Source organism: Cornus florida, unplaced genomic scaffold (genome assembly GCF_030987335.1).
Source record: "Cornus florida cultivar Cherokee Brave unplaced genomic scaffold, ASM3098733v1 CherokeeBrave_3.0.0_Hap2_Chr03, whole genome shotgun sequence".
NCBI classification, from domain to species: Eukaryota; Viridiplantae; Streptophyta; class Magnoliopsida; order Cornales; family Cornaceae; genus Cornus; species Cornus florida.
The window spans coordinates 30,873,608-30,945,696 of NW_026775573.1; the positions used below are offsets into that span (position 1 = coordinate 30,873,608).

A 72,089-nucleotide genomic window follows, 5' to 3' on the forward strand; every position below is an offset into this window, starting at 1 on the left:
ATATATTGCCTTAGATGGATAACTGGACCTAATGACGTACCCTGGTAGGTCTAGGTGTGCATAACTACGCTACGTGCGTTTTGCGTGTTACCTTCTACTCAGGTGTGATGACTATAGGTTAGTGAGCATCCTATAGTGTGTATCTATATCTATATGGACTATTTTAGATATTGCCGAGCTATTTAGGATGTATCTGCGTATCGGGTTTATGTATGGATTGTAGTAGGATGGAACTTGCATGTGGACCTGACCCACTCTTATTTTTCAGGTGTTCGTCAGTACCAAGCTTAGAGCTTGATCGTGATGATGCAGATACAGACACTCACTCTTCCGACTATATAGGATTTCTTTTCGTATTTAGTTTTGGATTTTGGTTATGTAATTTATTTTCATTTGGAATTATTAGGGGTCCACTGGATGGATTCCTAGGTTGTACGGATTGGGAAAATTAAATTATTTTAATCTTTTATGACTTTTTGGAGGGTTTTTGTATTTAGTATTCTTTTCAGCTTATTATTTTATTGTTAATTCTTTTGTACTCTTGCTTGTTTACATATTAATTGTTTGGTATCCCTCGGATCTATGCTCGGAATTGATCACCCGTGACTCTAGAATCGAGAAATATCACAATTTTCTTTTAGTATTTCAGTATTTTTTTATTAATATAAAAAATATTTATTAATTGATATAAAATGAATTAAAATAAAAGAATTTCTATAAATAAAATGAATTAAAATAAAAGAGTTTCAAATCATTATTAAAACAACTAAAAAATAGGTAAAATAGGTAATTGTTTAGTAAAATAATTTATCAAATAATAAAATAAGTTACAAAACATTCGTCACGTGCAATGCATGTGCCTTTTCCTAGTATATATATATGGGTAACCCTCTTAAATGTTTGTTTGCATATGGATCACCTGGGGTCTCCATGGTAAAGAGGGATGAGGATTGTCGAGAGGTGGGTGTGGCTGTTGGATCTGGGTTATTGTGGAGAGGTGGTTGTGGGTTGTCAGATTTTACACTTTTTGAAAAATGTTCGAATTTTTAAAGGAGTAAAGTGGTGTGTAAAATAATGTTATTCCAAACACATCCCAGGAAAGAATCAAAATTACGGGGCAACATATTAATTAAGAAGCTAAATAATATTTTATTGAAACTTTTAAAAACTCAAGCATACACTTTCATTACCTAGTTTTAAAAAATAATTTCAAGCGTGTATATAAATAAGCGTTAAATCTAATTTAATCTCTCCACACTCTCTCTTATTGAATATTCATTCAATTCACGGAATAGGTCGGATCGGATCGAAATTCGCAGATTGTGTTTAATCTAAATCATTTATTATTTATTTATCTTTTAATCATAACTCAATATATAAAATTTAATTTATTAATATTAATTCATATATTTAAATAATTATTAACTAATACATTCTTAGAATCCATTAAATTATCATTAACTAATTAAATTAACTAATATATTCTTTGACATGGATCGAATCGGATTGGATTTTTAACCGCTCGATCTGTAAGTTACGAATTCGATTTTTTTTTAATCCATCACCAATTCGTGGGTGTAATAATCCGATCCGATCTGCATGGATCGAATCGAATTCGCGAATCGGATCGAATTCGCGAATTATTTGTCCACTCCTACAAAACAATCACTCATCGAACTCAAACTATTCCTTTCAAAAGACGCATCAATTACTCTCGCTGAACCCTAGAGTTTCACAAAGCAAGTACAAGTCAGATTCAAAAATAAGACTATCGCTTTTACAACCAACGCTATTCTCTCTTTTTACTTTCTGTGAGGACGTGAGCTATGGCTTCCATTTAACCACCATCTCATAGTCGTATTTCAACATTTTTTGTAAGGTGAGTGCAACCAAAGTCACATAACAAATATTTTCTATCTTTAATTTTTTTTTTTTTAACCTTGAAATTGAATTGAGATTTTTGTTGCAATGATGATATTCTAGTTAATTACCAAAAATAAATAAATAAACAAACAAAGATCAAGTGCAGAAAACACCCTAAAGTATGCTTACAGTGCATATCACACCTATATTGTAACTCTGACAAATTTAAACCGAGTTAACTAAATTACCTTTACTAAACCATTTTATAAAATATATAAAAATAAATAATTTTATAAAATGACCTAAAAGGACACTATTGGAGGACACCCCTCATGTGAAAAAACACCCCTAAAGTTTTAAATTTGTACAAATAGGTCCATATGACAAATTTAAACCCTAAGTTGATTAAATTACCCTTACTGAACCATTTTATAAAATATATAATTTTGTAAAATGACACTATTAGAGGACGCCATCAATGGACAAGTAAAGATAAAAATAGAAAATAAAAATAAAAGTATAATAGAAAAGTAAAAATTAAAAACGAAAATAAAGTGTAAACTAAAGAAAACAAATATTTCCAAACTCCGAAAACCAGTGCACACTGATATTGGGATTCTTTTTCTTTTCTTTTCTTCCCTTTTTTTTTTTAAATAGTATTGGTACGAAAAAATAAAATAAAACAAAGAAGAAAAAATTGGTAGAAAACAATAAATTTAAATCTCAAAAAATTCAAATCTGTGTTCTACAAATTCTCAAAGTTTCAAAAACAAAAAAAAAAAAAAAAAAAAAAAAAAAGTTTAGAGATATATATAGGGAAAAAAAATTAAAAAAAAAAAAAAAGCACAAAAAACAAAAACAAGGTAATGTGCATATAATACTCCTATACTATGAGATTAGTAGCATATATACCCCCCTTAGGTATTTCCAAAAAAGTAAAAGGGCAAAACAATCATTACAACACTAATTTATGTCAGAGGGGTATTTTTGCACAATGTTAAAAGATTAGGATTTTTTTGCACACTTTTTTAAATAAGGGGTAAAAGTACTACGCATAATATACTTTAAGGGTATTTTATACATTTGTCTCAAACAAACAAAGATAATCCTCTAATATTGTTTATCACAATCACTTTATATTTAATTTCTTTTAATTTTTCAATTTATAAGAATCAATAAAATGATTTAGAAATATATTGATGTTGAATAAATAAATAAATAAATAAATAATTGACAGTAGGAATGACTTCGATAAATAATCCTATCCTAAAAGAAACTATATAACCTTACAGTGATTTTAGTGCGCCTTGGGAAGATCCATGTACGGTTTTTGTCGGTTGTTTATTAGTCGGTTGCCACTCATCCTAAAAACTTTTTGTTTGACTCTTCGAGATAAAATAGCTAGAGGTTTATGGTTAGATAAAATTTTTGTTTTATTCTTTTAATAAAGAGATGGAATTAGTGAATTTGGAACCCCAAAAAAAAAAAAAATTTATTATTATTATTTTTATATATTACATGTTGGAATAAATTTAATTATATTGAATGATTTATTTATGTGGTTAATTTAAAATAAAACATCTTAAACACTCAAAAATACCTGGGTCAATATATGAATTTTCACTGTTCACATATGAATAAAACAGTTTAGGCAAAAGTAATTATTAATATATGAATTTTCACTGTTCACATATTCATAGGTCCAAAATACCCCTAAACACTTTTGAAGACTTACCATCTTACCCCTTAGTATAGTTATACATTCACTGAGCTAATGTAGGATTTGTATTTTCTCTCCATTTCTCTCCCTACCCGCCCATTCTCTCATCTCCCATTTGAAACGCACACTGAGAACCCACTACAAACAGTTATTCCTTTCATGCAGTAGGAAATCAAGAAGATGAGAAACAGAAGTAAAGTATATCCATCTTTGTCTTCATCTTCTATACCCTCTTCTTATGCAAACAAAGACCTTTTCTCTGTGCTGAAGCTCCTCCCCTTTGCTATTCTCTCTCTAGCTTCGGTTCTCTCTTGAAGACCGAGAAGTCTTGGCCTACATGGCAACTAGGTCGATGATAATGTCTGCTTCGAACCCATATTCGACTGGTGTCAACAAGAAGAAGAAATCCGCCAAGAAATTTGACACCCACAAGCCTCTTGTCAATGAATTTTGAGGATTGGGTTGGGGAGGTTGCTGGAAGAGGTGGTCCAAGGAATTTTTTTTCCAAGTTTGACATCATGCGGTAAACGTTTTACATTAATGCATTGAACATTTTACATTGTGAACATTTTAAATTCTACAATATTGATTTTTTTTTACCAAATCAGTATAAGAGTGCACTGGTGGTGGTTCACTGGAAAAGAGGATGGTGCTGGTGGTGGTGGTGGTGGAGGAGGATTTTTAGAACTAGGTTGGGGATAGGGTCGGAGGCATATTAAAGCCGGTGGGGGCAATTGCCCCCACTAATTTTTTTTTTTTTTTTACTTTTATATACCACTAAGTTTTCTTATTTTTAACTATATACCTATAAAATTTTCACTTTGCCCCCACTGAAATTACAAAAAAAATAAAAATAAAATACACTAAATTCATTCCCCCCCCACCCCTCCCCCTAATTTCTGGATCCGTCCTTGGTTAGGGAGGTTGTTGAAACAAGTGGTAGAAGGAATATCATTTACACTTTGATATATTTTCAAGTTTGACATTATGCAGTAAACGATTTACATTATTATTGTGAACCTTTTACATTATTGAAGTGAACGTTTTACATTCTATAATATTAATTTATTTAATTTTAAACATATCAGACTATCAGTATAGGATTGCATTGATGCTAGTTATGCCTTCGTCGGTCTTCAAGAGAAGGAGAACGATGATTTAGGCCCTTTCACGACAAAGAGGAGTAAGGGTTAGAAATTAATTAAGTAGGAGATATGAGATGGAAAGAGAAATAGTTAGGTATGTTATTCATATTGGGCATGACGAACAACACCAAAATAAGTATTATTGGATAACACCCCAATCATAAATAAATCTCACATTGAGAGTGACGAATAATGCCAAAATAGGTGTGAAGTTATGAACGGACAACACTTAAATCAACATGACAAACAATGCCACGGAAAACACCAAAATCATAAATATGTTAGAAACATTAAGATATACTTTAACAATAATTTGCCCAATTGAATTTAACTTTGATGCAAAAAAACATCATGTATTATAAAATTATAAGTAATATATAACTTACCTTGATCCATTATGAGTAAGAGAATTTAAACCTTAGTTATTGATGCTATTGAACTTCAAGTTAAGCCAAAATATAGGTTTCGTCTATTCTGAATGGTGTGTAAAGATATAATTCTTCAAACCACTTATCTCTCTATAGTTAATGGATACTAAATGTGGTGTTTTATTTCACAAAATCACGTAATGAGAGAGTATGGTTTGGAACCTTTATACATAACATTAGTCTTAATCTTCCCATCACTTTTAAATTTACATAAGAAAATAAAGAATTACAAGAGACTTCATTAACTTTAACTATTCATTAATTGTTCATTAAGTGAACAATAACTTCAAAAGTTACGAAATGATCACTTAACATTTCATTAAGTGACCACTAACTCCACTTCCATTAGTGAAATATTAATCGCTTAGTTTATTTAAAGAGTATATATGTAACTCAAATCATATATACACTTAGTTTATTTAAAGAGTATATACATTTAGTTTATAAGTGTATCCATTTTTACACTTATGGTTTTTCATATACTAGGTGCACTTAATATTGGATCACCTTCCAATTAATTTCTTAAAACCATTTTCATGGAAGTATCTAGTATATCATATGTATAGTAATGTAAATGCCACATTAAAGAGATAAATTTCTAACAATCTCCCACTTAGCCTGCGTAATTATACCATTTGTTAGATTATGGCCATCACACTTTTCCAAAGAAGAGGATGCACCATTTCCATTAGATTTTGTTCAATGAAACTACTAATGCCAAACCATTGCAGTTCTTGAATCACTCATCGATTCAATACCGTTCAATAGTTATAACATTAATACATTCATCAACATAAATGTGTAAGATTTCACTAATACTGATGACATTAGCAAAGTAATGGCGATTAGTGCTAATTTATCATTAATGGTCTAGTATTGCTTTTATATTTAAATGTTCACAAAAGTTGAAAGCAACACAACATAATCATCATATTGTCATAAACATAATGTGATCACAACAAAAACATCAATACGCTTTTAACTCAAAAATAAAAGACTTTTCATCAAGCTCTTGCGCGCAACATGATCCTTAAAGAGTTTAAGTAATGTAATACCCCTAATTTTAAAAGGATAGTCTCAGTATTTATTTATTTATTTGTTTTAATTGTATTTTTTAATTATTTAATTAATTATTTGACTAATTGCTTATGTGTTTAATTGAATTAGGTATTACTTGATTATTTGATTATGTGTCTATGTATTATTTGTATTTGTCTATGTGTTAATTGTTTAATTAGATTATGTGCTTAAATGGTGTTTTGATTAATTGTAAATTAAATGTTTTCTTTTCTTTTATTATTTTATTTTATTTTTCTTTTATGGTTATGGTTAGTAGTAATGGGCCAACCAATTGGGTCCCATGGACTATTTGGATAGGAGGTTGGGTGTGTATGGATTATTACCCATTGATAATGTATGTATATATATTATATACATATATAAAAAGGAAAGTAATTTATTAATTATTTTTATGGTAACTTGGGTAGTAATATTTAATCTGATGTATATATTTTATATTTAAATAATAAAAATATACATAGATTTGATACGTGTTATGTTTTAAGTTACTTTATAATATTATGGTAACTTAAGTATTATTGGATAATCCATTAATAAATAATGGAATGTGTATAATTTATTTATTTAATAAACATATACATAAATTATATACTTAACATATTTTACTTACCTTTTTAATATATATATAAAAGAGAAAGTAATTTATTAATTACTTTTATGGTAATTTGGGTAGTAATATTTAATCTGATGTATATGTTTATTTAAATAATAAAAATATACATAGATTTGATACGTGTTATGTTTTAAGTTACTTTATAATATTATGGTAACTTAAATATTATTGGATAATCCATTAATAAATAATGGAATGTGTATAATTTATTTATTTAATAAACATATACATAAATTATATACGTAACATATTTTGCTTACCTTTTTAATATTTTTTTTTTCATTTTTTTTTAGTTGACTTGGATTGGGAAAAGGGTTAGGGTTATTTTATTTAGCCTATAAATATATAGCTATAGGTTGTAAAAGGGGGTTAGAAATATTCACGTGATATATACTGGAGAGATAGTGTTAGAGATGGAAGGAGGAAAAGGAAGGAATGAGGAGAAAAACCCTATTGAGAGAAGATCAAGGAAGAAGAAGTTTAACTTTCGATCCGAAAGTTTAAGGCAAGTTCTTCTTCTATCTCTTTCCCTTTGATTCGTGTTTCTGTACATGCCTAGGAAATTCCAGAATTTATTAAACACATAAAATTAAATAATTATGCATGTTTAATTGGGTTAGAACATATGTTTTATGAAATTGGTTCATATCTGTTCTTGTGTTATGAATTGATAAAATGCATGATTTTGATTTGATTTCTTATGTGAATTTTTACATGTTTAAATTATGTATTTTTCATATCTGTGGAATGATGGAACGTAGAAACATGCCTAGGATTCCTGAACATTAAATAGGGATTATGTTTAGGTTTTAATAAATTTAAATAGACTCAATCATAATGATGCTTGCTATTTGAATGTTTTAAACAAACGAATGGATTTAATCTTTTAAAATATTTTAGCAATTGAGATTAAATGTATAGGATGAATTGGATATAGAGAATCCTTATTTAACGGTATAATAAAATATCATCATGTATAAGATTCAGTTTGTGTAGGACATATGATATAGGAAGTTTAAAGAAATAATAAGTCATTCATATTATGTGATAACTTGATATCATATTTATCATAGTTATTTATGGAATGTTTGATGTATTTCCTTAATTGTTACATCAATTGTTGGATTGTGTGGTTTAATGCACCGGTATGGGATGGTGGCATTCTAGGGATGGATTAACTTATCAGTTAAGTCCTACCTATTTTATATAAGGGAATGGATTAACTAAAATGTTAAGTCCTACTTATATTTAAGTCAGGTCAACTGAACAAGTTGAATGACTTATGGAGGATTAATTTATTATATAAGGGAATGGATTAACTAAAATGTTAAGTCCTACTTATATTCAAGTCAGGTCAGCTGAACAAGTTGAATGACTTATGGAGGATTAATTTATACTGGATAGGATGGTTACTAGATTATATATATATAAGTATGGTGCCATGATATGAGCTTGAGTCTCAGGATCAATGGTTAGGGCGCGTATATCGCCAGGGATGTGTAGCTAGATATAGTGTAGTTGTATACCCTGGTAGGTCTAGGTACTCATGCCCACTATATGTGTATTTTGTATGTTGCCTACTATTCAGGTTGAGACAACCCTATAGTCTAGTGAGGTTCCTTTAGTGTGTATATATATATATATGGACTACTAGTTACTGTTGGATTGACTAGGATGTATACGTGTATCGGATCTCTGCTTGGACTGTAGTAGAGTAGAACTTGTTTGTGGGCCTGACCCACCATTATTTTTCAGGTGTTCGTCACGAATAGAGGTTGTTCGTGCTGAGCGGGGATCAATCTACTTCATTCTTCCGATGCTACATAAGAGTTCCTTTATGATTCGGTTTCCTGTTTTAGATTACTGTCATTTGTTTAGTTTGGATTTTCTAGGGGTCCACACAGTATGGATTCCCGAGTTATATTTTGGAGGATCAGTTGTATCAGAAGAGTTTATTAATTAATGGAAATATATTATGAGGTTTATTATTAGATTATCATTTTAGTTTCTTGTCAGCATTTTATTTATTCTTCTTTATTCTTTTGTACTCTGTGTTCGTTTATTATCAATTTGTTTTGATATCCTCGGGTATTCGGGCGTAGGCCTGGCCAACCCGCATTCGGGAATCCGGGGGCGTATCACAAGTAAGAAACCTTTTGTCAATGGGTTTGCTAACGTGAGTGTAGTACGTACTGATATATTCAATTGACACAGTTTTATTCAAAACCCTTTCTCTTACAACAAGATACTTGATATCAATATGCCTTGATCCTTCAGTAATTTTGTTATTTTTAGAGAATTGAATAGCAACTTCATTATCACAAAAAAATTTCAAAGGTTTTATAATCGAATCAACAACACTTAATCCTGTGATAAAATTTCTTAACCATATTGCGTGACATATGGCTTCATAACATGCTTCGAATTCGGCCTCCGTAGTGGAAGAAGCAACTAGTGATTACTTTTGAATCTTCCATGAAATAGGCCCTCTGTTAGAATAAAAACATATCCAAAAATAGACTTTCAGGTATCCGTGCATCCAACATAGTCAAAATCTAAATAGCCAATAACTTCAAGGTTATCTGCCATTTTGTATATAAGCATGTAGTCTTTAGTTCCTTGTAATAACGCTACACTTTCTTGACTGCTTTCCAATGATCAATACCTGGATTACTTTGGTATCGACCAAGCATACCTACCACATATGCTAGATCGGGGTACAGACTTGAGCAAACATAATACTCCCAACTGCAGAAGCATAAGAAATTCCTTCATTTGTTCCCTTTCAATATCATTTTTGGGACATTGGAATTCACCAAATTTGTCACCCTTAACAATAGGGGCAACAGTATTAGAATAATGTTGCATATTGAATCTTTTAAGAACCTTATCAATATAGGCTCGTTGGGATAATCCTAAAAGATCGCGAGACCTATCTCGGTGAATTTCAATACCAATAACAAATGATGTTTCACCTAGATCTTTTATATCAAAATTCCTTGACAGGAATTATTTTGTCTCATATATCATTCCCATATTATTGCTGGAAATCAATATATCATCAACATATAACTCTATAATGTAGATCTTACTCCCACTTATCTTAAGGTATATACATGAATCCACTAGATTTTCCTTAAAATCAAAGTTGGTTAAAACTTCATGGAACTTAAGATACCATTGTCGAGAAGTCTGCTTTAGACCATATATGGAATTTTTAAGCCTACACACCTTGTGGGTCTTGCCTTTATCCTGAAAACCTTCAGGTTGGTCCATATATACCACTTTATGCAAGTCAACGTTTAAGAAGGTTGTTTTGACGTCCATCTGATCTAACTCTAGATCATAATAAATTACTAATATCATGACTATTCAAAGGGAGTCCTTCTTGGAAACAGGAGAAAATGTTTCCTTATAATCAATCTCATTCTTTTTGAGTGTATCCTTTAGCAACTAATCTGGCCTTGTATATTTCAATATTGCCTTTAGAATCACATTTGGTTCTGAAAATCCACTTGCAACCAACAGTTTTGGATCTTTCAGGCAATTCTACAAGATCCCATATTTCGTTATCCTTTATGGATTTTAACTCTTCATTTATGGCATTAAGCCATAGAGTTGATTTATTGCTACTTATGGCTTGAGCATAAGAAATGAGATCATTTTCCAACCCAATATCATAATCACACTCATTTAAATAAATTTCATAGTCATTCGATATAGCAGGCCTTTTTTCTCTTTGGGATTTGCGTAAAGGAACTTCTGCAATTAGAGTAGATTCCTTAATCTAGGAAGTTTCTTTAGCACCACAATTTTTCATAATAGGTGTATGTGTCACCTTATCTTAGACTACCTATAATGGCATAAGAATCTGATCTTCCTTAAAGGAAAATTTTCTAGGCTCATTTCTCTCACTAACATCCCCATTTTCTAAAAACACAATATGTCTAGTTTCAACAATTCGAGTACAATTAGTAGGACAATAAAATCTAAACCTTTTTTTTATCGTTTTAGATAACCAATGAAATAACAACTTATAGTTTTAGAGTCCAATTTCTTTAATTGTGGGTTGAATATTTTAGCTTTTGCTAGACATCCCCAAATATGAAAATAGTTTAAAGTCGGTTTCCTACTAACTCATAACTCATAAGGAGTTTTAGGCACAACCTTACTACGAACCTGATTTAAAATATGCACAGCAGTCCTCAAAGCTTCACCCCACAAAAATTAAGATAAAGAGAAATTACATATCATGCTTCTTACCATTTCCATTAAAGTACGGTTTTGACGCTCGGCAACACCATTTTGTTCAAGTGTGCTTGGCATTACATAATTTGCAACAATACCGTTCTCTTTCAAATATAAGGCAAAAGGACTCGAATTTTGACCCGACTCAGTGAATCTACCATAATATTCACCACCTCTATCGGATCTCACGCTTTTAATCCGTCTGTCATGTTGATTTTCAACTTCAGCTTTATAGATTTTGAAAACATCAAGTGACTTAGAATTTTCACGAATAAGATATAAATAAGTATACCTAGAAAAGTCATCAATAAACATAATGAGATATTTATGTCCATTAATGGTTGAGATTAGAAAAGGTCTACATATATCAATATGAATTCTATCTAACAATTATGTGGTCCTTGAAGCACCATTCTTCTTAATCTTTGTGTACTTCCCTTTTATGCAATCCACACAAGTACCGAAATAAAAAAAATCAAGTGAATCAAGAATTTCGTCTTTAACAAGACGTGCCATCCTTTCTCTTGATATGTGGCTTAGACGTTTATGCCACAACATGGATGAATTCTCACTTACTTGATTTCTCTTGTTCTTGGTAACATCATTCATATTAAAGGATAAAAGAGACTGTGAATAATTTGAATCTAAATTCAATGAATAAATATTACCCTGTAGGGTACCAAAGCCAACCAAATGAGAATTATGGAATAAGAAACTCTATTATTTCCAAACTTTTATTCATAACCATTAGAATTAAATTTTGGAACTGAAATAAGGTTTTTAGTAAATACATGAACGCAAAGTGTATCTACTAAATCCATAATGAAACCAGTGTCCAAAATTAAACGTAAAGTCCCAATGGCCTCAACATCTATTTCTGTTCCATTTCCCAATGTAATGGCCCGCTCTCCTTTATTTAGTTTATTGCTTGTAAGGTATCCCTACATAGAATTTGTTATGTGAATATTTGCATTAGTATCAATCTACCAAGTGTTTTTGGTGGAACATCAACAAAGTATGATTCATAAGACATAAAGCATTGGGTTTTATCTTTCTTTTCTGACCAAGACTTAAAACGCTGACAATTTTTTCTCATATGACCTTTCTTATGACAGAAATGGCAACACATCTTATTATCTTCCTTTTGGACTTGGTGAGCATCAATATTAACACGTGTAGTTTTCTTACCTTTACTTTTCTTGAACTTCCTTTTACTTGGACCCCAATGGTGAGGTGAGCCATATCGGGTTTTTCAGTTTTGAGCCTCTTTTCTTCTTGAACACACATGACAATTAACACGTTCATCTTCCACTTCTCTTTCTGCATATTATAATTAATTTTTAATGGACCAAATTGGGTAAGAAAATAACTCATAATAAAGTGAACGAGAAATCCTTCAGAGATTTCCATGTCCATTCCTTTCAATTAAGAGGCCATATCATTCATCTTCATGATATGCTCATGAACACTACTTTGATCTTCATATTTCATTGTCATCATTAGAGTACTAGCAATAGATTTAAAAGTACCTAAAAATTGTTCTTCAACTGATTTCATATAGCTCATTGCATTATCAGAGTCAGAAATGGCTCCTTTAATTGCAGGCATAATTGAGCTTTTCATAATCATTAGACTTATACGATTAGAGCGCTCCCATTTTTCATATAAAGTCTTTTGTTCTATAATTCTTTTAACAGTAGGCTTTATGGGTGCAGGCTCCGGTAATGCATAGTTTAAATCCATACAACCGAGAACTATTCTACTATGTTCCTTCCATTTCTTAAAATTTGATCCACTTAAAGCCTCAATACCAGACAAGTAACTGGTAATTGTAGAAGGATTCATAGCTGCAAAGAAATAATATAATTAACAATATTTCATGCATGCAAATTAACACCATACCTTCAATAAATCTGACTAGAATCATAAGTAGATAGATATTATAAAATTAATAGTTTCACCCATATCATTATAAGAAACCAATAATATAATTGTAATTATTTCGTTGGGCCGAACTACAATATATTATTAATATACTTTCAAAAAATGAAAAGAAATAAAAGTGTAAGACATTAGAATCATCCTTACCTATGTCACCATATAAATGAGGTTGGTAAAAATGTAATACATAGCATATTCCTAATAGAATTATATCACCGTTGGGCAGAAAAACTCTAATATATTTTACATTAATCATAACATTCATTTAACCATAGTGATCCTCCGTTGGGCTAATCATAACTTTATATGGTTTAATTATTTCACAATGTTCATTTATTCATAGCATTAACCCTCCGTTGGGCTTATCAACACTACTTCAAAATTGAACATTTCATAATGTGAATAAAAAACAATTCTGTAATATATAGTCAACAATATTGAGCATTAATTGGGTTATACATAATCAACCATCAAAATAATCTATAGAGATACTCCAGAAATTCATATAAGTTTCATGTATTAAAATTGAGAACCATGGCTCTAATACCACTTGTTAGAAACAATAAGATATACTTTAACAATAATTGCCCATTAGGATTCAACTTTGATGCACAAAAACACCATGTATTATAAAATTATAAGTATTATATATCTTACCTTGATTCATTATGAGTAAGAGAATTTGAAACTTAGTTATGAATGCAATTGAACTTCAAGTCGAGCCAAAAGATAGGTTTCGTCTATTCTGAATGTTGTGTAAATATATAAGATCTTCAAACCACTTCTTTCTCTATAGTTAATGCATACTAAATGTGGTGTTTTATTTCACAAAATCACATAACGAGAGAGTATGGTTTGAGACCTTTATACATAACATTAGTCTTAGTCTTCCCATCAAAGACTTTAAAATTTACGTAAGAAAACCAAGAGTTATAAGACTTCATTAATTCTTCATTAACTTTAACTATTCATTCATTATTCATTAAGTGAACAATAATTTTTAGAGTTACCAAAGAATCACTTAACTATTCATTAAGTGACCACTAACTCCAATTCCATTAATGAAGTATTAATCGATCACTTAGTTTATTAAAAAATATATATGTAACTCAAATTACGTTATAAATGTATTCATCTTTACACTTTTGTTTTTTCATATACTAGGTGCACTTAATATTGGATCACCTTTTAATTAATTTCTTAAAACCCTTTTCTCGGAATTATATATAATATAATAATAATAATAATAATAATAATAATAATATAAATACCACGTTAAAGAGATAAATTTCTAACAAAATATATTTCACACCTATTTTGGTGTTGTTCGTCACGCCCAATGTGAGATATATTTATGATCTGGGTATTGTCTGTGCACACCTATTTGTCGTTCTTCGTCATGCCTGATGTGAAGTATATTTAGGATTTGAGTGTTGTGTAATTATAGCTAAATTAACCCTTATTTATATGTATTTAAAAAAATAGTTGGATAAAAAACAAGTTAAACTACTGCCAAAAAAAAAAAAAAAAAAATCTATTAAAAATACTCCGTTTGAGGACAAAATAGTTATTCCAATAATAGAAGAAATTCATCAAATATTTTGCTAATAGATAGAAAAACTCTTCTTATAAAGAAAAAAAATTTAGAAAGAAAAAACTTAAAATTTAACAAAAATAACTTTCCCAACAAATTATCTAACATGTTATGCCTGATAACTCGAATCACTCGACCTAAAGCTTTGCCAAATAATAAAAAATTTAAACATAAAAAAAATATTTTACAAGAAAACAGTGTAACCTTTCAAGACACTAACCTTAAAAAAATCTAAATTAACAAAACTGTCTCAACTATTACTTTCCAAATATTGAATCTTTACTAAAAGTTGTATCTCTCCAAAAATCATATCATTTCAAAATAATTATTTTAATAAGATCAAATATTTTCAAAAGTGTAAAACTTTTGTAAAAGATAGTATTCTTAAAATAAATCTTTCCTATAAAGCCATTTCTCTTAGGAATCTTTCCTATTTTAAAATAAAGCTTTCCTACATTGGTAAAATGATCTACTCTTTTTTTTTTTTTTCATAGATATTTTAATTCTTAAATTAAAATTAGAACTTAATCCTAAAAAGTTTCATATTTTATATTCTTTAAAGAAATCTTATTTTCTAAAATCTTATTTTCACTAATAAATATTTTCCTAGAAAAAACTATTTTCTTTTAGATTTTAGCTTCTTAAAGCATTCAAGTTTTCTTGTACACACTTAAATTACAAGATTCCTTAGAAACATTATTATTTTTAATATAAGTTTCCTTAGAAACAATTATACAAGAGACTGTCTATTAATTTTTAATTGAATAAAATATTTCTAAAGCTATACATATTTATCTTTTGGAATGAAATAAAGTAACCGTGTTTCACGCTGGTTTTTGTAGACTAAGTGGATGTCAAATACATTAGGGTTCAAATTAGACTTTTCGTGTGTCCATCTATTTTTCCAAAGTCCTTACACACCATAGGTGTCCTAGTACATCATAATCCTATATTAGGTGACAACTCCGATTATTAATAAATCGGCCTTACCTAAAATTAAATATAATTAGTTAGAGCCACTTTGCCACATTAAACCCATTTTCTGACCCATAAGTATTTATTAAACCTATTTTTTGAACCATAAGGGTAAGCCAAATGGAAGTGAAGGTCGTCTATTTCTTCTGCCTAAGTACAAAAAAATAAAATAAAAAATAAAAATAAAATAAAATTACAAATCAATCCAAACGGGCGGGGTCTAAAAAAATAAAATAGTATTAATAATACAAAATGGATACTCCAGGATTCTTCTGCCTATCGCTCAGCCGCCGCTCAATCCGACCGCCAGAAAACGCCCTCCGCCGCCGCTCAATCCGTACGCACCCATCCGTCCATGGCTCTTCGTTGTGTGCTTGAGAGGGTGGGTAGAATCGGTTACAACAATCATCTGAAGACAAAGATAGAGGGTGGAATTATCACCCACCAAGACCCGAAAGTCTGGTATTACCGCTTTCCATCTCTCTCTCTCTTTCTCTCTTTTCATATGTACATAAATATCTATTGCAATTACAGGGTTTTGACTTGGACGATGAACCTGATATCGATCGGACGGAGATCTTATTCGGTGGAATTGAACGCTTCTGTGGCCCTTTAGATGATCCGCTTCCTATAGAAGCCGCCAGTATGGCTGTGGAGCTACACAACAAGCAACAGGTTTAGATTTTGTTTTTGTTTTTGTTTTTCCAATGGTTAACTTCACTGCATTTGCTGCAATGCTATTTTAATTCGAGTAATAATAGAGAGTCCTACAATTGGATAAATCCAACTAATTTTATGTGGGTAGGGACTAATTTCATGATGTTGTCACCCTTGACTCACATAATTTGGACTCCTAATCATTTTACTTTCCTTTTAGTTCCAATATGAACGGTCTAATGTGCCTCTCCAACTCCTTCCCCCATCTCTCCCCCTCCCCTCTCTGTGTGTTTGATGTGTAAACTGCCAAACATTCACGATACCTGTTAAATTTATGTGGGTGGTTTATGATTTGTACTTTTCCTACTTTCTGCATATCTTCCGCCACAGAATTCAGATCTTGAGTTTGTGAGAGTGGTCAAGGCAAACAGACAATGGGTGGCTGGTGTAATTTGGTATATCACATTTGAGGCAACTGATAACGCTGGTGTGAAGAACACTTATCAAGCTAGGGTTTATTGTACAATTGAAAATGAATGGGGTTTAGAGGTGTTTAGGCTCGCTCCCGGGAGTCCTTCAAATCTGGTTGTTAAGCAAGGTAACTACTTCGAGACCTTCGTGTTTGTTTGAATTCGAGTAAAATCCTTCAGCATTTATTTAAATTATATTGTGAGATGTCATTTGTTATCATATATTATATTTTCGTTTCCTAGTATGTCTCTCTCTTCCTCTTTGGATAGACAGTACATTAGTTAATGGGAATAGGATTGTGAATCGTGTTCTACATAAACAAAATCACAAGATTATGACATAGTAGATGCAAGCAAGCATATGCATATTTTCAATGGGATTAATGGATGATGCAAGCAAGCATATGCATATTTTGTCATGGGTTTCTCCCCGTCATCATGCTTCAAGTAAATGTAGCCTTAAGCAAGTAGCATGTGAATTACAAGTCAGAGATTCTCCCCCTATGTAAGTGCATATCCTATATGTCTACATATCACGCACTGTGTATTGATCTATTACTTATCTAATTACCTAGATGTCACACATCACCTAATTCTCCCCCTTTGGACATCATCAAAAGTAGGGATGGCAATGGGGCGGGGCGGGGCGGGGCGGGGTGGGGTGGGGATCTCATTCCTCATCCCCATCCCCGGTCAAATTTTTTACCCCCATCCCCGCCCCCATACCCGTTTAAATTTCAACTCCCTCCCCCGTCCCAGCCCCGCCCCGCCACGCCACGCCACATTAGCCCCCATCCCCGCCCCACCCCGCTCCGCATAACTTTTTCTAATTTCCAATTTACCTTCAACAAAATCAACACAACTATAATATTTTTCAACCTAATAATTTTATAAAGCTTCAGCACAATTATAACAATTTAAAACATATCATTTCAACCCGATCAAACTTATAGCAAAACCACATATAACATTTTTTGGAATAGTCTTGAAATTTTCAACATGATCAATCAAAACAAATAACATTCTTCCAACAACGACTATGCTGCATGAGAATAGATCTAGGGTTTCAGAAGTGAATATATTATATATATAGCTATGTAATTTAGTAATATTTTATAACCTGTACGGGCAGTTTTGTAAAAATGCACTATAAGCGGGGTGGGGAGGGGCGGGGTTACCCTCCCCTGGCCCCGCTTCGTTCCCTGCTTGGGTTTCAAATAAAATCCCCATCCCCTCCCCATTTACACAAATGGGTCCCCAAACCCGTCATAATAAGGGCGGGGTGGGGCGGGGACCCGTTGGGTATGGGGATTTTGTCATCCCTAATCAAAAGGGTACGCATTCCCTAATTCTCTGATAATGATAACTGTACTTCATCTAATCCTAAGATAGATGTCATCTAATAATTATCCTAAGATACCCTAAGTGCTACACTTATTATATTTATGCTTCTTCCTAATCTTCAGTATCTTTTTCTTTATTTTGTATCATTATTCTATTCTTCATATGGGGATATGTTAACCTTTGAACAACTCTTTAATAAAATCCTACCTATAAAAAAAAAAAAATCTGTTCTTTATCTTATTTTGGCATTATTAAGCCAGATAGGATTATTTAAGGCTTCCCCCCTATATTACACTATTCATATCTAGTGTGTTTTTTTAAATTTGTTTCCTTATTGTCTAGGACTCTTCCTAGTTTCATGTGTTTTGTTATATGTGTTTGTCCTAAAGTGTTAATTTTAATTTTATATAAATTATCCTAATATCTTCTTGTATTTTCACAAGTTTCAATTACAATCCTAAGGTTCAAGAAATCTACCCTATATCCTAAAGTCTTACCACATTTTAAGGAAGAACACATTTTGCTTACCATCCCTTTCTCAGTTAGTTAGAAAGTTCAAGTGGATTATGTTTATCCTAATTATATCTCTATTGCATATTATGGAATTACATAAGTCATTAAATTTTGTTCATCTTTTTCTTATGTATTCCTAGATGCATTATCGTAGGTCAATTATAAGTTTTCAGCTAGGCAGGTTTACTTTAATTTCTTGACCTTACATTTGAGATTGTAAAATTTTAATTAGGACTGTGCTTTAATATATCCATTTTGAATCTACAATTATAAGACCAATATTTATTACTACTATGTAGCACCTAATGTCAACAAATTCCTAGTTCTTGTTCATGCATAAATTAGGTTTGAAAACATGAGTATAAGGCAAAATTTCATGAAACACAGATTCAAAATTTATAGGATTAAGCATAGAGAATGCAAGTAAATCCAATATATATGAAATAAAAATGCTATAGCATTCAAAGCGTAAGAGCATGTATAAGATTAACCATATCAGATACATAGCTTGTATGCTTGTGTATTTAGTTATCACTTCAGTTTTCTTATATTTATTGAGCATTAGTTTTTATCACCTTATTTTTGGTTATGAGAATCATGATAAAAATTTGAAGAAATGTTACCATATCAGGCACACAACTTCTAAATGGATTCTACGCAATTATAAAATGTTAAGTTTGTTTATTTATTTTTGGTTAGTGGTCGACTCAATGGATCATTCACAAAGAATATAATAATTTGTCTTGAAATAGCTGGCAATCCACTAGAGTGAAAACCATCACGAATATTAAAGAAAAGTAGTTAGAATATTTCTCACACAACTTATCAAAAAAGAAACATTGTACAATACGTTCTTCGAACTTCCAATCTTTCACGTAAAGAGAAACATTGTCAACTTGTTCGCTGCTGGGTCTGCTGCCCATCAGAATTGATGCATGTCCATTTCATTTGATCACTCTTCAAAACTCATTTAGTGTTGTGCAACGAAATTGTACGTGGGTCCCTGCTCACATGAATATAAGATATGAAATAACATTGTGATCAATCCCAAGGGGTTGGCTGAAGTGGGTAAGTCACTTGGCCCTAGTGCCTCATGAAGTATCAAAGTCTAAGGTTCGATTTTCTTGGGTGCAAACAAATTTTTTTTTTTTTTTTGGGGGGGGGGGGGAGGGGCTGGGGAGTATCAACTATCAACTAGGAAAAAAATGACATTGTGATCAATATGAATATTTTTATAATATGGGTTCCCACCAATCCTAACTACTACTCAAATGTTCATCCTTATATGTGAACAATAACCAACCAAAAGTGTTGTCCATTTGTCATCATCATATACATGAACTTCATATTTGACCATATATACATGCACTAGTGCAATAATTTGACAGTAAAGAACCCAAATGGTTCACCACATGTCACCAGTTAACCATTTAATGCACCCATATGCATATTCGAACTCTCATGTAAATGAATACAATTAACATAAGCAATGCCTACATAACCGTGATCAAACAGAACCCATTAAATCCGTGGCAGCATGTGATGTCCCACTTCGCTTGTGGGTAGAAGTTGCCGAGACTTATATGTGTAAATACACTTTAACCGTGTAGATGCATTTTGAGAAAAACCGTGAGCATTGAAAGGAGAGTGTGTAAAGCGGACAATATTTATACGGGTTTTGCGAGGGTGGTGAGTCTGGTGACAGATGTTATCAGAGTCAAACCCAGTCGGAAATTGGGGGAGGGGAGGTGTGCATAAGCCACGCGGGTCAGGCCAGCGAGGACGCTGGGTCTCAAGAGGGGGTGATTGTGACTTCCCACATCGCCTAGGGATAGAAGTTGTTAAGACTTATATGTGTGAACACCCCTTAACCATGTAGATGCGTTTTGAGCAAAACCGTGAGCACGGAGAAAAGAGTGTACAAAGTAGACAATATCTACATGGTTTTTGAGCGGGTCGTGACACAGCAAATGGGTCTCCAAACAAGTCTATCTAGGTTGCTTTCAAATGGGTTGAATCACCACTTGAACCGGGTCTCCTCCAAACTTTTACCGTGTTGACTCACTTTCTTTTCCAACAAGTTCTCCATGTATAGAATTCAAAATGGGTCTCCATTTTTACAAGGCTTTGAGCATTTACAATTTTAGAACAATTAAACAATTGAAATTATACAACAAATTCAAATCAAAAGCCATATGGAATCCAATACACTCCCCTCTCCCCTTTAGGTCTAGATCATGGGCTTATAGTGTTGGTTCTGAATCTTACATCAGATACATTTCTTTAAATTTGATGGCCTGGTGGATGCTGTTTTTTGCATGAATGAACTTATAGAAACTCAATTACTATAAAGAGGAAAAAGGGACTATAAATACAATCTAGGCTTTTATTTTTGTAATCTCGCTATTGGAAGATATTGATTTTTAGTTGTCCTTGTTACTTCTCTGGAATCTGGATAAAGTTCATCCAGAAATCCAATTGCATATTCTGTGACCTCTGTAATTCTTTTTTTTATTCTGAATCATGATATTCTGTGACCTCCATTTGGTAGGAAGGAAGAAAATTGGATGTAAGAGAGAGAAGAAGAGATTAATGAGATATCCCTAGGGAAGAGATTGTGTACTTCTCTCTTTTTGTTTGGTTAGATGGAAGAGAAGAGAATGAAATAATACCTTGTTTTGTTTGTTAGGAGAGAAGAGAAGAAAGTGTGTTAATTATAAGGAAAGTTTTATAATTTAAATTTTTTTATAATAGTCTTGCCTTTTTTCCTTCACGTCTTCCATCCATATTTGAAGGGATAAAAGTTTGTGAACGAGGAAAGATGACTCATCCAACCTTTTTTCTCTTCTCTCCTTGTTTCCTCTCTACCAAATGAAGGAAGTTTGCTTCTTCCTTCCTATCTTCCCTCCACCCCTCTTCCTTCCTTCCTCGTAAATGGGGCATAAGTGTTCATGTTCTTATGTGTGTGTGTGTGTTCGAAAATGTTTAGTTCACTAGATTGGAGGAAACTTCGAACAATTTTTATAGAACAATTGAATTTGTTTAATGCTAATATTGCTTATTGTATAAGAATGTCCTTAGATTGAAGACTGTAATGATAAGTTAAGAATCAACAAAGATTGTTGCTGAGGTGATAAAATGTTGGTTGAGATGGTTTATTCACATGCAATATTAATTGCAACATCATGTGAAGTGGTGGATTTTGATTTTCAAACGTAGTTTTCCGCATCGGCCGAGTCATAATGGATTTGGCCAAATCCAAGCATGATACCCACCAATATATCGGTGGGAACTGGAATCACATCAGACTCAGTCCCTGGAGTTGAGTCTCTTCTAAGTTCTTTAGGATCGGTTGGGTCTCTTCTGAATTCTTATGAACTCGGCTGAGTCAGCACATCTTATGGTGCCTTGTCAAGTAATTTTTTTTTCACCGCGATAGCCAATTTTGTTACCGCGCACCTGAAACGGTCCCAAGTCGCATCTGCTACCATGTTAAGGGTCCCATTTGCTTCTCCAAACTAAAACTTTTATGAGCAAGTTAAGGGGAATAAAGTTCTAAGTTTCTATGGTGGAAAGCTCAAGGACTTAAGTTTTTTATGGGAAATTTCCCCAGTAGAGTACTAGAGTGGAATTGTAGGAAAGATATCTGTGAACACTCACTGGAGAAAGAATTTTCTGTCTGGTGATTGTTTTGGTTTGAGAGCCTTATGCTTTGTTTGTTTGGAGGGATGAAAAAATGGATGGAAGAGAGAGGGGAAGGGATGGATGAGGCATCCCTAGGGAAGGGAAGGTGTCACTCCCATTTTTTGTGTGGTTGAATGAAATGAATAGTAGAAAGGATGGATGGGGTGATACTTTTTTTTTTTTTGCTTGGTTGGAATGAAGGGAAAGAGAGTTTTTATATTCTCTTTACTGATATACCCTCACTTTATAAAATTATAAAAGGTAGATATCTATTTCAAAATTTTTGAAAAGGTTAAATTTGGAAATTGATATTTGTAGGTAGTTATTATTTTTCTCTCTCCTCTCCTCTCCCAAAATTGGGCAGATAGAAAAACATAAGAAATGAGGGATGAAGCATCCCTCCTTGCTTCCTCCCTCTCTTCCCTTCCCTCCAACTAAACACAAATAAGTTCATCCATCCCTCCTCTTATCCATCCCTCCTCAATCATTCCCTCTAACCAAACATATCATTAGTCAACAAGGACATTCCTTTATTTGCATTACTAATGTTTTTTATATAAAATGTTGACTAACAATTATCTAATAACTTATATGTAGGCATAGGATTTTTTTAATTGATATGATGCTTCTATAATGCCATTTTAACTTTCACATGGTTACTTGTTGGAGGCTTGGGTTTTCACATAGGTGGTAACCTTTAATCTCAGTCTTACTTTAGTAATATGATCATACTTATGATCATTAAGGTAAGGGATATTGCCTTTTTCTTTTTCTTCTTCTTCATACTTTTTCCCCTTGTATTTGCGTCATTTCACATATTTTATTGCATTAATAAAAAACTATATAAGTCTTACCACCGTATGTGTTGCTTGTTACATCTAAATGGAAAAGGTTGAAGATTAACAATTTTATCATAAGATTTGAAAAATGTGCTAACCGGAATTGTTTATCATCAGTATTCTTGCTGCAGGATTGGAAATCTTTTCATCTTTGTTGAGATCATTCCCTTTTTGGCATAAATTATGAATTATCCATTATCGTCCCACAAAGTTTGGTAAAACTCTTGAGTGTCAGTGCAAGTCTGAGCATCAATAGTTATTGTGTAAAATACTAAAAGTTAGGTCTGCCTCAAGCTCTCTTTCTCGGGAACTTCCCATGGCATGACCAAAACTAGGTATTGCCCATATTAATCTAGTGTGTCAATATGGAGCACTTTCACACATACTTGTTGCTAACTATTAAGCCATTTTTACAATTTCCGTTTCTATCCTTTTTTCTTTTTTGGTGTAATGTGTATCTTCGATGAGCCATACATGAAAAATTTAGCTTTTTTAGGAAAGAAGTCAACTCTTTACAATGGACCTTGTAATGATAAATAAAAATGGAAGGTGCATAGTTATTTATTTTGATAAGTAAAACTTCATTAAAAGGCGCTCAAGAAGGGAGGCCTCCTCTCCATCAAAGGATCTCCTATTTCTCTCGCGCCACAAGCCCATCCATAAACAAAAGGGAGGGACCCTCCAAACATCTCTTGCTCGACTATTAGACCTGTCAATGGATCCGAATCCGATCCGATTACTTGGATATGGATTGAATAAAAAACCCGATAATCCGATAATGATCCGAATCCGATAACCCGATACCTTAACAAATCGGATATGGATTAAGGGTAATCCAATCCGGTTAAATTATATATATATATATATATATATATATATATATATATATATATATATATATTACATTGCAATACTGTATATTATATATGCATGTTATATTGAATTGTTATCAACCATTAGATTCATATTTAAGAATCATCTACCGTTAGATTGAAACCCCTTACAATGTTTCACGATTAGGTTACTAGTTATTAGAAGAGTCAGGGACTCCACAGATAAGAGGCGAACGAAGAAGACGAAGCAGTGAGGAGATCGGCCGCCGGAAGCCCAAATCCCTTATCGCGACTTGTGTTGTTCTCTCCAATTTTTCATTCTCCTCCTTTTTCTTCTTATCTATTCAATCTTACAAACCCTAATTTGTGTTCTTTTTCATCCCTTCCACATCGATCTGACTTCTTATTTTGTTTTCTTTTTCCCTTTCTTCCTCATCCTTATTATGCGAACAAAGATTTGAAGAATGAAATTATGGGATGAATTCGGTGTTGGAATATTTTTAGGGATTATTAGCAAAATATTTTTTTTGTTTTGTTTTTCCTTGTATTTGTTATTGGTATGTATTATTATGATGTAAATATAAACAAATGAATGAGGTTTATAGGTTAATTTTATGTTTAATTCTTTTAATTGTTTGTTGATTTGAGCAAAATTGTGTAATTGATTTTTCGATCGGATTATCGGATTGGATATCCGAATAGAGAAGATATCGGATATGGATTGAGTATAGAAGGATCCGTCGGATTGCCTATTATACTTATCGGATTCGGATCGGATTGACCATGATCCGGTCCAAATCCGATCTGTTGATAGGTCTATCGACTATATACTATATACCCTGGCGCAGAGTTATTAAAGGTTCAAGGCGCACCAAGGTGCTAGAGGTCCTTTGGATCCTAGGCGCGCACCTGAGTGAAGTGAGGCGCACAATTAAAATTTTAAACTACCATAAAAACATTCATATCTCATAAGTCATATCAATATTCTAAAAATTAATATAAAATATAAAAAAGTAAATCCATCAACTATATAAGCATTCAAGAACCATAAAACGGAGCACAAATTTGTTTTCTTGGAAGGCAAATCAGAATTTGTTTTTTGAATGGAAAAACAGAGCTCAAAAAGAAATAAATCTATTAACAAAAAAAAAAAAAAAAAAAAAAAAAAAAAAAAAAAAATGAAGTTAACAAATTAAGGAAAAAAAAAAAATAAATAGAGCCCAAAAAAAAGAAGAAGAAAAAGACAGAGAAAGAAGAGAACTAGACGAAGAGAGAGAAGTAAACAAAGATGAGAGGAGATAGAAGTAGAGGAGAAGAGAGAAGAAGAAGAAAGAACTGATATAGCTTCATCGTTCGACTGTGCAACCAGGGCTTCGTCGTTGGTCTCACAGTCTCACTTTTTCTATGTTCGGTACACTTTGACTCTTGGGCTTTCTTATTTGTTTATTCTTTTGAACAAAATTTCCTTCTCTCATAAGCTTAGGATTTCTTATTAGTTTATTAAGTTGCCAAAAGTACCATTTTTGGCTTAAGAAATAGAATAATCATTTTTATAAAAAAAAAAAAAATTAGTGAGGTGCACTTGACAAATAGGACGAGGCACAACTGAGACACGCGCCTAGTAAACATCAATGAGTCTGGGATGACAACAGGCGCTAGACCTGCACCTCAAGCCTAGGCACGCCTTTAACAACAGTGCCCTGGCTAAGCCTTGATCATGTCCACCGTTAAATCGGGAGACACCCAAAGCATACCGAAAGCAGCCAATAACATAGACCAAACATCCCTCTCCATTTAGAATGTGAAGTTAATGTACTATATTGTCTAATTAACGTTGCTTACACATTTACAATTTTGAACTTGAATGAGAAGTTAATGTACACCTCTTCATGTATATAAAAATCATTCGCAAATACTGTTGTGAAATAGGAATAAAAAGTATTAACGAAAGTTTAAGCAAATGCACACACCCACAACGTTGTCCCTACCAGAGCTCGAACGCTCAACCTCTACTCTTGGGAGGAGAGATCATACCATCTAGGCTAATTCCCATTGGTAATTTTGGTTAGCAAACATTCTACTTTATTTGGAATAATATATTCGTCCAATTGTAGAAAGAGAGTGTCATATAGTCTTTTTATAGTCACCAGCAATGATAAGTCTCTCTATTTGCTGTTATAATTCCAACGGTTTTTGCTTATAAAGTCTCTGCATGTTACCAATGGGCCATTAACCCAATGGTATAACCTCCCTACCCTTAAAGGAGGGGAGGGGTCCAAGCCCCGACAAGGGAAATGTATGTGTGAGTACTTACCTGAAAATCTCTGCATCTTCTAGTTCAAGCGATTATTCATGCTTTTTTTCTTTCTTTCTTTCTTTATTTATTTATTAATATTGGTAAGTGAATATCACGATATTACTTTGGATATGGTTTTGCCAAGTATCAACTCAAACTTACAAAAAATGCCTAAAGAACTCTACAACAAATTTTCCATATTTCCCTGAATGTCAATCTTTGATTCCCAGTTGGGGTTGGTGGTTGTGAAAATTCGTGACCGATCTTGCATAGATATCAATTGACCCTAAAGCGAGTTGTTTGAACAATACTATTAATATCTTATCAGGTGCATTATTTGCCTGCTATGTTTTCACATTTCTTTGGAATCAAATCACACTTATCTTGAAGTTTTGATAGGCTGATAGATTTTCTTAGTTTCTTCCGTGCACGAACTACTATATATTCAATTTTGAAAAGAAAGAGGATTATTTTGCTTCTATATTTTGAATAAATCTCTTAATTTTTCTTTATGTGCCATAAATTTGTTAGAAGTTACATAGGTTGTTCATTCAATGAATATTGCTAATGTCAAAAGCATGTCCAAGATTGAACACTATATTAATATTTTTACTTAAGTTGTTACTGAGTTGGGGGAATGTTGGCTGTGAGATGGTTTGATATAATACACCTGAATAGGCTTTTCTTTCATGTGAACATTTTACTTTGGAAGCAGTAGACTAGTGGCATAGTTTTTTATTTAATTCTTTTTTCTCTATCCTCTTTTAATTTATTAATTTATTTTCGTTGTACAGGTGATCAGGATGAAGTAGGTGAAGGGGCCTTGAAGCAGCTGCTTAACTGAAGCACGATATGATACTTCAGTGCATGTTGGGTTGGAGTGATAATATGTTCTATTGATGTTGCACTTACATTGACTTAAATAACAGGACAGTACAGGAAAAGTCATTTTTGCTAATCACTTTCTCGGGGCCGAGTCTCACTTTGAAGCGCAAGGACTATGTAATTGAAGGGTAATTCAGTATAATGTTGAGTCGAATATTTTGATACAAATGCGAGTGATTCCATTTGAATGGTTACTTTTACACACTTTTACATTTTGATTGGAACCTTGCTTGCACAGTTTGGATTGGTGGGATAATTTTCCCCACCATACTCTGCCCCCAATTCCCTCCAAATTTGCTCTATGTGTGGATAGACGTGGGTGGTTTGACAACAACTTCCTTCCCTTCTACTGTGGCGAAGGAAAGATTAGAATTTTTGAACAAGAACAAATGTCCCTTCCGTTGGTGAATAATTAATCTTCAAACAACTCGTTTGGAATTGAGGAGGACGCTCCCAAGGTTAAAAAAAGTGTATAACAATTACAAATCCGTTTCAGAGGATGGGCGGAGTTGGTATGATAAATTTTCTAACGAGGCGGAGTAGGATTTAGCCAAACTCGTACCAACTCCGTCCCATTGCCATCCCTAGCGGCCACAGAGAAGGCTGCCTCTGCTAGAGAAGTATAACAATCTAATCATGACGAAGGTTTCTTGGAAGATGAGAGATCATGTGGCTGAAAACATGGTCAAAGAATTGGAAGTTACCAATGACGGCGGGAGGGCCATCGTTAAGGAGTGTAAGCTTGCTGGTAAGCATCTGTAGGAGAGATATCTTAAGATCTGTATGTCCAGAGGAGCTGCTTCTTTCAGGTATGGATTTGATCAAGCTCTACTACCTGAGGGCAAGATGGAGGTGAATGATCCTTTTGCATTTGACACAAAGCTCAAGGTCACCTTCCTTTATGATGTTGATCCAAAGCCCAGCAAGGAAGAGATATCCATTCAGAAACTCCTGAATGAATCAGCTGCCGCAACATAAACTTCTACCATCAATGCATAGATATATGTGTGTGTGTGTGTGAAATGTCAATAACGCCCGTCACTTAAAATGAGAAAATCGGGAGGAGTTCCTAAGCCCGAAAGTCGTCCTGACTGCGAAAAATTCTAAAAATGATCTTGTCAATTCTAATTGGTTCAAAATAAATAAAAATGCAATTCTAAAACTCTCAGCTCGAAAAAATGACCTAACGGCCCTCTTTGTATAGACAGTACTTTAGTTTAATGGGAGTAGGATTGTGAATCGTGTTCTACGTAAACAAAACCATTCAAATGTGACAGTAGAATTGGGTCCTTTCTTTTTTATTTGTTTTTACATGAATAGTTTATACTTTGATGGTCAATTATCTCATGACTTATCAACCGAAATTAAACTTTTTGACGGATATGGTGCTCCCATTTCTACAATGTTTCTATTATAATTCCAAAGGTTTTTACTTTCTAACATTATTAAAATCGCTGCATCTTACCAATGGGCCATTAGCTCAATGGTATAATCTCCCCACACTCAAAGAGGAGGGGAGGGATTTCTGCATCTTCTAGTGCAAGCGATTCTTGGTGCTTTTTGTTTTTCGTTTTTATTTTTTCTTTTTATTTTTTCTTATTAATATTAGATAGCCTAGGATAAGGTTTTGCCAAGTATCAACTCAAACTTATGAAGAATGCTATTGCCTTTAGTGTCAATCTTTGTTTCCCAGCTGGGGTTGATGTTTGGGAAAAGTCGTGATCAATTATGCATAGATATCAATTGGCCTTAGAGCGAGTTGTTTGGGAGAACATACTCTATTTTCAGGTGCATTATTTGCCTGCTATGTTTTCATTTTTCTTTGTAATCAAATCACACTTATTTCGAAGAGTGATAGGCTGATAGATTTTCTTAGTTTCTTCCACGCACAAACCACTATATATTCAATTTTGAAAAGAAAAAGAAATCTACAAATTCAGTGAACTTGTTCTCCTCTTGTCATCTGACAGTTGCATCAGCTAGATTTTCTTGTTGATTCTGTTGCTCCTCTAGCTAATTTGTTTCAATGGTAAATCTCTTAATTTTTCTTTATGTGCTTCTGTGGGTGTGCATGCATCTTTTTTTGTACTTAATTAGGACAGAATCCCCAGAAACATAAAAAAAACTGTATAAAATGCATCAATTTGTTAAAAGTTACATAGGTTGTTCATTGAATGACTATTGATTATGTCAAAAGCATCTCCAAGATTGAACACTATATTAATATTTTAACTTCAGTTGTTGCTGATCGAGTTTGAGGAATATAGGCTGAGATGGTTTTGATATAATTTGACATAGATAGACTAATGGCATCTAGTTGATTCTTATTTTCAGGGCATGTGGGATACATAGTTAGGGTAGCAAGGTTGTAAATAAGAATGTGGAATGCCATTTAGAGGCTTAATGATGGGATTGTAGGAAAAAAAAAAAAAAAAAAAAAAAAAAATAATAATAATAATAATGAATGAGAACACAAACACCTGAATAGGTTTTTCAAAAAAAGTAGACTAGTTTTTATTTAATTCTTTTTTTTCTCTTTTTGGTGTGTTTCTACAGGTGATCGGGACGAACTAGGTGAAGAGGCCTTGAAGTGGCTGCTTAACTGAAAATAGATCGGCAAGCGTCTACAAATGTTGGCAGATCATCGTTCAGATGCTCCGAGTATTGCTGCAAAAGGTATGTTCTCTCATTGGCATATCTACTTTCTGATACCTCCCTGTGTTTGTGATGCCAATTAACCGCAAAAGAAAAACGCTCTGTACCTTTTGTATACCTTTTATTTATGTGTCTAACTAATTGAAGAATTGGGCCATTTTATTTCAACATTGCATGACTCAACTGAAATTGTATTTCTTCTTATTTTATTTATTTATTTGTTGTAACTAGCACTGGAAAGTTCAGAAAACCTATATTTGCAGAGAATGAAGCTTAATGTGGTACTCCAATTTGTTTTTGAAATTTTACAAAATAAATCCAAATTGTTTTTAAGGAAACTGGCTTTTATGCAACGCTTGAGGTCTTCAGAATACATTAGCTACACAAGGGACTTAAAATATATATATATAAATAAATAAATAGCCTTAGATTCTTGGATTTGGATGAACTGGCTGAATTAATTTGTCGATAACTCTTGCAAAAATTAACCTTTTGCTTGATTGGCATTATTTGATTGTTTATAAAGACGAAGATGTTTTCACAATTTCCACAGCAATCATTGCTTTAATTTCTTTCTCCATTATGATTTTTTTTTGGGTGTTATTTATTTTGTTTTTATTTAGTTGTACTCCTAATAGTAGTTCAATTTTGGTTGCAAAATTTAATGTGCTTATTTGATCCAAGGATCAGCAATATGATTCTTAATATGTACTCTTTTTATTACACTTTCAGTTCTCCCTAATCGAAATGCTTTCTTTTGTATAATTTATTTCTGATATTTGACAATATTTCTTGTTTACAGGTTTTTGGTATTTCTATACCTGAGTTGTTGAAGGACATCTTTGGATTTTTGAATTACAGAAGTTATAATATTTTCCAATAGTTTTAGAGAGTTTGGCATATCTATTGTCTAATAGTGCATAGAGTCTCACTAATTCTATAATTACATGGTGAACAATTGTAGCTTTTGGTATTTTGTTCAAAATAGTGTATTCTAATGACAGTTCTAAATATAAAGCACATTTTGGCTTTGAAAGGTTATTTTCTTGGAAATTAATTTGGCTTAAAAATAAATTCCTTAAATCATTTTGGATTCAAATCCATCTCAAACAATTGTTGAACTCTTGATTACATGACTTTGTGAATATGTAAAGCCAAAAAAATTACTCCCCTGTTACAGGTTTATAGTATCAAATTGAGTTTTACTTAAAATAATTAAGCTAATAATCACAATAATTCAAGATTGAAAATTAAATTTGCCATTTGCAACACAGCATAAGTTCATGATATTTCTGTTACAAAAAATTGTGGTTACAACAAAATGTAACTACAAGTTTCTTTTTCGTTACAATAAAATTGATTCTTATTACAACAAAAATTACGTTTAACATACTACTATCTCCGTCCCATATTAGATGTCCAACTCGAAAATTTTGACTCACAACTGTAGAGGTAATATATAAGTATATAAATGGAATATGATTAAAAATGACCTCAAATGACTTAAAGATAAAAGGTGATAGTGAGTTAAAGTTTTTGACGTGAAAGTGAGTCATAGTTTTCATCGTGGACAACTAATATGAAACAGATGAAGTAATTGTAAATTTCAATTTCCCACCTTTTATTATTATTATTTTTATCTTGCAAATATGACCGATCAATAGATTGCACTATATTTTTAATTCTTTCATCTGATTTTGTAGCTAGATTGAAATTTGTAGATACTAACGGATTTTTTTTTTCCCTAGGTTTTACTATAAGAATTCAAATTTCACAAACTAAAGGTATAATTTTACGAACCAGATTCATGAGTCAAAAGCAACATACACACACATTGTATGTGTTTGTGTGTGTATAAAATTAATTACATCTGATGAGGAAAAAAGTAACTGTAGAGTTGACCCGCCGCCATTCTTCTCCAAGTTGAGAATATGAAGATATTATTATTCAACTAACGAAGAGGATAAGGTAAACCATTGCAACCAACTTCATCACCTCAACAGATCCCATTACTAATCATAAGAGAGATCTCAACCATCGACATGTGCGGAACGATCTTGATTCCAATCATTAGCCATAAATAGGATATCGAGCCATTAAATCAGGTATGAGAAAAAACCCCTAATCATTGAATACATGATTATTATGTGATAGGATTGCAAATACTAATTAACTTGATCGTCAGAGGGTCCTTGGCCGGCACCCCACCAGTACCGCTCGAGGAGATGTCCCTTTGTTTTGCAGGTAAATACCGTCGTTCTGGGTAGCAAAGATTTTCCCACCAACAGTTGGTGCCGTCTATGGGAACGATTAGTTCCCTGAAGAAATAATAATTCTGACGCGACTTGGCTTAGACGACAAGACGGAGGTTTCTGATCATGGAAACCATCCCAAAGTTATCCGTTGACAATGGGTTTTTTCGTTTATATATAAAGACGGGTCTCTACATCATGATTCCCTGTCCATTATATTGGGGGCAAAACAGTGGGTTGCGTGATGCCACCCAGTGTACGATGACAATAGTCAAAATTTGGTACGTCGACCCTGGCAGTCCAATATGGTGGCTTCCATCTAGCGGTGCTCGGTCCCCTCATTACTGAGGTCTGGTCGCCCAAGACCAAACCCTGTCTCCTATCTGGCAAAAGCCAACTACCAAGACCTGATCGTCAAAGACTAAGGCTTGGTCCTTCCACACCTACATAAACGAGTGGGTCTCCACCCACGAAGAAGATCACTACTAATAAGGGGGTCTCTAATTACTAGTAAAGCCTCTACCACAGAAGATGTCTCTAGCAACGGAGTCTCATTACTCCTCCCGTACGTGCAATTAGGGTGGCCTTTTACACCTAAGAATGTATCGAGGTCTTCACGTTTAAGGAGGTCCAATGTCCCTCAAGATCCCATGTCCAATGAAGTTTGTATTCCCAAGGAGGTTCCTAAGTCAAGGGAAATCATTGGACCCAACGAGGTACTGGCCACCAGACCAGCGTCTGTCAGATGTTGGGTACTACGCCCCCATCCACTAGGTATTAAGCCGATCGTTGCACACCAAACGTCCACCTACCAGACGCCGGTCGTCACCTCTCTTCCCTTGCAGGAAAAGCCCATCGACTTCAGATTATGCATAATTTTGGATCGATAATCCATTACAGGGTACTTTTCAGTAAATCATTTCTAACGCAATTCAACATATTAGACAACTGTAAATTGTTACAGCACCAGGCACCCCGTCCGCTGTATAAACGTCTATAAAATGGGTCATCACCCAACATCCCACCATCATAGGGCAGAAAAGTGGATCACACTATATTAATCCGACCTACATATGATGACAAGGTTTAAAAGACTGATGTACCAACCTCGGTACATTGAGCTAGCCAGGTTTCTGGTCTCTCTTCCCCAGCGACCCCTCGAGGACACTAGTTGTCCAAGACCAATGCTCGATCCTTCAAAACCATAGCTTGGTAAGTCTCTACACACTGGGAAGGACTCTAAGTCTAGTGAAGTTTCTAAAATCAATGAGTCCACCGTGTCCAAGGTGGTCCCATGTGGTTTTTAATGATCGAGTACTAATGATGGTCTCTTCTACCAGAACCAAGCTTTGTCACATGCATTTTAAATTTGACGGGTCACTACCTTCATAGCCACAAAGCAGGGCAAGCATAAATGATAAGTCCACGAAAATGAAAAACTTTTTAAAGGACATGTTCATTGAATTAAAAAAAAAATGTCTATTCCCTTATTAAATGGCAAGCTTATAAAGCTTGGATAAAACATCCCCTTATTAAAGGAGCGAGCTGGGTGAAACTCGTAAAAATTAACCCTTTATTAAAAGGGTGGGCTGAGTGAAGCTCGAAATAATTATTTCCCTTATCAATAGGGCAAGTTGAGTAAAGCTTGAACACGTTACAATCTCCTTACCAAAGGAGTAAGAACAATTACTTCCCTTATTAAAGGATCGAGACATCAATGGTCAAATAAATCTAAATACGACTCTAAAAAGGGGAAACGGTTCCAACACCAAAAGTTATATCATAAGGGTACAACCCCTGGTTATCATAAATTAAGGTTTAGTTATCCAGAACCAAGGCCTAGTCAACCAAGACAAAGGATTGATTGCCCAAAGTTTACAAAGGCTCGGTCATCCAAGACCAGTGCCTGGTCACCCCAAGTTTGGTTATCAGAGACCAAGACCGGGGCCTAACCGACAAAAGTATGGTCATCAGAGACCAAGACCAAGGCCTAACCTACAAAGGTCTTGTCATCCAAGATTAAGGCATGATAAAAAAAAAATAAAATTTCTCACCTCGGGAACAATACTCGGGGGTAAATTTTCCCTCAGGAATAATAACCCGGGTGAAAAAAAAAAAAAGAAAAAGAAATCTCACCTCGGGAACAATACCCGGGGGTAAAGTTCCCCTCAGGAATAGTAACTCGAGTTAAAAAAAAAATTCTTCTCACCCCGGGAACAATACTCGGGGTAAAGTTCACCTCGGGAATAGTAACCTGGGTGGAAAATAAAATAAAGAATTCTCACATCGGGAACTATATCCGGGTGTAAAGTTCCCCTCGAGAATAGTAATCGAGGTAAAAAAAAAAAAAAATCTCACCTCGGGAACAATACCCGGGGGTAAAGTTCCCCTCAAGAATAGTAACCCAAGGTAAAAATAATAATAATAATAATAATAATAAAAATTCTCACCTCGGGAACAATACCTGAGGGTAAAGTTCCCCTCGGGAATAGTAACCTGGGTAAAAAATGTATATATTCTCACCTCGGGAATAATAGCCGGGGTAAAAAAAAAAAAATTTACTATATTTCCTAGTCCGTTCCAAACTAGGAAATAGGGAACAACTAATAGGGAAAAAAGTAACTCTGGGGTTAACCCGCCGCCATTCCCCTCCAACTTGAGAATATGAAGATATTGTTATTCAACTAACAAAGAGGATAAGGTAAACCCCATTATCGCAACTAACTTCATCACCTCAACAGATCCCGTTACTGATGATAAGGGAGATCTCAACCATCGACATGTGCGAAACGATCTTGATTCCAATTGGCAGCCATAAATAAGGTATCGAGCCATTAAATCAGGTATGAGAAGAAACCCCAAAACATTGAAAACATGATTATTTTGTGATACGATTACAAGAACTAACTTGATTGTCGAAGGGTCCTCGGCTGACACCCCACCGGTGCCATTCGAGGTGACGTCCCTTTGTTTTGCAGGTAAATGATGCAATTCTGAGTCGCGAGGATTTTCGCATAAAAAACATCTATAGGTGAAGTAAAATCAGAAGCACAAATTTGTATATGAACTCTACTAATGAGATCCAAACTTTTGTGGGGAAATCACAATTCATAGATTGTGGGAATTAAAAGTGATGACCAAAATTAAATTAAAATGTATCTTAAAAATAAGTTAAAAATGATGAAGAAGAATATATGATGAGAATTGACAAGAATGCAAAGTGTGGGATGATAAGGGTTTAAGTTTCTAAATGGGAAAATTGGATGTGTGTGTGGTGTGTGTTTCTTGCCGATGAAAAATAAAAGGTAAATTACATTGACCCCCTGAGGTTTGGACAAATTATACAGGGATAGAACGTTTAACCTTTATTACTTTAACCTCTCCTAAAAGTATGAAAAGTCTTTCATACTCTTATCTAATTTATATATATCAAACCAATATACTCTATTACCCTTTTAGAATGGGGACAACCTATTCCACCTTCGAAGATTCGGAGTTTTCTAGGATTGGCATGATACTATCGTAGGTTCATTTAGGGGTTCTCGAAGATAGCGGGACCACTCACCCATCTGACTAAGAAGGGTGTACTGTTCGTATGGGATGAACATTGTCAAAAGGTTTTGATGAGCTGAAGAGGAATTTGACTTCTACACCTGTTCTAGCTACACCATAGAGCGGGATAAAGTATATTATTTACACAGATGCTTTTTTATAGGGTTTTGGCTATGTTTTGATGCAGGAAGAGTGACCAGTTTCGTATGAGTCTCGTAAGATTAAGCCTCGTGAGGCAAACAACCTTCTGCCTCTGCTACATCATATAATTATGATTATATGACCTATCCCACCCTTTTTGAGTTAAAACAAGACCAAGGAAATCGATAGATTCCTGTTCAACATCTATCTTTGTTGGAGATAGAATAATCCCATGCTTTTTCAGTTTTTCTGAAAGGCATTTGAGATGTTTTTTATGATCTTCTCGGGTTTTAGAGAAGACAAGTATATCGTCGATGTATACTACAACAAAATCTTTAAGGTTATTAAAGATTTTATCCATCCATCGTTGATATATCTGAGGTGCAGTATTGAGACCGAATGGCATTATGGTCCACTGATAATAACCTCTGGGTGTGCTGAAAGCAGTTAATGGCTTGGATTTTTTTCTTAATTTTATTTGCCAGAAACCTGCTTTACAGTCAAACTTGCTGAAGATTTTAGCTTCGCGAGTTTGATTAATGAGAACATCTTTTCGAGGAATAAAATACCCATCAAAAATTAAATGTTCATTGAGCCTCTTATAGTTGATTACCATACGGGCTTTACCTCTTTTGACTTCACTATGGTTTCTTACCATAAAAGCAGGGCAACAATGAGGGCTTTTGGTTCGTTCAATGAGCTTCTTTTCTAGAAGATCTTGTAGTTGATCATCAAATTCATCTATATCTTTTTGAGATATATCATGGGTTTAACCCTAATGATGATCTGAGCATCCTTAAGCTGTAACCTGCAAAAACGAGGACTTCTTTTCCACAGATTTAAAGGATTTTCTGAGAAATTTTGTATTAAAATTGCATATAGCCAATGTTTTTCATTTAAGACAAAATATCATTATGTTCTCTTTTTGGTGGAGAGAAGTTAGTATCACATACAGAAGCTAAATTTTCTTGTATGGGAATTTCAACAATTGTATTATCTTTTAAAGTTAAAGAAATTATTTTTTCTTTTAACTGTAAAGGAAGATAGGTATAAATGAAATTACATCCTCAAATAAAATCACCATGCATATATGGAAACATAGTAATTTTGGAATAATAAATTTATTTTCATTTAACCAAATAGCAATGCCTTTTGCTTTAAATTGAATAACCGTATGCGGTGCTTCTGCATCGATTCCTTGAACACCTATAGGGTTCTTCATCTGTCGCCATTTATCTGCTGGGATGGCGTTGTATCTACAACAATTGGTTGTTGCTCCAGTGTCAATGAGAACACAAAGACTATATGGTTTATAGCCTTTAAAATTAAGGATACCGTTAACATAGGTATACTTTCTTTTCTTCCTTTGTGAAGGGGCAATTAAAATTTCATCACGTCCATATTGGAAGTGAAAAAACTTTGCAGATTGAATTTTATGAGTAGATCCAGGAAGGATAAGAGCATCGTGAATAAGAGGGTCTTTTCCCTTTTCAGCTCTTATAAATCTTCTTTGGAAGAGTTCGGCTGATGACTGAGCATTGGATCTTCAAGGAGGAAGTATTTTTTCCCATCCTGTTGGCTCACGAGATAGTCGTGTCGACAATAAGCGTTGAATTGGTTGAGATTTCTCTGTATTGGTTATATAAAGATTTGAACCGGATGCTTGAATAGTGGTAACAGTGGGTTCCTCTATTCGGATTTGTTTTTCAGGAGTGAGATCTATGAATAACCAATTTCTTGGTATTTCAAGATCAGTCCATTTCAAAAATTTTGGTTCAACGATTAAATTAAATGGTCGTGGCTCAAAAAGAGTGACAAGTTTTGGGTCAACTTTTTGGGTAGCAGTTTCAGGTTCTTTGGTGAGTTCATATAGAACTTTCCATTGAATTCCTAAACTTGGAGAATCATGATCCATTTTTAGGTTCAGAAGTTTGATTTTAACATGCAAAACCTTTTCAATGTTAGGATCATCAATCGCAACAAAATAGTTTGGTGTGAGTTTAAACCAAATAACATTGTTGACGAGATTGGATTGAACACCTCCAATTAAGGCATCAATTGGATTGTGGAACCTATTGTCTAAGGCTAAGACTATAATAGGTTGATCTATTCCTTTACGAAATAAAGATGTGATCTTTATTTGGACCATTCCTATGTGGATATATCTTGCTTGAGGAAACCGTTTTCTCCATCGATCCACTTTGTCTTTACATACCATTGGATGTTCTATAATCAACATTAGTATTACCATTTTAACATTATACCATCTTAAGCATTCGGCATCTAAATTTCTATGTATCTCTCTCTCCCTTGTAAAAACATTCTTAGTTTATATTTGTTTTTATTTCCACCGCACTGTTTATAATTGGTATCAGAGCTTGAACTACGAGCTTGGACTCCATTGTAAGTTTTATTTTCAGTTCTATATTACTACAGTTCTATATTGTTCCTTGTTTACTGTTATAAATCTCATATGCTTGATTACTGTTTAAAGCCCATATTTCCTGTTAATGCTTTATATGTCTGTGTGACTATTTTAAAAGCTTTTAAAGGAATCTTCGGTTTTAGGCACCTTAACATAAATCAAGAGGTCTTAAGAACCAGTAACTGTTTCTCATGGAACAATCTACCTTTATAGCATGTATCTGTAATATAGTAGGAAAAAATTCTGATAATTATGCACATGTACCACACTACGATGTGAAAGAACCCATCAATCTACATATGATTGGTGCAAGTCTTAATTTTCTAATAGATATGGTCAATGATTGGAAAACCCAATTTCAGATGATAATAAACTCTTCTTCTACAAAGATAGAAACTTCTGTAGAAGATCTTCAACAAGGATTAATCTCCTTAAATGACAAAATAGATTTGCACTCACAGCTTATTCAAATGTCCAATAACCAGGATCTAAAAGATCAGATTACCCAAATGACTATTGACTTAGAAGGATTAAAAAAGGCAAAGTTATCCGATCTTTATCCTCCTGATAAACCACCAGATCCTACGATTGATAACATCAACAGCTCCTTTCACTACCACCAAGCTAAAGGCAAAACCCCTTTTCTATGGTAATGAAGATATTAAAGTAATTCGTGAGCAACCCTCATCTAGTTATAATAAAGAAAAATTTGATCACATAGTTGATTTTATTGATTGTTTACGCCAACCATACATCAATCCTCAACTATCTCTTGATGAAAGTAACCACATCATCAATCAGATTAGAGAGACGTCTTTACAAAATGAAGATCTCCTTACGCACTTCGGATATCAATTTAATATCTCCGATAGTGATACCGAATCAGAAGAGTAAGTCAATGTTCTTACTGATTAGTCTGACGACGAAGAAACAGAATTTAATAATTCTGATGACTCCGAATCATTCGATGAAGAAATAGAAGCTGAACCCCAACCGGAATCGTCCACCATTCGTAACAGAAGAAAACGTGTTTCTGATACTATTCTAGACGAATCATTCTATGGAGACTTTCCTCAACCAGTAGAAATGTTCCCTGCTAAAAAAACATCAGCAACTCCATCAGCAGCTCCACCAGGTACTACCCCTGCTGAAACGTCGAAAGCTGAATGCAAACAACCTTCTGCCTCTGCTACATCATATAATTATGATTATATGACCTATCCCACCTCCGCTAGGAAGGATGACCTTAACAAGTACCCAATTTCTCAAAATGGTACTTATCTTGATCTTACACATATCCCGTATAAAGATCATCTCAAAACCATTGACGAATGGGCACAATCATTAGCCATTCTTGTCAATAACCAAAAAGCCACCTGGAAATGTGATCATTTTCTTGATTACATTGCAGCAACCCTACAAGGCGATGCTCTTGATTAGCTTCGACAATGGGATCAAACACCCAACGGTAAAATCCAGAAGGACGCACTTCTTAATAATTTTGATGATCTTGACGGAGTTCTCAGAGGATTCGTTAAAATTCTTAAAGAAGAACTTGTTGGACATACAGGAGAAACACTCCTTTCTGACGACGCTAATTTTGCTCTTTCTAAAATAGAATTATGCAATATCTGTCAATTTCCTGAATACATTAAAATATTTAGCAAATATTTCAGACGTCTTCCTGTTTCAAGTATGAACCATTGGTTACCCTAATTTTTCGTCAAACTTCCAAGGCTTTGGGATGAATTAACCATCAAAGGCTACCCTGACTTCCTTACTCGCATCAATCGCAACGATACCCCCGGTTTTTGAATGAACTTTATCTACCAGCTTATAAATGAAAAATGTTTAGAAGCTAAAGCCAAGAAACAAGTAAAGAATCAAATCAGCAACACTCCTGAAGGACGGCGATGCTGTGATAAGATTCTTCAAGAAACATGGAAAAACGGTTGTGCACCAAGCCGAGCTATCTCCAAAGGTTCTCCTCGTAAAAAATGCTTTAAATGGCGGAAGTGGAAGAAAGGCAAAAAGCCTATTCAGAAGAAAAAAGAAGTATGTGAAACCAAATACTTCTAAATCGAAAGGCAAAGTAGCCAAAAAGAAGAAAGAGTGCAAGTGCTACATCTGTAATGAACCTGGACACATTGCTCCTAATTGCCCCAACAAAGGCAAAAGTGCTTCAAAAATGATAAAACGAATTGACATAGAAGACCTTTGTGTTATTTTTGGCAGTGATCTCTCTGATTCAAATAACATTCTTTACAAAATATCTAGTGAATCTGAGATATCTGATAGTGACTGTGATGAAGAAGTGCACATGCTTAACTTCACATCTCCTCCAAAAGGAGAATCTTCCAACATTAAACTCAATAATGTTGTTGGAGAAGAAATCTAGTTTACGAATGAACAACTCATTCAATTTGCTAAACTCCAAAAGCTAAAGAAAGAAGAAGTCTACAAGACCTCAGTGTTCTCACAAATCCTTCAAAACTTAAATGTTCATTAAGCCTCTTATAGTTGATTACCATACGGGCTTTATAGCATGCTACGAATTCGGCCTCCATAGTGGAAGAAGCAACTAGTAATTGTTATTGACTCTTTCATGAAATAGGCCCCTTTATTAGAAAAAAAACATATCCAAAAGAGACTTTCAGGTATTCGTGCATCCAACATAGTCAAAATCTAAATAACCAATAACTTCAAGGTTATCTGTCATTTTGTATATAAGCATGTAGTCTTTAGTTCTTTGCAATAACGCAACATTTTCTTGACTGTTTTTCAATGATCAATACCTGAATTACTTTGGTATCGACCAAGCATACCTACCACATATACTAGATCAGAGTACAAATTGAGAATACATAATACTCCTAACTGCAAAAGCATACGAAATTCCCTTCATTTGTTCCCTTTCAATATCATTTTTGGGACATTAGAATTCACCAAATTTGTCACCTTTGACAATAGGGGCAACAGTATTAGAATAATGTTGTATGTTGAATCTTTTAAGAACCTTTTCAATAAAAACTTGTTGGGATAATCCTAAAAGATCGTGAGACCTATCTCGGTGAATTTCAATACCAATAACAAATGATGTTTCACCCAGATCTTTCATATCAAAATTCCTTGATAGGAATTGTTTTGTCTCATGTATCATTCCCATATTATTGTTGGAAATCAATATATCATCAACATATAACTCTATAATGTAGATCTTACTCCTACTTATCTTAAGGTATATACATGAATCCACTAGATTCTCCTTGAAATCAAAGTTGGTTAAAACTTCATGGAACGTAAGATACCATTGTCGAGAAGCCTGCTTTAGACTATAGATGGACTTTTTAAGCATACACACCTTGTAAGTCTTGCCTTTATCCTGAAAACCTTCAGGTTGGTTCATATAGACCACTTCATGCAAGTCATCATTTAAGAAGGTTGTTTTGACGTCCATCTGATGTAACTCTAGATTATAATGAGCTACTAATGCCATGACTATTCAAAGGGAGTCCTTCTTGGAAACATGAGAAAATGTTTCCTTATAATCAATCCATTCTTTTTGAGTGTATTCTTTAGCAACTAATCTGGCCTTGTATATTTCAATATTGCCTTTAGAATCACATTTGGTTTTAAAAATCCACTTGCAACCAACAGTTTTGGATCTTTCAGGCAATTCTACAAGATCCCAGACTTTGTTATCCTTCATAGATTTCAACTCTTCATTTATGGCATTAAGCCATAGAGTTAATTTATCGCTACTTATGGTTTGAGCATAAGAAATGAGATCATTTTCCAAGCCAATATCACAATCACACTCATTTAAATAAATTTCATAGTCATTCGATATAGTAGGCCTTCTTTCTCTTTGGGATCTGCGTAAAGGAACTTCTACAATTGGAGTAGATTCCTTAATCTGTGTTTCTTTAGCACCACAATTTTCCGTAATAGGTGTATGTGTCACCTTATCTTAGACCACCTATAATGGCATAAGAATCCGATCTTCCTCAAAGAAAAATTTTCTAGGCTCATTTCTCCCACTAATATCCCCATTTTCTAAAAACACAATATGTCTAGTTTCAACAATTTGAGCACAATAAGTAGGACAATAAAATCTAAGACTTTTTAATCGTTTTGGATAACCAATGAAATAATAACTTATAGTTCTAGAGTCCAATTTCTTTAATTGTGGGTTGAATATTTTAGCTTCTGTTGGACATCCCTAAATACGAAAATAGTTTAAAGTTGGTTTCTTATTAACTCATAACTCATAAGGAGTTTTAGACACAACCTTACTAGGAACCCGATTTAAAATATGCACAGCAGTCCTCAAAGCTTCACCCCACAAAAAATTAAGGTAAAGAGAAATTACATATCATGCTTCTCACCATTTCCATTAGAGTACGGTTTTGAGGCTCGGCAACACCATTTTGTTCAAGTGTACTTTGCATTACATATTTTGTAACAATACCGTTCTCTTTCAAATATAAGGCAAAAGGACTCGGATTTTGACCCGACTCAGTGAATCTACCATAATATTCACTGCCTCTATCGGATCTCACGCTTTTAATCCGTCTGTCAAGTTGATTTTCAACTTCAGCTTTATAGATTTTGAAAATATCAAGTGACTTAGAATTTTCACAAATAAGATACAAATAAGTATACCTAGAAAAGTCATCAATAAACATAATGAAATATTTATGTCCATTAATGGTTGAGAATGGAAAGGTCCACATATATCAATATGAATTCTATCTAACAATTCTGTGGTCCTTGAAGCACCCTTTTTCTTAATCTTTGTGTACTTCTCTTTTATGCAATCCACACAAGTACCGAAATCAGAGAAATCAAGTGAATCAAGAATTTCGTCTTTAACAAGACGTGCCATCCTTTCTCTTGATATGTGGCCTAGACGTTTATGCCACAACATGGATGAATTCTCATTTACTTGATTTCTCTTTTTCTTGGTAACATCATTCACATTAAAGGATAAAAGAGACTATGAATAATTTGAATCTAAATTCAATGAATAAATATTACCTTGTAGGGTACCAAAGCCAACCAAATGAGAATTATAGAATAAGAAACTCTGTTATTTCCGAACTTTAATTCATAACTATAAGAATTAAGTTTCAGAACTGAAAAAAAGGTTTTTAGTAAATACAAGAACGCAAAGTGTATCTATTAAATCCATAATGAAACTAGTGTCCAAAATTAAACGTAGAGTCCAATGGCCTCAACATCTATTTCTATTCCATTTCCAATGGCTCACTTTCCTTTATTTAGTTTATTGTATCCCTGCATAGAATTTGTTATGTGAATACTTGCAATAGTATCAATCCACCAAGTGTTTCGTGGAACATCAATAAAGTAGAATTCATAAGACACAAAGCATTAGGTTTTACCTTTTTTTTCAAACCAAGACTTAAAACCCTGACAATTTTTTCTCATATGACCTTTCTTATGACAGAAATGGCAACACATCTTATTATCTTCCTTTTGGACTTGGTGAGCACAGTATTAACATGTGTAGTTTTCTTACCTTTACCTTTCTTGAACTTCCTTCTACTTGGACCCCAATGGTGAGGTGAGCCATATTGGGTGTTTCAATTTTGAGCCTCTCTTCTTCTTGAACACACACGGCAATCAACTTGCTCATCTTCCACTTCTCTTTCTGCATATTATAATTAATTTTAAATGGACCAAATTGGGTAGGAAAATAACTCATAATGAAGTGAACGAGAAATCCTTCATAGATTTCCATGTCCATTCCTTTCAATTGAGAGACCATATCATTCATCTTCATGATATGCTCATGAACACCACTTTGACCATCATATTTCATTGTCATCATTAGAGTGCTAGCAATAGATTTAGAAATACCTAAAAATTGTTCTTCAACTGATTTCATATAGCTCATTGCATTATCAGAGTCAGAAATGGCACCTTTAATTGCAGGTATAATTGAGCTTTTCATAATCATTAGACTCATGTAATTAAAGCACTTCCATTTTTCATATAAAGTCTTTTGTTCTATAGTATTTTTAATCAGTAGGCTTTATGGGTGCAGGCACCCGTAATGCATAGTTTAAATCTATACAATCGAGAACAATTCTAATATGTTCCTTTCATTTCTTAAAATTTGATCCACTTAAAGCCTCAATACCAGACAAGTAACTGGTAATTGTAGTAGGATTCATAACTGTAAAGAAATAATCTAATTAACAATATTTCTTGCATGCAAATTAACACCACACCTTCAATAAATCTAACTAGAATCATAAGTAGTTAGATATTATAAAATTAATAGTTTCACCCATATCTTTATAAGAAACCAATAATATAATTGTAATTCTTTCGTTGGGCCGAACTAAAATATATTATTAATATATTTACAAAAAAAAAAGAAAAAAAAAAGTGTAAGACATTAGAATCATCCTTACCTATGTCACCATATAAATGAGGTTGGTAAAGATCTAATACATAGCATATTCCTAATAGAATTATATCACCGTTGGGCAGAAAAACTCCAATATACTTTACATTAATCATAACATTCATTTAACCATAGTGATCCTCCGTTGGGCTGATCATATCTTTATATGGTTTAATTATTTCACAATGTCCAACTATTCATAGCATTAACCCTCCGTTGGGCTTATTAACACTATTTCAAAATTGAACACTTCATAATGTGAATAAAAAACAATTTTGTAATATATAGTCATCAATATTGAGCATTAATTGGTTTATACATAATCAATCATCAAAATAATCTATAGAGATACTCCAGAAATTCATATAAGTTTCATGCACCAAAATTGAGAACTATGGCTCTGATACCACTTGTTAGAAACATTAAGATATACTTTAACAATAATTGCCCACTAGGATTCAACTTTGATGCACAAAAACACCATGTATTATAAAATTATAAGTAGTATATATCTTACCTTGATCCATTATGAGTAAGAGAATTTGAACCTTAGTTATTAATGCTATTGAACTTCATGTTGAGCCAAAAGATAGGTTTCGTCTATTCTGAATGTTGTGTAAACATATAAGATCTTCAAACCACTTCTCTCTCTATAGTTAATAGGTACTAAATGTGGTGTAAAGATATAAGATCTTCAAACCACTTCTCTTTCTATAGTTAATGAGTACTAAATGTGGTATTTTATTTCATAAAATCACGTAATGAGATAGTATGGTTTGAGACCTTTATACATAATATTAGTCTTAGGGCCTATTTGATTTCCCAATTCAGCGCTGAATGTAAAAGACGGTAAGTGATTTTTAAAAATAAGCGTGTTTGATAAAATTTTAGGACACCGCTTAATATGGTAATTACCGCTTAAAAGAGGCCACAATTTTAAGCGTTGGAAATGTTGCTTATAGCTTATTGCAGAACACGGTAAGTGGTTGAGTTTAAAAAATAAATTTCTAATGACTACTCTACCCTCATATAATTGCATTATCTCTTTTAGGGTTTCTATCTACGATTTCTCTAGGGCCTCTCTACAATTTCTTTAGACTCCTCTATGTGATTTCTCTTGCGTCTGAAATAAGGTGAGTTCTTTCCTTTGAAAAACTCTTCTATATATATTTTGTTGGTTGTATTTTATTATTAGTTTTTGTTACTTTTGTAAAATCTAATTAATTTGTGTAAAACATTAATCACAAATTATCATAAATTCCTAAATCTTAGAACTTCAATTAATTTCACATCCTTATAATGCATAACTAAATATAGTTAGATATACATATCTCGATTCATGATATCAAACCTTGTTGAGATTAAATCCAATGTCCAGATCATTTAAGCACGAACCAATCTGCAACTCTGATCAACAGGCAAAGGTGGAAACTAGTTTCTCTCTCTTGGCCTTTCGCACACAATAACCTTTTACGTGTTGTCTCAATAATTGTACATAATTGATGGAGTATATGCACTTTTATAAAGGCAGAGAGAGGACCAGTTTTCCTTTTAGTAACATAATTATATTTTCCATCAAAGTAAGGAATTAGAAGGAAAACACTTCTCCAATAAGTAATTACCAAAAGGTAATTATAAATTGAACAAGAATAATTTAAAATTATATCTATTTACTTAACCACCAAGTAATATGTCACATGTCCAAATCATGTGGGCCACAATTAAATAAATAATCTTACATTCTCCTACTTGGCACATATGATAACTTTTGTAGTGGTTTAGTAAAATAGTCATTAGTGTGCACCATAAATCAAATTAAGATATTAATATGGTCATCATAAATGCCATGATGAACAAACTACTAATGTGAGTCATGGCGGTTGTATGTCACTAAATGACACAGTCCCTTCCATGTACTACAACACTAGTAACCCATTTAACATAGTCTATAAGTAAGAAGAAATTATAAAGGTCTAGCAATAATGTCTTTTCTAAGACTATTCCTGTAATACCCCTAGTTTTCAAAAGGATAAAATGGGGATTTAATTTTGATTTTTATTGTATCTAAGTGACTTATGTACTTATTTGACTAATTGTGTTTATTGTATTTGTTTAAATTAATTGATTGATTAATTGTGTGTTTAAATTAATATTGTTTAAGTGTGTTTTATTTTATTATTCATTTGACTTGAAATTGTATGTGTGTTTCTGTGTGGTTTTTAGTCATAATTATTTATTTATTTTTCCTTAATTATGTTTAAGGGTAATTAATTAATTAGTTAGTTAATTTTATTCCAGATATATGTATAGTGAACGTAACTGTTGTGGTCACTTGTTTATTACCATGTTGGGTGATAATTAGGTTTAGGGTGTTATGATTAATAATTGAGTAGCCGACTTGTAGTTGGGCTGGACTTAGGGTTAGGATTACTGGATTTGGGATTAGGGTTTCAGAGGAGTCTATATATATAACGATATATGTTGCAAGGGTTTTTGGGAGAAAACCCTATTCACGTAGGGGTAATTTAAGAGGAAAAACAGAGATACATAGAGAGGGTTGTATACACTTCAATGTGTATATTCTTGTGTAGTCTGCAAGGGTTAAAGTAAAACATTATTCACGTAGTATTAATCTATGAAGCTAAGGAGGACGAACAGAGGAATGGAACAATGGTCAGAGGTGGGAGCAGTATACGAGAATTCTGAAACTTAGAGACGATGCTGCTGTAAGGTTTCAAAACGAAATCTAAAGGCAAGTTTCAGACTATCTCTTTCCTGTAAACTTGTGTTCTGTGCATTCTTTATAGTCTCCAGGGTTAATTCAACTTTAAAACTAATGGTTGATGCATGTGTAACGGACTGTAATTTGTTGTGCATAAGGAACTGGATTTGGTTTTCTGCATACTATGTTTGTGTATGAATTGAGACTTTTGTAAATTAATTTATATTGGAAGATGAAGAGTTTCTAGGACTTTAGGAACTTAGATGGAACGCTAGGAATGTAATTAAACTTTAAAACGATTATTTATGCATAATGAACCAAGCTGAAATCTATTTTTATGTTTTTATGTTTTCGAAATTGTTCTTTGCTTGAACTGCTGCGACAAGGATTTAAGCTTCTATAAATCAAATCCTAAGGGGATGTGAGGAGGTTCTAGGACTTTGTGGATGTATATTGAACTCTAGGAAGTTTAAAAAAAAACTGTATCAAAGGTGGGACGGATGGTTGGAATAGCGCCGGAAGCAAAGACGAAGGTCAGAGACGAAGGAGCAGGCTCTCAAGGAGAGAGAGCCGGCTCCCTAAGTGAGGGAGATGGCTCCCAAGCAAGTAGAGCCGGCTCTCCATGAGGGAAAGCCGGCTTGGGGGAGCCGGCTCCCTTGAACAGATACCCCTTCGGGGGTATTTTCGGCATTTTTCTGCCTTTGGGGCCTTAAACGAAATTTCTGGAAAATAAAAGGGGGTTCTAAATACTTAAAAATTTACCTATTAGAACCTTTAAATAGTGGGTTTATGTTAGGGTTTGATTCTAAGGGGCATCATGAACATAAACAATAGTAATGTGTATGTTGTCCGGAAGAAAGGAAGGGAGATTGACAGGCGAGTTGTTTTAGCAAAATTCAATAAACTGTTATAACGGATATTTCTGGAACTTTATATCAACAATGTCTAAGATATAATTAAGTTCCAAGAGGGTTGGTTAGGTTGTGGTTGTGGACATCGTGTAATTTAAATACATGGCTGTGTGCTGACAGGAGTGAAAGAGATTTTATTTGCTGGTTTGTTTTAACCAGTTTACATGAGCAGGTATAAAGTACCATTGGGGTTTTACACAATGTGCAGTGAGACTTCTCAGTGTCAGATGATATCAGGCACAGGTTTTAGGATGCAGGATTAAAAAGGGACGTTATGTGTTATAAACGTTAACTTTCATGCCGTCAGGGATTGATGAGGTTTTTCATTACTAGTCTCAGTTGTAATAATTTGAATGAACTAGTATGAGAGGATGGTTTGGGTTTTCTAGTATAATGTTACTCAGTTTATAATTCTGATAATCATTATATCATGCTATGACTGGTAATTGCTGAACTGTTATAAATTATTGTTCTGTCAATTTTATGGAGATGATTGGATTAAATTGTTTATTGTTTTAACAATTTCAAAAGGAGTTTTCATTATAAATATAGTCATATACTGGATGCATAATATGATCTTGTCTATAATTGATTTCTATTATGTTTGGTTTTGGATGGATTGGATGTTTGAGTGATTCTGTATTGTACATGAATCATATGCATTATATGTACCGGTATGGGACGGTGACATATTAGGGATGGATTAGATCAAAATGTTAAGTCCTACCCCTTCATACATACGGAATGGATTAACTAAAAACAGTTAAATCCTACATGGATGCATGTCCTGTCAACTAAAACAGTTAAACGACATAACGGATGTTTGTTTTATCTTTCTGCATTATGAAGGAATTTATATATAAATTTATGGTACCGTGATACGAGCTTGAGTCTCCTGATCACGGTTAGGGTGCGTATATCGCAAAGGTTGAGTAGCTAGATATAGCTAATGTTCCCTGGTAGGTTTAGGTACTTGGCCGCTGGAAAGCGTGTTTTATATGTCACCTTCTACCCAGGCTGAACTATGTTATAGGCTAGTGAGCATCTTATAGTGTGTATTTATATATCTATGGACTATTGTAGATATTGCCAAGCTATCTAGGATGTATCTGCGTATCGGGTTTATGTACGGATTGTAGTAGGATGGAACTTACATGTGGGCCTGACCCACCTTTATTTTACAGGTGTTCACCAGTACCAAGCTTAGAGTTTGATCGTGTTGATGCAGATACAGACACTCACTCTTCCGGTTACATAGGATTTCCTTGCTATTTTGGTTTTGGTTTTAATTCTGTAAATTTATTTAAAGTTTTGGAATTAGGGGTCCACTAGGTGGATTCCCGAGTTGTACGGATTAAATTATATTAATTTATTATTTAAGGTTCGAGGATGTTCATTTTAGTTTTCTTTCAGCTCATTATTATCTTATTCGTAATTCAGTTTTGTTCTTGCTTGTTTACATATTGATTGTCTGATATCCCTCGGATTTGTGCTCGGACTTGATCACCCGTGGCTCTAGAATCGAGGGGTATCACAATTCCTGTTTTCATCATTTAAAGTAATACATGCATGTACATACATAAATTAACAGGAAATAACGAAAACACATTTTAATGAGCTCAAAATGTCGAATATATATAAGCATTGTTAAGCAATCCATAACAAAAATAATAATTAACTTTGATTACATTCAAGACCCATTCTTTCAACATGCCCTATGAATGTCTTGGGTGGTAATCCTTTTGTTAATGGATCTGCAACCATAAGTTGTGTGCTTATATTTTCAAAAGACACTCGTTGTTTCTGAACTTCTTCTTTAACGGTAAGATATTTCAGCTCCATATGCTTAACGCCATTGGAATACTTATCGTTTTTAGTAAAGAAGACAGCTGCGGTGTTATCACAATAAATTTTCAGCGATCTGGAAATTGAATCCATAACACCAAATCCCGAAATAAAGTTCCGCAACCACAAACCATGATTTGTAGCCTCAAAGCATGCTACAAATTCAGCCTCCATAGTAGATGAAACAATAATAGACTGTTTTGCACTTTTCCATGATATTGCCACTCCAGCTAAAAGGAACAAATAACCAAAAGTGGATCTTCTACTATCCACACATCCAGCAAAATCTGAGTCTGAGTAACTAATAACCTCTAAGTCACCAGTTCTTCTAAACGTGAGCATATAATTCTTTGTTCCTTGTAAGTATCTCATGACTTTTTTTGCAGCTTTCTAGTGATGCATTCCTGGATTGCTTTGGTATCTGCCTAGCATTCCAACTGCAAAACCAATATCTGGACGAGTGCAAACCTGTGTATATATCAAACTTCCCACAATAGATGCATAAGGAATATTTTGCATTTCTTTATGTTCTAATTCATTCTTTGGGCATTGCATCAAACTAAATTTATCCCCTTTCTATATTGGAACAACACTAGTTGAACAATGTTCCATACCAAATCTCTCTAGAATTCTCTCAATATATATTTTCTGAGACAATCCTAACAATCCACGTGACTTGTCACGAAATATTTCTATTCCTATCACGTAGGATGCCTCACCCATATCTTTCATCTCAAAATTCTTAGAGAGATAATTTTTAGTTTCATGCAATAAACCAAGATCACTACTAGCAAGCAAAATATCATCAACATATAGAATCAGAAATATAAACTTACTTCCACTAATCTTCTGGTATATACACCGATCAACAGTATTTTCATTAAAACTAAAAGAAGTAATAGTATCATTAAACTTAATATACCATTGTCGGGAAGCTTGTTTAAGTCCATATATTGACTTCTTAAGTTTACAGACCATGCGTTCTTTACCCTTTAATCTGAAGCCTTCAGGTTGATCCATATAGACTTCTTCTTCTAAACTCCCATTTAGGAAAGCTGTTTTCACATCCATTTGATGCAACTCTAAACCATAATGAGCTACAAACGCCATGATAATTCTAAAGGAATCCTTCTTAGATACAGGAGAGAAGGTTTCTTTATAATCAATGCCTCCTATATGAGTGAAGCTCTTGGCTACAAGTCTGGCTTTATATCGTTCAATATTGCCATTAGAGTCGCGTTTGGTCTTAAAGTCCCATTTACACCCGACTTGTTTAAATCCTTCAGGCAATTCAACGAGTTCCCAAACTTTATTTTGTTCCATTGACTTCAACTCCTCATTCATGGCATTAATTCAATTAGTAGAATTATTACTATTAATGGCTTGTGAATATATAACCGGATCCTTACATATCCCTATATCAAAATCAGATTCATGTAGATATACTACATAATCATTCGGAATAGCAGGTCTCTTTTCTCTTTGAGACCGTCTTAATGTTATTCCTTGTGGTTCTTCTATAACTTCAGTGGTGATAGTTTCATTATGGAGTTGTTGATCATTTAATTGTTCTTCGTTGTTATGCAGTTCAACAACTGGAGAAACAATTATTTCTTTAGAAGTTGTGGGTAAAGGGATTTGTACCCTAACTTCTTGAATGATCACATTCTCATTTCTATCACTCCCACTGATTTCACTATCCTCAATGAATCTGGCATTACCGGTTTCAACAATTCTTGTACTATGTGTAGAACAGTAAAACCTATACCATTTGGATTTTTCTGGGTAACCAATAAAGTACCCACTAACTGTTCTAAAATCCATTTTTTTTTCATGTGGATTATAAATCCTAGCTTCCGCTGGGTAACCCCAAACATGCAGGTGCCTTAAACTAGGTTTCCTTCCTGTCCATAGTTCAAATGGAGTTTTTGAAACTGTCTTACTAGGAACCCTGTTTAATATATACATAGCAGTTCTAAGAGCATACATCCATAATGATATGGGTAACGAGGAATTACTTAACATACTCCTAACCATTTCCATAAGAGTACGATTACGCCTTTCAGCTACACCATTCTGCTGTGGTGTGCCTGGCAGAGTGTATTGAGCACAAATGCCACGCTTTTCAAGGAATTTAGCAAACGGTCCAGGGCATTAACCCATTTCATCATACTTTCCATAATATTCACCACCTCTATATGACCTTACTATTTTCACTTTTTTATCTAGTTGCCTTTCAACCTCATTTATGTATACTTCAAGAGTATTCACTGCTTGAGATTTTTCATGCAACAAATAGATATATCCATAACGTGAAAAATCATCTATAAAGGTGATAAAATATTTTTCTCCACTAAAAGATGGAACATCAAAAGGTCCACAAATGTCTGTATGAATAATTTCAAGAAGCTCTATACCTTTTGTGGCTCCTTTCTTTGTGTGTTTAGTTTGTTTACCTTTTATACAATCCACACACACAATAAAATCAGTAAAATCTAGATTCCAAAGAATTCCATCTTTTACTAATCTTTTTAACCTTTTACTGGATATATGACCCAATCTTTTATGCCATAAGAAAGATGAATTTTCATTAATTGAGATACGTTTGGTTCCAACATTATGATGCAATGTCAAAGCGTTATCTTGTATAAACCATCAACAAGAATACCAGAACCAACAAATTGGGATTTTTTGAACAAACTTATACATCCATTACCAAATTTAAATAAAAAACCATAAACATCAAGTTTGGACAAAGAAATCAAATTACGGGAAATTGAAGGAACATTAAGAGTTTTAAAAAAATCTAAATGAAATCCACTATCTAAAACTAAACAAAATGTCCCAATGGCTTCAACTGGAATTTTCTCCCTATTCCCTGTGAACAAGAAATCATCATTTGGATTTGTGGTTTGGATTGAAAGGAATCCCTGCATCGTATTAGAAATATGAACATTAGAGACTGAATCAACCCAGCAAGTATTAGAAGGAACTTCAATTAAGTTTGATTCAAAACATACAAAAGCCAAAGGCTTACCCTTCTTTTCAAACCATTCTTTATGTTTCATGCAATCTTTCTGAAAGTGTCCAGATTTATTACAAAAATGACACTTATCATTCTTGCGTTCCTTCTTTTGAGTAGCTTGATCAGAATTCTTTATTTGGGGTGTTGCTCGCTTAATGCCTTTTCCAGGCCTTTTCCCAAATTTCTTTCTAACTTCTTGAGTCATGAGATGAACATTATGATTATCTTATTACTTAATTCTTCCTTCCTCTTGAACTAACATGCTGGCTAATTCATTCACATTCCATTTATCCTTAATAGTGTTATAGTGAATTTGAAATGACCCATACTGAGTAGGTAAGGAATTGAGAATAAATTGAACGAGAAAAATCTCATCCACATTCATCCCTAAAGTTTTCAATTTCGCAACAAGATTAGTCATGTCAAGAATATGCTCATGCATACTACGAGTACCATCAAAACGCATAGTAGTGAGTTCAGCAATTAATTTCCCTGCAAGAGACTTATCTACAGTATGAAAACGTTCTTTAATATTTTTCAAATATTCCTTAGAACTATCAGTTTGGGGAAGAGTTGTTTTGATATTGTTTGCAATAGTTATTTGCATAAACATAATACTCAATCTGTTCGATTTATCCCAAACTTTATGGAGAATTTTTTCTTTCTCATTGCTTTCACCAGTAATAGCAGTAGTTTTCTCAATTTGAAATGCTAAATCAAGATCTAGCACATCTAAGTTGAACTAAACTTGCTCATTCCATTCTGAGAAGTTAGTCCCATTAAGAATTGGAACAGATGAAGCATGCGAATTGACTAAAACAGGAAGAGATAATGCAATAAATAATCATAATAAGGTAAATGCTCATAACATTAATACTTTGAGATAACAACACATATAAAAATAAATAAATACATTGTACAACTATGGTACCCTTTTGGGTAGTAACCACAAAATACAAAAAAAATGATGCTTAGATGTATTTATTTATATATAGCTTCATTGATGATGCACTAATTAATTAAATAGACAAGTTACATTTGGATATTCTATATCTACCCAATTAAAAATTACATACAACCTCTTAATGTTTATTTAAACACTTGAAAATTAATTCCCTTTGAGGAATTATTTCTAATAATTGAATAAACCCAATATTCATGAATATTACAAAAAATTAAGCATCATTATTCATGAAAATATTGCAATTATGTCAACCACTAAAATTAATATCCATTAACCTTTATGGTTATGCCACTTTGATAGCTACAAACCTTTCTATAATATGAATATTAAATTACCTAGTGATAAATTTAACATTAAATTACCCACCATATTATGCACACATAATTTACCAAAATAATTAATTAAACTGCTAGTGGGTGTCTTAAAATTTCATGGATACATGTACTGTAATGTATATTAATAAGGATATATTTAATTATGTACAAAACAAATACGACATCATTACTTTTGAGAATCTTGATTTGCGCAGCGGAATAGCAATCAAAATTTTCATTCTGTAAAGAGATTGTGCACGAAATAGGAATACAGTACTAAAAAACAATCTCTTTTTGACTTTTCTTTTTTTTTTTTTTTTTTTTGTCTCATTATGCTTTTATATATTTATATAAATATATAGCCATCAACATCAACAAACACCAAGTTTCGTTTTTTTCCAACTTTTTAAGTTCAACAAAAGTCTAGAAAAAAACAAAAGTACATCAAAGTCATCACAATATATATATATAAATGAAAAAACAAAACTAATCACATTATATATATATATTTAATGTGATTAATTTTGTCTTTTCATTATATATATATATATATATATATATATATATATATAACAATAAAGAGACAAAATAGATCCGTATATATGCATGCAACTTTTTTCTTTATATTCGGAAATCAAGGCAAATAAACTGATTATTATATAGATTCTTGGCACTCATTCACAAACAGGTACAACAATTAGAAAAATTGATCTAGTAGGTGGATCTTGATTAAAGCAGTGTCCCAATATAATAAATTAAAATTATTTAATTTTAATTTAAACTTACACTTATTATTTGTGCAAGGATAATGGAAAATAATGAGCTCCAAAATTATAGGCTCTGATACCACATGTAAAATCTAATTAATTTGTGTTAAACATTAATCACAAATTATCATAAATTCCTATATCTTAGAACTTTAATTAATTTCACATCCTTATAATGCATAAATAAATATAGTTAGATATGCATATCTCGATTCATGATATCAAACCTTGTTAAGATTAAATCCAATGTTCAGATCCTTTAAGCACGAACCAATCTGCAACTCTGATCAACAGGCAAAGGTGGAAACTGGTTTCTCTCTCTTGGCCTTTTGTACATAATAACCTTTTACGTGTTGTCTCAATAATTGTACATAATTAATGGAGTATATGCACTTTTATAAAGGCAGAGGACCAGTTTTCCTTTTAGTAACATAATTATACTTTCCATCAAAGTAAGGAATTAGAAGGAAAATACTTCTCCAATAAGTAATTACCAAAAAGGTAATTATAAGTTGACCAAGAATAATTAATTGATATCTATTTACTTAGCCAACAAGTAATATGTCACATGTCCAAATCATGTAGGCCACAATTAAATAAATAATCTTACATCTTTTACATGATAGAACAAACTCGTGAAAAATATTTTACCTATAATATTTTAAACATGACAAATAGCCTTTTGGTTATATTTAAATTGATTCATATATATTTAGTTGTTTGTTGTTGCTAATGAAAATGAATTACATGGAACAAATTCTAAAAAAATAAAAAACTTAATTCTACCTAATATATTTTAAACTATTACCATTCATATTGATTCAATATATATAGAAAATAATTATTTATATAAGAATTTTATTCAATTTCACGTACTTTCTTTAATATTGTTAACACTATTTAAATATCCTCCACCAAGTTAGCTGTTTTTACTACTATTTTTTTAGTAATAATATTTTTAAATATTTATTTATCATGCAGGGAAAAAAATATTTACTTATCATATACTTTATTAACCATTTTAAACATATTACATTGTAGATGAATATTATTTGTGTGATGATGCATACTGACACACCCGAAGATTTATAGTACCTTATCGTAATGTACGATATTGGTTAGCCGACTTTTGAAATGGTGGTCGTCCTACAACAAAAGAAGAGCTATTTAATCATGCGTATGCCAAGCTAAGGAATGTGATTGAACGAACATATGGAGTATTAAAGGCCTGTTTTTCAGTCTTGGAAAGGATGACACCTTATACATTTGAAGTGTAAAGGAATATTGTTGAGTATCAGATATTAAAGACAAAAATGTAATATGTACAACTTTCAGACATCAGCTTTTGTATATAACAAACAATCTTAATGAATTCAGCGCTTAAAATTAAAACATTATCAAACAGGTTTTTAAATTAATACATTCAGTGCTTAAAGTTTCAGCGCTTAAAATTCAGTACTTGAAATTTTCAGTGCTTAATTTTCAGTTTTATCAAATAACACCTTAGTCTTCCCATAAAAGACTTTTAAATTTACGTAAGAAAACCAAGAGTTATAAGAGACTTCGTTAACTTTAACTATTCATTAATTATTCATTAAGTGAACAATAATTTCAAGAATTACCAAATGATCACTTAATTCTTCATTAAGTAACCACTAACTCCAATTTCATTAGTAAAGTATTAATCGATCACTTAGTTTATTAAAAAGTATATATGTAACTCAAATCACGTTATAAGTGTATCCATCTTTACAATTTTGTTTTTTCATATACTAGGTGCACTTAATATTGGATCACCTTTTAATTAATTTCTTAAAACCCTCTTCGTGAAATTATCTAGTATATCATATATATATATATATAATAATGTAAATGCCACATTAAAGAGATAAATTTCTAACAAAATATATTTCACACCTATTTTGGTGTTGTCCGTAATGCCAGAGGTGAGATATATTTATGATCTGGGTATTATCCGTTCACACCTATTTGTCGTTGTTCGTCACACCTGACGTGAGGTATATTTATGATTTGAGTGTTGTGTAATTATAGCTAAATTAACCCTTATTTATATGTATTTTAAAAAAGAGTAGTATAAAAAAACAAGTTAAACTATTGCCACAAAAAAAAAAAAAAAAAAAAAAAATATATATATATATATATATATATATATATATATATATATATAACCTAATAAAAATACTCCGTTTGAGGACAATATAGTTATTCCAATAATATAAGAAATTCATCAAATATTTTGCTAATAGATAGAATAACTCTTCTTATATTGAGACTCCGTTTGTTTGGATGGATGTATGTAAAATATGTGTTTGATCGTCGTAAAATATTCAGAAAGAAAAACTTATCAAAAAAAGAAAAAAAATTAAAATTTAACAAAAATAACTTTCCCAACAAATTATCTAACATGTTTTGCCTGATAACTCGAGTCAAAGCTTTGCCAAATAATAAAAAAATTAAATATAAAAAAAAAAAATTTACATGAAAACAGTGTAACCTTACAAGACACTAACCTTAAAAAAATCTAAATTAACAAAATAGTCCCAACTATTACTTTCCAAATAATGAATCTTTACTAAAAGTCGCATCTCTCCCAAAAATCATATCATTTCAAAATAATTATTTTAAGAAGGTCAAATATTTTCAAAAGTCATTTTCTTAAATTAAAACTTTTGTAAAAGATAGTATTCTTAAAATAAATCTTTCCTATAAAGCCATTTCTCTTAGGAATCTTTCCTATATTAAAATAAAGCTTTCCTATATTCGTAAAATGATCTACTTTTTTTTTAATCCTTTTTCTTCAAAGATATTTTAATTCTTAAATTAAAATTAGAACTTAATCATAAAAAGTTTCATATTTTATATTCTCTAAAGAAATCTTATTTTCTAAAATCTTATTTTCACTAATAAATACTTTCCTAGAAAAAACTATTTTCTTTTAGATTTTAGCTTCTTTAAAGCATACAAGTTTTCTTGTACACACTTAAATTACAAGATTTCTTAGAAACATTATTATTTTTAATATAAGTTTCCTTAGAAACAATTATACTGTCTATTAATTTTTAATTGAATAAAATATTTCTAAAGCTAAACATATTTATCTTTTGGAATGCAACATAAAAGTAAGATAATCCTATTTCACGGGTGTTGTGTGGTGCCTAACACTTTCCTCGTGCACAATCAAACCCCCGAACCTATCAATCTGTTTTCATAGACTAGATGAATGTCAAATACATTAGGGTTCAAATTAGACCTATCGTGCGTCCATCTATTTTCCAGAGTCCTTAGACACTATAGGTGACCTAATGCACCATAATCCTATACTAGTTGGCGGCTACTCTGATTATATCGCATTAAATTCATTTTTTGACCCATAAGTATTTATGTTTTTTGAACCATAAAGGTTAGCCAAATGGAAGTGAATGTTGTCTTTTTCTTCTGCCTAAGTACCAAAAAAAAAATAAAGTAAAATAAAATTACAAATCAATCCAAACGGGCGGGGTCTAAAAAAATAAAATAGTATTAATAATACAAAAATAGATACTCCAGGATTCTTCTGCCTATCGCTCAGCCGCCGCTCAATCCGACCGCCAGAAAACGCCCTCCGCCACCGCTCAATCCGTACGCACCCATCCGTCCATGGCTCTTCGTTGTGTGCTTGAGAGAGTGGGTAGAATCGGTTACAACAATCATCTGAAGACAAAGATAGGGTTTTTGAGTGGTATTATTTCAATCAAAAACCACCATCAGAATCTGAGGCCTTTCTGTCGTCATTCCTCTTCCGGGTCGCATACGCAGCCGCCTACGGAAGGTAAAGGGTGGAATTATCACCCACCAGCACCTGAAAGTCTGGTATTATCGCTTTCCATCTCTCTCTTTCTTTCGCTCTTTTCATATGTACATAAATATCTATTGCAATTACAGGGTTTTGACTTGGACGATGAACCTGATATCGATCGCACGGAGATCTTATTCGGCGGCATTAGACGCTTCTGGGGCCCTTTAGATGATCCGCTTCCTATGGAAGCCGCCAGTATGGCTGTGGAGCTACACAACAAGCAACAGATTTAGATTTTATTTTTATTATTATTATTATTATTATTATTATTATTTTGGTTCTGTTTTCTTTTGTCTTTTTGTTTTTTTTTCCAATGGTTAACTTCACTGCATTTGCTGCAATGCTATTTTATTTCGAGTAATAATAGAGAGTCTTACAGTTGGATAAATCCGACTTTATGTGGGTAGGGACTAATTTCATGATGTTGTTACCCTTGACTCACATAATTCGGACTCCTAATCATTTTCCTTACCTTTTAGTTCCAATATGAACTGTCTAATGTGCCTCTCCAACTCCTTCCCTCATCTCTCTCCCTCCCTGTGTGTTTGATGTGTAAACTGCCAAACATTCACGATACCTGTTAAATTTATGGGGGTGGTTTATGATTTGTATTTTTCCTACTTTCTGCATATCTTCCGCCACAGAATTCAAATCTTGAGTTTGTGAGAGTGGTCAAGGCAAACAGACAATGGGTGGCTGGTGTAATTTGGTATATCACATTTGAGGCAACTGATAACGCTGGTGTGAAGAACACTTATCAAGCTAGGGTTTATTGTACTATTAAAAATGAATGGGGTTTACTGGTGTTTAGGCTCGCTCCCAGGAGTCCTTCAAATCTGGTTGTTAAGCAAGGTAACTACTTTGAGACCTTCGTGTTTGTTTGAATTCGATTAAAATCCTTCAGCATTTATTTAAATTATATTGTGAGATGTCATTTGTTATCATATATTATATTTTCGTGTCCTAGTATGTCTCTCTCTTCCTCTTTGGATAGACAGTGCATTAGTTAATGGGAATAGGATTGTGAATCGTGTTCTACATAAACAAAATCACAAGATTAGGACATAGTAGATGCAAGCAAGCATATGCATATTTTCCATGGGATTAATGCATGATGCAAGCAAGCAAGCATATGCATATTTTGTCATGGGTTTCTCCCCGTCATCATGCTTCAAGTAAATATAGCCTTAAACAAGTAGCATTTGAATTACAAGTCATAGATTCTCCCCCTATGTAAGTGCATATCCTATACGTCTACATATCACGCACTGTGTATTGATCTATTACTTATCTAATTACCTAGATGTCACACATCACCTAATTCTCCCCCTTTTGACATCATCAAAAGGGTACGCATTCCCTAATTCTCTGATAATGATAACTGTACTTCATCTAATCCTAAGATAGATGTCATCTAATAATTTTCCTAAGATACCCTAAGTGCTACACTTATTATATTTATGCTTCTTCCTAATCTTCAGTATCTTTTTCTTTATTTTGTATCATTATTGATTATTCTATTCTTCATATGGGGATATGTTACCTTTTGAACAACTCTTTAATAAAATCCTACCTATCAAAAAAAAAAAAAAAAAATCTGTTCTTTATCTTATTTTGGCATTATTAAGCCAGATAGGATTATTTAAGCTTCCCCCCTATATTACACTATTCATATCTAGTGTGTTTTTTTTTTAATTTGTTTCCTTATTGTCTAGGACTCTTCCTAATTTCATGTGTTTTGTCATATGTGTTTGTCCTAAAGTGTTAATTTTAATTTTATATAAATTATCCTAATATCTTCTAGTATTTTCACAAGTTTCAATTACCATCCTAAGGTTCAAGAAATCTACCCTATATCCTAAAGTCTTACCACATTTTAAGGAAGAACACATTTTGCTTACCATCCCTTTCTCAGTTAGTTAGAAAGTTCAAGTGGATTATATTTATCCTAATTATATCTCTTGCATATTATGGAATTACATAAGTCATTAAATTTTGTTCATCTTTTTCTTATGTATTCCTAGATGCATTACCGTAGGTCAATTATAAGTTTTCAGCTAGGCAGGTTTACTTTAATTTCTTGGCCTTACATTTGAGATTGTAAAATTATAATTAGGACTGTGCTTTAATATATTCATTTTGAATCTACAATTATAAGACCAATATTTATTACTACTATGTAGCACCTAATGTCAACAAATTCCTAGTTCTTGTTCATGCATAAATTAGGTTCGAAAACATGAGTATAAGGCAAAATTTCATGAAACACAGATTCAAAATTTATAGGATTAAGCATAGAGAATTCAAGTAAATCCAATATATATGAAATAAAAATGCTATAGCATTCTAAGCGTAGGAGCATGTATAAGATTAACCATATCAGATACATAGCTTGTATGCTTGCGTATTTAGTTATCACTTCAGTTTTCTTATATTTATTGAGCATTAGTTTTTATCACCTTATAAGTTTTACCACCGTATGTGTTGTTTGTTACATCTAAATGGAAAAGGTTGAAGATTAACAATTTTATCATAAGATTTGAGAAATCTGCAACCGGAAGTGTTTATCATCAGTATTCTTGCTGCAGGATTGGAAATCTTTTCATATTTGTTGAGATCATTTCCTTTTTGGCATAAATTACGAATTATCCATTATTGTCCCACAAAGTTTGGTAAAACTCTTGAGCGTCAGTGCAAGTCTGGGCATCAGTAGTTATTGTGTAAAATACTAAAGGTTAGGTCTGCCTCAAGCTCTCTTTCTCGGGAACTTCCCATGGCATGACCAAAACTAGGTATTGCCCTTTTTAATCTAGTGTGTCAATATGGAGCACTTTCACACATACTTGTTGCTAACTATTAAGCCATTTTTACAGTTTCCGTTTCTATCCTTTTTTCTTTTTTGGTGTGATGTGCATCTTCGATGAGCCATACATGAAAAATTTAGCTTTTCTAGGAAAGAAGTCAACTCTTTACAATGGACCTTGTAATGATAAATAAAAATGGAAGGTGCATATTTATTTATTTATATATTTGATAAGTAAGATTTCATTAAAAGGCGCTCAAGAGGGGAGACGCTCCAAAGAAGATACACAAAAAAGCCAAAAACAGCCAACTATAATTCAAGCTATCGACAAAATCTATTTACAATTCCCCCCATTGATCCAAAAGAATAAAAAATTCAATATATTTTTTTTAAAAGACCATATAGGAGTCTACTCTCCATCAAAAGATCTCCTATTTCTCTCGCGCCACAAGCCCATCCATAAACAAAAGGGAGGGACCCTCCAAACATCTATTGCTCGACTATTAGACCTGTCAATGGATCGGACTCTGATTCGAATCCGATCCGATTACTCGGATATGGATTGAATAAAAATCCGATAATGATCTGAATCCGATAACCTGATACAAATCGGATATGGATCAAGGGTAATCCGATCCGATTAAATATTATATATATATATATATATTATATTGCAATACTGTATATTATATATGTATGTTATATTGAATTGTTATCAACCATTAGATTCATATTTAAGAATCATCTACCGTTAGATTGAATCAGTTGCATACTTAAGATATACACCATTATATATATTAACATCACCTTAGTACTTTAGATAGAAACCCCTCACAGTGTTTCACGATTAGGTTATTAGTTATTGGAAGAGTCAGGGACTCCACAGATAAGAGGCGAACGAAGAAGACGAAGCAGTGAGGAGATCGGCTGCTGGAAGCCTAAATACCTTATCGTGAGTTGTGTTGTTCTCTCCAATTTTTCGTTCTCCTCCTCCTTTTTCTTCTTCTCTATTCAATCTTACAAACGCTAATTTGTGTTCTTTTTCCTTCCACATAGATCTTACTTTGTATTTTGTTTTCTTTTTCCCCTTTCTTCTTCATCCTTATTATGCAAACAAAGATTTGAAGAATGAAATTATGGGATGAATTCGGTGTTGAATATTTTTAAGGATTATTAGCAAAATATATATTTTTTTGTTTTGTTTTTCCTTGTATTTGTTATGGGTATGTATTATTATGATGTAAATATAAACAAATGAATGAGGTTTACAGGTTAATTTTATGTTTAATTCTTCTAATTGTTTATTGATTTGAGCAAAATTGTGTAATTGATTTTCCGATCGGATTATCGGATCGGATATCCGAATAGAGAAGATATCGGATATGGATTGAGTATAGAAGGATCCGTCGGATTGCCGGATCGGATTGCCTATTATACTTATCAGATTCGGATCGGATTGCCTATTATACTTATCAGATTCGGATCGGATTGAATATGATCTGGTTCGAATCCGATCTATTGATAGGTCTATCGACTATACACTATATACCTTGGCTCAGAGTTATTAAAGGTTCAAGGCGCACCAAGGCGCTAGAGGTCCTTTGGATCCTAGGCGCGAGGCGCACGGCCAGGAGCGCACCCTAGTGAAGTGAGGCGCACAATTGAAATTTTAAACTACCATAAAAGCATTCTTATCTCATAAGTCATCAATATTCTAAAAATAAATATAAAATATAAAAAAGTAAATCCATCAACTATATAAGCATTCAAGAACCATAAAACGGAGCACAAATTTGTTTTCTTGGAAGGCAAATCAGAATTTGTTTTTTGAATGGAAAAACAGAGCTCAAAAAGAAATAAATCTATTAACAAAACAAAGCAAAAAAAAAAAAAAAAAAAAACTGTTAACAAAAGAAAGAAAAAAATAAAAAAATAAAGGAAGACAGAGAGAGAAGAGAACTAGATGAAGAGAGAGAAGTAAACAAAGATGAGAGGATAGAGAAGTAGAGGAGAAGAGAGAAGAAGAAGAAGAAAGAACTGATATAGCTTCATCGTTCGTCTGTGCAACCAGGGCTTCAACGTTGGCCTCACAGTCTCACTCTTTTTATGTTCGGTTGACACTTTGACTCTTGGGCTTTCTTATTTGTTTATTCTTTTGAACAAAAGTTCCTTCTATCATAAGCTTAGGATTTCTTATTAGTTTATTAAGTTGCCAAATGAGTAAGGTGCACTTGACAAATAGGACGAGGCACAACCGAGGCGCGCGCCTAGTAAACATCAATGAGCCTGGGATGACAACAGGCGCTAGACCTGCACCTCAAGCTTAGGTGCTCCTTTAACAACACTGCCCTGGCTAAGCCTTCATCATGTCCACCGTTAAATCGGGAGACACCCAAAGCACACCGAAAGCAGCCAATAACACAGACCAAACATCCCTCTCCATTTAGAATGAGAAGTTAATGTACTATATTGTCTAATTAAGGTTGCTTACACATTTACAATTTTGAACTTGAATGAGAAGTTAATGTACAGATCTTCATGTATATAAAAATCATTCACAAATACTGTTGTGATTGAAAGACGAATAAGAAATAGGAATAAAAAGTATTAAGGAAAGTTTAAGCAAATGCACACACCCACAACGTTGTCCCTACCAGAGGTCGAACACTCAACCTCTACTCTTGGGAGAAGAGATCATACCATCTAGGCTAATTCCCATTGGTAATTTTGGTTAGCAAACATTCTACTTTATTTGGAATAATATATTCTTCCAATTGTAGAAAGAGAACGTGTCATATAGTCTTTTTATAGTCACCAGCAATGATAAGTCTCTCTATTTGTCATATAGTCTTTTTATAGTCACCAGCAATGATAAGTCTCTCTGTTTGCTGTTATTTTCCAACGGTTTTTGCTTATAAAGTCTCTGCATGTTACCAATGGGCCATTAACCCAATGGTATAACCTCCCTACCCTCAAAGGAGGGGAGGGGACAAGGCCCGAGAAGGGAAATGTGAAAATCTCTGCATCTTCTAGTTCAAGCGATTATTCGTGCTTTTTTTCTTTCTTATTTATTTATTTATTAATATTGGTAAGTGCGAAAAATGCCTAAAGAACTCTGAAACAAATTTTCCATATTTCCTTGAATGTCAATCTTTGATTCCCAGTTGGGGTTGATGTTTGGGAAAATTCGTGACCGATCTTGCAGAGATATCATTGACCTTAAAGCGAGTTGTTTGAACAATACTATTAATATCTTATCAGGTGCATTATTTGCCTGCTATGTTTTCACGTTTCTTTGGAATCAAATCACACTTATCTTGAAGTTTTGATAGGCTGATAGATTTTCTTAGTTTCTTCGGTGCACGAACCACTATATATTCAATTTTGAAAAGAAAGAGGATTATTTTGCTTCTATATTTTGAACCTGAATAGGCTTTTTCTTTCATGTGAACATTTTACTTTGGAATAAGTAGACTAGTGGCATAGTTTTTTATTTAATTCTTTTTTCTCTATCCTCTTTTTATTTATTTATTTATTTTGGTTCTACAGATGAAGTAGGTTAAGGGGCCTTGAAGCAGCTGCTTAACTGAAGCACGATATAATACTTCGCATGTGGGGTTGAATTGATAATATGTTCTATTGATATTGCACTTACATTGACTTGAATAACAGGACCGTACAGGAAAAGTCAGATTTTTTTAGTTTATTATTATTATTATTTCTTTTGGGTTTGTGCTAACCACTTGACGAGTCTCGGGCCGAGTCTCACTGTGAAGCGCAGGGACTATGTAATTGAAGGGTAATTCAGTATGATGTTGAGTCGAATATTTTGATACAAATGCGAGTGATTCCATTTGAATGGTTACTTTGATACAACTAGAATAGAATCATGTCCTACACACTTTTACATTTTGATCGGTTACTTTGTCTTTATTCATCATGAGCGAAGGGAGACAAGTGACTAGGGGATCCCCAAGGGGCGAACCAGGGGTTTGAATCCGTTCCCACGAACCAGGGGTTTGAATCCGTTCCCACGAACCAGGAGTTACTCGTTCTAGACGCTGTTAAGAAGCCATTCAACGTTCACTCGCTTATTTCAATTTTCTCTTCATCTCTTTTATCTATTGTCTTGGGTATAACTCAACTGCATGCTAATATTTTTATAATTTCAAAATTACCCTCTTACAACATTTGCCTCATCTTATAACATTTTATAAAAAGTTATGATAGTAATTTTATTCTTATTATTTCTTTTCTTTTCTCTCCTCTATATTTTTTAAGGATACTATCATTTTTTATTTCATGATTTATGCAATATTGATATCATTTTCTTTTTTTTTTTTTTTTTGTTTTTTTTAATTAATGTTATCATTTCTTTTATTTTCTCTTATAACCAATATTAATATTATTATTTTTATTAGTATTATTATTTTCTCTCATGTTTAAACCTTAGAATTTTGTCCATCTTTCTATGAGTAAGGGCAGACACTTGGAGCTCACTATTGCTGATCCATTGACTTGCTATAAATTTATCAAGCCTTGAAAGGCCAGTATATTTTTCATCCTAGATCTGATTTGCTGGTCTGCAAGGGAACTTATTCTCTTGAAAAATTGTGAAAGGAACGGATGATTGTCCTTGGTGGGAAGTGGAAAATAATTATTAATTTATTTTATTTTATTTTTTTTATTTTATGCTTATCCAATCCCAAAATCGGTCGGGTTTGTAGGTATTGGCCCTTACCCAAGGCTCCATTCTATAGATTGTGGCTTTTGTCTATGAGGTTGTTATTTCCATTTTATTTACCAATTCCTTGGTTTGACAACTTCCTTCCTTCCTTCCCTCTTTTGCTTATCTTCAAACCCGTTCCGTTGGTGAATACTTATCTTCAAACAACTTGTTTGGAATTGCGGAGGACGCTCCCAAGGTTAAAAAGGTGAATTTCCCAGTCTTTGTCCCCACTATTCTCACCCACTATCCTCACCAAGGAAGAGAAGTTGACTTCAAGAAGAAAGTTGATGGAAAAAAGAAAATAACAATGGCCGAATAAAAGGCATTGAAGGCATTGGAGAAGGAGACTCCTTTGACTAAAGGCCAGAAATTCATGCTCGATGCTTGGAAGGATGCCAAGTTTATAGCTGCAGCCAGAGTAGCTGCTGGTGAGGACGTCGATATCCCTGAAGAGTGCTTACCTGAAGTTGAGAAAGCTTGTACTCCCTCTCTGCTTAAATTTGAAGGAATCCTTTGTCAATTGATGACTTTGCCATGAAGGATCCCTAGATGGGACTTGCCATTGCGAGAGGGATCTGGCCTCCAAAAGACCAGTTGTTGCAGAAAGACATTTCTAGGGATGATTTGTTTACTTCTGCCCCTGTTCGGGCTATGGAGGTAATTTGACATCTTCTTACTCTTTTATATATCCCTTGATTATTGCACTGACAATTGCTTCTTGCAGAAACTGTTCTATACCATGGTTCTTGGTAAGTTGAAGATGATTCTTACATAATCCGGAAGATGGAGGCAGAGCTTGAAGAGGCCACGGAAAAGGCTGCCTCTGCTAAAGAAGTCTAACAACCTAATCATAACGAAGGTTGCTTGGAAGATGAGAGATCATGTGGTTGAAAACATGGTCAAAGAATTGGAAATTACCAATGATGGCGGGAGGGCCATCGTTAAGGAGAGTAACACTATAAGAATTGAGGGCCATAGGGACAAAAAAATCTATCCCTATAGGTGCTCAAATCGTCCCTAATGTCTTTTTGGGACGGTTGATGCAAGCGTCCCTATATGTAGCGTCCTAAAAGGTCTATAGGGACGGACTAATTGAGACGGAATAAAACTCCGTCCCAAATACTCAATTGGGACGGAATAATTATCTTCCGTCCCAAATACTCAATTGAGACGGACTTTTATTCTGTCCCAATTGAGCATTTTGGACGGAATGAAACTCTGTCTCGAATACTCAATTGGGACGGATTTTTATTCTGTCCCAAATGAGTATTTGGAATTGAATGAAATTCTGTCCCGAATACTCAATTGGGACGGAGTTTTATTCTATCCCAATTGGGATGGAGATTTATTCTGTCCCAAATACTTATTAGGGACGGACATGTTTTTTTTTATTTTTATTTTTTTTATTAGTAATATTATTTGCATATGCGATTCATATATAGGCTGCTTCATACATCATTTATAGACATCCATTCATTATATATATCCATTCATAATCTACCTGTTATATATATCCATTCATAATCTACTTCTACATAAACTAAATTTAATGTCAACACTAATAATAACCATTAATTAAAATAAATATAGGTAGTTCAAATCACACTTCTAGCATTTCTCAAAACAGTACCAAAAATTATCATATATAATCATCAAAAACTTAGTTTCTAATCAAAAACTTTATTGGCCTTGAAAGTTTTTGTTTAGAAACATGGCAGTGAGGTGCAGCAGCTGCCACCTATTTGTGTGCCAAGCTATTAGGAAATGCTACCAAAAACTTAGTTTCTAAACATCAATATCTGAAATCAGTAATCATTGATCATCAGGCTCGGATTGAAATGATTGTACGGATGACCAAATGCCCCAAACATAGGTGGCTGAGGACTATTTAATAGACAGCCAAATGGTCCATAAGTTGACGGTTGTTGCTACTGTTGTAGGCTACCAAACGGAGGTCGATGCACGCCAAATTATGTGAACATAAGCTGAGAAGACATTCTGTTTTGATTCTCCGCAAGACTAGCCATAGTTGCCTTCAAATCATTTATGGACTCCATCATTCCATCACATTTTTCTTCAGCTCTATTAGCCCTCATTCTCTCAGCTTCTAATTCTGCCACCAATTCTGCAATATTGGCATCCCTCTTACGTCCTCATGGAGGAGCCTTCTTTCCATGACCAAACCCGCGAAAATAAGTGCCCTTTCCTTTTCCAAGACAATTCTCTAGTATCTGTTCATCCACTGGAATTGAACTACTAGCATCCACATTAATAGATTCCTTTGATTGGGCCACCATATTATCCTGTATTTTGAAATGTTAATGAAGTAATTTAATAGATTCCTTATTTTTTACATAGTATTCATTATTTCAAAAAATTGCATATACAACTTGAATGAGCACAATAGTAATCACAAGTACTCTACACAATATATAGCAAGAAGAATTCTATAAATTGCTCAAACAAAAGAAAGATGAAAAGATATATACTATTTTCATGGTTATGGTATGAACTCTATTCATAAAATTTGAAAACGAACATGAGATTCAAGAACAAACCATGACATTAACATAGGATCATAACTATAATTTACACTGTTCCACTTCACATCCACTCCATATTGTGTGCTAGTTCAAGAGTGTGATTGAAAACCAGTACTCCAAAAAAAATAAAACAAAAATACAATTATAGAGATTGTCTAAAACAGAGAAACAAAGCAACAAAACAACTAAAAGAAGCAGCTAGGTAAGGCACCAAAATGCTCGCCAATTTTGGTGCAACTCCTAGAGACCCAAAGCACAGAAGTATGTTTTAAAATTGACCAGGAAGAAAATCCCATAAATTGATATACATTTTCTAAAACAGAGAAACAATGTAGTTTGCCTTCATAGCTTCTACATTTGATATGTAGTTTTCTACATTAATGGACGCAGCCAAGACAGAGAGCCCTGTCATCAATTGGCATCAAAAGAGTTGCAAGAATAGCATAATTTGGTCCTAAACCAATTGGTATTTAAATGGCAAAATTGAATTGGATATTGGTGTTCGTAAATATATGAATGTGCCTAAAAATGTAACAACAATTTCACTGCACATATGATCATGCCTAAATTGTTATATTTTGTATTTATGAATTCGAACTGCCTACATTGATGAGGATGCATGGTTGATTAATTAATAGGTTAATTATAGGTTATGATCATGATAATCCACCAACTATTGAACACTATAATATGATTGAGTAGGGCATAATATGAATTTTTTGTATTATGGGTATCTGGTACTAGAAATCTTATTCATTAATTGAAATTGTAGACCTTACACAATCAATCAGTATAATTTATGAGTCCAAGTTCTGGCAGTTGCACACCCATATTGATGTTTATTACTTTCCACAACATTTAACACTTTGATCCTAAATATGGCTAAGGAGTTGGAGGTTTGGCAGTCTGACTTTGACAGAAACCTTCTGCCCCTTAAAAACGATTACCAAAACATATGGTGATAGTCTATTTTTGTATAATTGTGAATTTAAAGACAACATTGAAGACGTAAAGGAAACCCCATAATGTTGTTAAAAATGCATTTAGGGTAATTATTTCTTGAAAAAGGAAATTCATATTTTTTGAAATCATATACAACTAGAAGTCTAGAATTACATTAGCGTGGTTGTTTGTATAAGGTAAGACCTATAGCTACACTACATATCTTCTATACAACATTAAAGATCTACATATCAGTAAACAATAGTAGTGCACATGTTATGCTCTATTAGGACTCAAGATGCCATAGTAATCAAGGTCCTCTATTTTGACTAACACACCACTATTTTGTGTTCTTCGATTTCTCTCCCTTTCCTTTGTATGGAACCTAACCCCGTTTACAATGCAACTAGAATATCGATGTATCCAAGATTCAGGTCCACATGCTAATGAATAAAGGTCATCATTAATTGTTGACTTGTTATGATAACGTTCTTCCTTTATCTATGAAAAATTTGTAGAGTGTTAAACTAATGCACAAGGACACAACATCTAAAAGAAATGGTAGGTATGTCAAGTACATTATAGACTTACCAGTGTTTCCAACCATCTAGGAAATTCTTTTGCGTGTCTGCCCTTCTTTATGTCTTTTAGCCAACTTTATGAAGTTTCTCATGCCTTTGTTATACTCCTCACTACCCCTAGCATGACGATAAATCCAAAACTTATCCATGTAACTGGTTCAGCAAAAATAAAATCAATTATGGATACACTAGATTGATACATGTTGAATATATATATGTATGTATAACAATTTTAATTTCCTCATCCATGGTCCTATCCCATTAAGGTTCTTTTTTTGTTCCTTTTGTGTGTGTTATTTAAAAGTCGGCAACATGATATTTTTTAAGTTATGAACAAGTTAAAACAAAATTGTTAAATGAAAACTACTCCATCAAGTAATAAAGAATGACACATTGGTGCACTCTTAACTAGAAATCAGGCATGGTTACATTTTGTATTAAGGAGAAGAAATAAGGTGGCTAGCATTTTTATCACTTAAAAAGATAAAAGACAAATAATCTTTTACTCATTTTCAAAACACCACTATCACTTGCAAATTTTAGAATTATTAATCATTTTTAAAAAGTAAACTTTTGTCATTACTTTTACATTTTCTTGTAGTGAATAACAAAATTATAGTAATAGATCAGCTAATTCTAACCCAACATAAAAAAATAAAAAATAAAATAAAAATAAAATCCCATCCCTGATCCCATAATCTTGTGTTCCGACACAAATAACTTCTAAGGGCACAATCAATCAATACATTTCAAACAATTAAGAATCCAGAATTAATAGTTAATATAGAATTACTTGGGAAGAACAAAAAAAAAAAAAAATTAAACATATAGAAGTACCATTATTACATATAGATTTTATGCAATCATGATTAACTAGAATGGATCTCAAACTAGAATGAACACGAGATCATTCATTCAATGAAAATAATCAGAATTCAGACCCATCCAACTCAGTATCAGAACACAATTTTTTTTTCTTGTGGTTATATATTTAATTCTTACACGCACAAAATAGAAGAAGAAAAAATCACAAACAGAGTCATACAAATATAAAACACACACAAATCCTTCAAAGGTTTTACACAAAAAATACAAGAAAAAAACACAGAGGCATACAAATAAAAATACATCCCACAAATCCTTCAATTGATTGGAAAAATTACCTTCAAAGAACAATCGGATTACCTTCAATTTAAACGCTGGCGTTAAGGGAAGAAATTGAGGCGTTTTGCACTCTCTCTAAATGAAGCTTTTCTCTGTAATTTGAGTGTCGATCTATAGAATACAAAAAAGAAAAAATAAATAAAAAATTAATTTAGTGAAAGAGCCTAAAGTCAAAAAAAAAAAAAAAAAATTCAGCCTCAGTTCGCCCCCAAAAGTTCAGAAACATTACACTCACAGAGAGGTCGACGGCGGCGAGAAACGGCCGGATACTGCTGTAGGAAGGAAGGATGGGATTAAACGTAATTGAGGAAAAGATAGTAGGACACGAGTAGAG

General features: G+C 33.2%; 1 protein-coding gene across 4 annotated transcripts; it reads left to right on the forward strand.

The window, feature by feature from the left end:
* Positions 1 to 15,745: 15,745 nt before the first annotated feature.
* On the forward strand, positions 15,746 to 30,781 carry LOC132300143 (cysteine proteinase inhibitor 3-like). Of its 4 annotated transcripts, none has more exons than XR_009480294.1 (5): positions 15,746 to 16,069; positions 16,142 to 16,282; positions 16,655 to 16,862; positions 27,038 to 29,804; positions 30,586 to 30,781. XR_009480294.1 is itself a non-coding variant. In XM_059797105.1 (4 exons), exons 1-4 carry the CDS (start codon positions 15,963 to 15,965, stop codon positions 27,085 to 27,087), a joined length of 501 nt encoding a protein of 166 aa, XP_059653088.1. In that variant the 5' UTR covers positions 15,746 to 15,962; the 3' UTR covers positions 27,088 to 29,871. The 4 variants fall into 4 exon arrangements, 1 of the variants encoding a protein (XP_059653088.1); XR_009480293.1 differs by having other exon boundaries at positions 15,746 to 16,064; XR_009480295.1 differs by lacking the exon at positions 16,655 to 16,862.
* The last annotated feature ends 41,308 nt before the right edge of the window (positions 30,782 to 72,089 follow it).

Coding starts and splice junctions, on each gene's coding strand:
- LOC132300143 (XM_059797105.1), top strand. CDS start 15,963: ATGGCTCTTCGTTGTGTGCTTGAGAGGGTGGGTAGAATCGGTTACAAC. Junction 16,283..16,654: donor AGCTACACAACAAGCAACAG/GTTTAGATTTTG, acceptor CTTCCGCCACAG/AATTCAGATCTTGAGTTTGT. Junction 16,863..27,037: donor AAATCTGGTTGTTAAGCAAG/GTAACTACTTCG, acceptor TTCGTTGTACAG/GTGATCAGGATGAAGTAGGT.